Source organism: Monodelphis domestica, chromosome 2, assembly GCF_027887165.1.
Source record: "Monodelphis domestica isolate mMonDom1 chromosome 2, mMonDom1.pri, whole genome shotgun sequence".
Lineage (NCBI taxonomy): Eukaryota > Metazoa > Chordata > Mammalia > Didelphimorphia > Didelphidae > Monodelphis > Monodelphis domestica.
This window is the reverse complement of record NC_077228.1, coordinates 535,965,572-536,031,955: the sequence shown is the minus strand read 5'-3', so window position 1 is coordinate 536,031,955 and position 66,384 is coordinate 535,965,572. Positions and strand designations below refer to the sequence as shown.

The 66,384-nt window shown below is 50.2% G+C and overlaps 4 protein-coding genes across 8 annotated transcripts in view; 3 read left to right on the top strand and 1 right to left on the bottom strand.

Moving 5' to 3' along the window:
- Positions 1–6,864: 6,864 nt before the first annotated feature.
- Positions 6,865–48,445, top strand: MLPH (melanophilin). Of its 2 annotated transcripts, XM_056820081.1 has the most exons (15): positions 6,865–7,412; positions 18,139–18,360; positions 19,203–19,333; positions 21,038–21,126; positions 22,575–22,694; positions 23,941–24,115; positions 24,562–24,728; positions 30,533–30,616; positions 36,328–36,489; positions 37,533–37,673; positions 39,200–39,292; positions 41,493–41,564; positions 44,193–44,250; positions 45,172–45,272; positions 47,351–48,445. In XM_056820081.1, the coding sequence occupies exons 1-15, from the start codon at positions 7,303–7,305 to the stop codon at positions 47,375–47,377; spliced, it is 1,752 nt and encodes a 583-aa protein (XP_056676059.1). In that variant the 5' UTR covers positions 6,865–7,302; the 3' UTR covers positions 47,378–48,445. The 2 variants fall into 2 exon arrangements, with proteins under 2 accessions (XP_056676059.1, XP_056676060.1); XM_056820082.1 differs by lacking the exon at positions 18,139–18,360.
- Positions 30,667–33,864, top strand: LOC100023778 (3-phosphoinositide-dependent protein kinase 1-like). The gene has a single exon (XM_056820083.1). It carries the CDS (start codon positions 31,958–31,960, stop codon positions 33,671–33,673), a length of 1,716 nt encoding a protein of 571 aa, XP_056676061.1. The 5' UTR covers positions 30,667–31,957; the 3' UTR covers positions 33,674–33,864.
- A 7,919-nt stretch (positions 48,446–56,364) lies between the features above and the next one.
- Positions 56,365–58,107, top strand: PRLH (prolactin releasing hormone). The gene is made up of 2 exons (XM_056820080.1): positions 56,365–56,652; positions 57,845–58,107. The coding sequence occupies exons 1-2, from the start codon at positions 56,553–56,555 to the stop codon at positions 58,006–58,008; spliced, it is 264 nt and encodes an 87-aa protein (XP_056676058.1). The 5' UTR covers positions 56,365–56,552; the 3' UTR covers positions 58,009–58,107.
- Positions 58,108–64,814: 6,707 nt separating this feature from the next.
- The window catches only part of RAB17 (RAB17, member RAS oncogene family), a 15,827-nt gene continuing 14,257 nt past the window's right edge, over positions 64,815–66,384 (bottom strand). For all 4 annotated transcript variants that reach the window (XM_056820078.1, XM_056820076.1, XM_056820077.1 and 1 more), the window contains one exon: positions 64,815–66,384. This exon is cut by the window's right edge and continues 599 nt beyond it. The gene's annotated coding sequence lies outside the window, so the exon portion shown is untranslated.

Below are 66,384 nucleotides of genomic sequence, written 5' to 3'. Positions count from 1 at the left end.
CCCCCACCCCCCCAGCCCCTCCTGCTGCTCCTTCTTCTAGGCTGTGCTAGCCCAGCATCGTCGCCCATAGGCGTCTCGTGTGCCCAGCTTTGGGCTTCTCCCAGCTTCTCCCCGCCATGGCTAAATCGGTCTCCTTTTTCTAAACCTCGTCACCTTCCCGCTTAGAATCAATCCCATGCGTTGGTTCCAAGGCAGAAAAGCAGTAAGGGCCGGGCAAAGGGGGGTCAAGTGACTTGCCCAGGGTCACCCGGCTGGGACGGGACTTGGGTAATTTTGCCTTTAAAGGGTGATCCAGGGCATGCCAACACCCCTCACCCAAAGCGGCTTCTGCAGTACTTGGTAGACCCGGAGCTCGGCACGATCGATGTTTGCTGGAAGAAGGGGCCCTCTTTGCCTCAACGTCCAGGACTGCTCTCTGTGGCTTTATTCATGGGAAAGGGGGGGGGGGGTGGAGGGGAAGAACATGGCGGCAAAGCAGTTACTAATAGTGCGCGTGGTCATAACCCCATTTTACAGATGGGGAAAGCGAGGCTCAGGGCAGCTGGTGCTTGGTGCAGGGTCTTGGGGCTGCTCGTCTCCCCAGCCTAGTGGCCTTGTGCCTGGCAGACCCCCCTCAGCCTGATGTCATAATCTATGAACAGGACGACCCTCATGTGGCTAGGACTGGGCTGGGAAGGAAGCAGGCAGGGGTGGACAGAGCCGTTGTTTTATAGACCAGGGAACTGGGGCTCAGAAAACCACAGCAAGCCCTTCTTGATCACCTGCCGTCCTTCCGTCGTGTCTGACTCTTTGGGGGCCTGTTTGGGGTTTTCTTGGCAAAGCCACCAAAAGGGGGTTGCCGTTTCCTTCTGCAGCCCATTTTACAGATGAGAAAACAGAGGCAAACAGTTAAGTGACTTGCCAAAGGTCCTACAGGGGCTGGATCTGGATTTGAACTCAGATCTTTTGGCTCAAGGCTTGGTGCTCTAACCACTGAGCAACCTAGCTGCCTTTCATGGGTGACTGATAAACTATTTCAGGAGTCTTCCTCAAGAAAGAAATGTGTTTCTGCCTATTAAAGTGGAGACCTCACTGCATCTGGAGTCAGAAGGTCTTAGTTCAAATCCCAGTTCTTCCTCTTCTCTAAGACTCAGTTTCCTCCAGTGTAAAATAAGAATTTAGGACTGGGTGATCTCATTGGTTCACAGTTTCCTCATCTATAAAATGGGGAGGAGGAGAGGGTGTGTTGGATGACCAAAGCTTCTCTCCCTAAATCTGTGACCCCAAAAGGCTTCTCCCCTCTTTCCTCTCTCCTCAGTTGTCTTTAATCAAATCCATTCCAGATCAGCGACTTTTTGTAAAGCACTGAGTAGATACACATGAACCAATGAGATCTACCATGGTGCCGTGCTCCTTGGAAATGGACATGGTGGCCAGGCCAGCTCTCCCAGATTCAATTCGGGTACCACCTCCTCGGGGAAGCCCTCCTTGATTCCCACCTTTGCTGAAGTGTCTTAGAATCTTGGATCCGGAGAGGTGTGAAGAGTGAATCAAACTTAACTCTTTGTCTATCAATCAGTGACTTTTCAGTTAAACAATCAAAAACTTAAGTACCCCTACTTAGTACTGAGTACTTGAGTTTTTGATTGAGTAACTTAAATGTGCTGATTGGTAGACAAAGAGAGTTTCATTCACTCTTCACAGATGAAAGATCCCTGTGACACTGTCAGATTGTCCTGGACCTTCTAGTTTACAGAGGAGGAAACTGGGTCCCAGGAATATGTGCCTTGGCCCAACGCCATACAAGTAGGAAATACAGAGTCTGGATTTGAACTCAGAACTGAGATTCTAGAGCTAGAGCTAGGAGGGACCTCAGAGCCCACCCATCTCATTCAACTTCTTCCCCCTACATTTTACAGAAAAGGAAACTGAGGCCCAGCAAAGTGAAGCGATGATTTGCCCTAAGTCACGTTCTCTTCTGGCTCAAATGTTCTTGGAGCACTTTGGGTCCATTCCCTCCATTAAATTGGGCTTGTCAAAATTCTCTAGAAAAACATGAAGAGCAAGAGACTTCTTTCTGCTGGTTGGATTGGGGAAGTCTTCAAAGGGAGAGAAGGGGTCCCCAAAAGTCTTTCTACAGGCAGTGGGGGGAAGATGGGACCCATATATGGATGGTCTTCCTTCAAAGAACGAAGAGATGCTCATTCCTAGAGCCATAGATTTCGAGCTAGTCCCGTCCCCAGTTAATTTAACACTTAGGAAATGGAGACCCGGAGGGCTGAGCTGCCCCAGGTCCCACGGGGAGGGAGTCCAACGCCCACTCTCCAGCTCCAAATCCAGCCCTTTTCCACTGGACCATCCCATCCCCTCTTGTCACTCATACAATTTGTTCTTGAATTCAAGATCTCTGCCCCTTCTCCTCCTCGTCTCACCTCCCGAGTCCCCCCAGTAGGAGAAGAGAGGATTCAGTCAGGGGGCTGGATTTGAACCCTGAATCACCAAGAACTCGCTCCCGGGGTCACCTGGGAAGTCTCTGGGCCTCATTTACACAGCTATAAAACTGGGAGGCTGAATTAAATGACTGACTCCCAGGGCCTTTCCAGGACCAAATCTACCATCCCATGACCCACAAGAGATGCTTTGTCATCTTATTGTGGGGGGAAACCAGAGGGCAGCTTGGGGGCTCCATGGATGGAGAGCCAGGCTGGGAGACGGGAGGTCCTGGTTCCAATCTGGCCACGGACACTTCCTCGCTGGGAGACCCTGGGCAAGTCCCTTCACCCCATCGCCTGGTCCCAACCACCCTTCTGCCTTGGGATTGATTCTAAGATGGGAGGGAAGAGTTCCAGAAAAGTCAGTGAGTCAGTAATTAGCCTTCTTCAGCCCGCAGAGTCTTTGGCCGTGTGTGGTGTCCCCTAAGAGTCCCCATTGCTCAGAGGGCAGGTCAGGAGCACCATGGAGAGAACTCGGGACCCTTAAAGGGGGGGGGGGCAGAGAAGAGGGTGGTCCCAGGTCTAAATGGATGAGCTCTGGCCCTTCGCCATCTTGTTTATCCTCCTCCTGACCATGGATGAGCTTCTGGCACGATGGCGCCCAATGCCGGGGCTGGCTGTGCGATGGGCAGTCTCGGTTCCCTTATCTCTGGCCCGGACTCAGAGACTCTCCTGGGGTTAGAGCCAAAGGCTGCCTGAGCAGGGCGGAGGGGAAGAGGTTCCGGCGAGGGCTTCCCAACAGAGCTTGGCGCCCCCATTTCCGCTGGCCCAGAGCGTACCTCCTCCCGAGGCCGGCAGCCCCGAACTTTGAAGGCAGCCCAGAGAAGTCAAGAGCTACACAACGTGGAATTCTAAGCCAACGTTTTAGCTGAAAGGATTTTTCTTCCCAACCATTCCTTGAACCCGACCCAAAGTCATCAGCGATTTTTATTTTTGAAGGGAGAAAGAAAAGGACCATTTTACGGCACCTCATGAAAGCCAACTGGTCCGGGTTGGCCCCTTGGGGGAAAGGGTCCCGGGCCTCCCTGCTGGGTGGCCTCCCCTCCACCCCCAGCTGTTCTTTAAGCAAACAGAGATGACTGCCAATCACGGAGAGAGAGCTATGGCCCAGGAATGAGGAAGAAAAGATTATTTCACTCAGGAGCCTCATGACCATGAGATCATCTCTAGGCTTTTATTTGTCTTAATCTCCAGAGAGATAGGACAGCCCAGACCAAGATGGACAGAGGGCTGGGCCTGGACTCCATAGAGGGCCCGAGTTCAAGTTCTGCTTCAGAATGGGATGGTCCTTTGCCACGATCTCACATATCCTGCAGCTACAGCAAAATGCTACCTTTGTGCCCCTCTCTGCGCCTCAATTTTCCCATCTGTAAAATGGAAAGAACACACATAGACACCTGCATCCCCACAATGGTGTTACAAGACTCAAATGACAGAATGTATCTAAAGTGCTTTATTTACTTTAAAATGCTATAAAATGTCAACTGTTACTTGGGCGTCTCTTACAATATGGAAGTCTGTTTTGCATGATAATATGCGAAGACACCAGACCAAATGCTTGCTGTCTCCAAGAGGGTGATGGGAGACCACCTGCCTCTCATAGTCTCAGAGGACGGTTGGTGAAAATGGCCGTTACATGGAAATGGGAAAGGCCAACGTTTTTGACTAAATGCACGTACGTCCGACACGATGGTGGGGAAGGGGGGCTACAGAAGTCTGGGGGTCAGGAAGAACTGCAGGAAGAAGCTGAGGCTACAGGGAAGTCAGCAGAGATGGGAGGAAGGAGGATGAAAAGATGAACAAAAAAATGAAAGCCGTGGAATCGGGTGATGGCTTGACATCGCTGAGCCCAGCTCTGCCATAGAGTGCGTAGAAGGGGATCAAGTCTAAGAAGACTGGGAAGGTGGTCAAGGCAGGAAGGGGCTGAAAATGCCGAAGGACTTAAAATCGGACCCTGGCTGTACTAGGGAACCACTGAAGCGGATTGAGCCAGGGAGAGGGCTGACCTGGGCTTGAACAAGATCTCTTTGGCAGGTGGGCAGTGGATAGACTGGAATGGGGAGCAGCTCAAGGCATCGATAGCAACCATGTGGACGAGAGGCCCTGTGGCATAATGTGGCATTTGGGCATCTTGCCCCCTGGTGGAAAACTGTAAGCTCTCTGAGGGCAGGGGCCGAATTCTGAAAATTCTTGATGGTGATGATGATGATGATGATGGTGATGATGATGATGATGATGGTGATGATGGTGATGATGATGGTGGTGGTGATGATGGTGATGATGATGATGATCGTGATGATGATGATGGTGATGATGATGGTGATGATGGTGATGATGATGGTGATGATGGTGATGATGATGATGATGATGATGATGGTGATGATGATGATGGTGATGGTGATGATGGTGATGATGATGGTGGTGGTGATGATGGTGATGATGATGATGATCGTGATGATGATGATGGTGATGGTGATGATGATGATGGTGATGGTGATGATAATTATGGTGATGATGATGATGATGATGGTGATGATGATGATGGTGGTGGTGGTGGTGGTGATGATGATGATGATGATGATGATGATGGTAATCATGATGATGGTGATGATGATGATGGGGATGGGGATGATGATTATGGTGATGATGATGATGGTGATGATGATGATGGTGATTGTGATGATGGTGATGATGGTGATGATGATGATGATGGTGGTGGTGGTGATGATGGTGATGATGATGATGATGATGATGATGATGATGATGATGATGGTGATGGTGGTGGTGGTGATGATGGTGATGATGATGATGATGATGATGATGATGATGATGATGGTGATGGTGAGCGTGATGATGGTGATGATGGTGATGATGATGGCAATGATGATGATGATGATGATGATGATGATGATGATGATGTGGATGACAGCATTTCTCTAGCACTTTAAGACTTGCAAAGCACTTTATAAATATCTCATTTGACTCTCACAACAGCCCTGGGAGCGAGGTATTGTTATGATCACCATTTCTTGCAAGGGTTGAGGTCACATTTGAACCCAGGACCTCTTGTCCCTAGGCCTGGCTCTCAATCCCCTGAGCTACCTCGCTGCCCCCTAAGTAAATACTTAGTGCTTGATTCTTTGGGGGCTCCTAAATAAGTGAGGCGTCGCTGTCATTGACTCTGACCGCCCCACCCTTCAGAGCCACATTTTTTTTCACAGGAGGTTTGGGGTTCGGCCAGTCAAGGGGAGAAGAGCGCCGTCAGCTGATGGTCCGAGCAGAGTCTGGGTTTTTTCTCTCCTCCCCAGTGAGGGCATTGTGTGGCCCTTTGATGTCAATGAATGAGCTCCCTGTGAGCTGGAATAGTTCAGAAGAGAGGAAGTGATGGGGGCAGAGGGGGGGCAGAAGGAACCCCCAGCCCCAGCCGCGGTATTTTGGGAGGGAGAGGGCATGCGGTTCCACTGGAAAACAGCCAGCATTCATCTTGCTGGGGGGGGGGGGCAGCTGGAGAGGCCTTTTTCCATCCGAGAACCCGAGTGAACCCTCCACGAGCAGTTGGCAGCCGCCAGCCTCCCCAGCCCCCTCAGCCCCCTCCTGCCCATGGGTGCTCACAAACCCACGTTGTTTGGGCAGTTGGCAGGAGGTGAGTCTGTGAACTGGGAGCTCCCCCCCCCCCGAGCTTCCAGTGGAAGCCAGCCTCTGGCTCCCTCAAAGAGCAAAGGCAAGGGGCTCGGCGGGTTGGCCCCTAGGAGGGTGGTGGACCGTTTCCAGCTGGCAAGAACAGATTTTGTCCAACTTCCTGGACTAACAAATCTGAGGGCTGGAGGAAAGGGAGAAAGGAGAATGGCCTGCGCTGGGAACCAGTGGTCATGGGTTCAAATCCTCCCTTTGCTCCTTATTCCTTGTGGAACCTTGGGCCAACTTTTATGTTGATCTGTAGGAAATTCTGGTGCTAATTCTAGAAATCACTCTGCATTCTTTTTTCAAAAGCTTTTGTCCATCTTTGCCAGGAGACTTGTCATTAAGAATTGCCGGTTCCCAGCTGTGTGACCCTGGGCAAGTCACTTGACCCCCAATGCCTACCCCTTACCACTCTTCTGTCTTAGAACCAACGCATAGTATTGATTCTAAGGCAGAAGGTGAGGGTTTAAAAATAAAAAATAAAAATAGAATTGCTGGGACTTGCGCAACAATATAAACACGATGACTCATTCTAGACTCACATTTATCCCCATTTTATAGATGAGAAAACTGAGGGAGAAAGAGCTGTTCGACGGCTCTCCGGGGCTCAAAGCCAGCTAGTAAGTGTCTGAGACTGGCTTTGAACTCGGGTTTTCCACTCCATTGCCTGTGATCTCCCCCCCCCCACCCCCTCCAACTACCAGCAGTAGCAAATGCTGATTCTTTTTATCTTGGTCTCCCAAGAGCCTAGCACAGTGCATGCCCCAAAGTAGATGTTGCAGAGGAGGTCACGTTGGCCCAGAACCTGCTTTGATGTTGACCATCTGGCTGGCTGACTTTGGATCATTCCCTTCACCCCTGTGGACTCCTCCTCTGTAAAATGAGGGTGTTGGACTCTGTAGTCTGAGGTCCTCCCCCCTGCATAACACTAATTCTATGGGCAGGGTTCAAATCCTACCATTTTCTACTCAAGTGACCTTGGGCGAGTCCCTTCCATTGCCTGGACCAGATAGTCTTTCTGGGAGATCTAAGAACTGAGAACTGGATTGTGTTGAATCCGAGACTGTTGGCACGGCTGGACTTGGCTCCAGCTTAGCTCATTGCCTTCTCTGTGCCTCGTAGGGGATCATCGTCCTGACCCACAGCAGAAATGGGCAAAAAACTGGACCTTTCCAAGCTGACGGATGAAGAGGCCAAGCACGTGTGGGAGGTGGTTCAACGCGACTTGGATCTTCGAAAGAAAGAGGAAGAACGACTGGAGTAAGAACTCGATTGTTTACTCGGTTTTCTGTTTCCTCCTTAGAATGTAAACTCCCTGAGGACCAGGGCCATTGGGTAGCCTCGGTCCTGGGTGCGTGACGGATGCTTAACAAGCATTTATTAAGACAGCAAAAGGAGCTCAGCTCTGGGGTCCCAGGATGCGGGCTCGAATCCCACTTCTGCTGCCTGCCTGCCTCTGTGGCCTTGGGGAAGTCATTTCCCCCCTGGGGCCTCCCTCGGGCTTCTGGTCTGTAAAATGAGGAGGTTGGACTGGATGGGAGGGGTCAACCCGCAGCTCCCAGACCAGCTGAAAATGTAACTGAGAAATATTTCAGATAAAAGCCCATCAGGCCTAGATAACGTTCCTCTGTGGCTTTCCAAGGCAGTGGGTGGCTCTCCAGGATCCTTACATTCGGGGTGGTGCCCCCCCAGGTCCCTCCAGACTCTAGATGGGGATCCTCTGAAGGCGATTAAAAGAGGTTTCATAAATGCCCAAATGCCAGAAAATCGTCCTGGTCCGGGGAGGTCGGAGGCTCCAGGAGACAGCCACGGGCTCGGGCTGCCATCTGCAAAGGGCGGAGGAGGAATTTGTTCCCAGCAGCCTTAGATGGGCTCTAGGGATGGTGACGGCTAGACACGGCCATGATCTGGGGAAGTCGTGGGCGTCCGTGTCCTTGGTGAAAGCCCTTACGTAGTCACATGATGCACATCTGAGCTGCCTGCTTCCATTGGGCTGGAGCGGGTGCCACCTCCTAGGGCACTTCCAAAGGGCGGCAGCCTCTTCAGGGGGCTCCTGCTTCCCACTCGGGAGCCGGCGGCAGGAGAACACGGAGATCCTATTCGTCCACGGTGGCGGGTTCCCAAAGGTAGACCTTTGGACCCCCTCCATCGCTGGAGAGGAAGAAGAGAAGCTCTCGGGCCAGAGAAGGAGAAGCTCGGAGAGGGAAGAGAGCGGCAGGACCTAGGAGGGGAGGACAGGAGCTGGCCATCAGCACCTTCCCCAGAGGGGGCTCTTTGGCGGAGATGCCAAGGCCAACTGTCCCATTCCGCCATTGCTGCTCTCCCGTTGCCTCTGGAAACCCGACCCTTCCTTCAAGGAAGCCCGGAAGCGCCCCATGACATGCCCAGCCCAGTGGACCAGGAATTCCAATTTCCTCCTTCCGCCAGGGCAGTGCAGAGCAATCCATGGAGTCTTTATTAAGCGCCTGCTGTGTACCCGGTGCTTAAAAAGCCGTCAAAAACAGAAGCAGAGCCGCCCCCGAGAAGCTTCCACGCTATGAGGGGGAACCAGAAACACGTGGCGGTGGCGGCTCGGCACCGTTTGACTCTTGTGCTGAGGGGCACACAGGGACGACCATAATGTCACAGACGACTCGAATGCAGACTGAGGATGCTGAAGGCTCTGCCCCAGCGCCTGGAGAACAAGGCTGGGCATCTTCGCCAGCGTCTCCTCCTTCTATGAGCCAAGATTTCTCCAAAGACACAAACCACCGATGAAGGGGGGAAGAGAGTACAAGAAACTCCCTCGAGGTCAGCATCTTCTCCAAAATGTTTGCCGTTGGGGCAGCTCCATGACACGGTGCAGAGATAGCATGCCATGTCTGGAATCGGGAGGCTCTGGGTTCAAATCTGAACTCACAGACTACCCAGCTATGTTACCCTGACTCCAGTTGCTGAAATCTTACCACTTTTCTGTCTTAGACTTGACACTAAGCCAGAAGGCAAGGGCTAAAAACCAATCATGCCATTGAGGAGCTACTTAGAGCACTGAAAAGAGCAATGACTTGCCCAGAGTCACACAGCCAGTATATGTCAGAGCAGGACTTGAACTCAAGCCTTCCAGGGTCCAAGGCCAGTTCTCTAGGCATTCCTCCACACTGCCTATTAGAACAAAGGTTGTGTGTGTTTTTTTCTGAAAGGGCTGGGATGTCCGAACAAGAGGCAGCCAGAAAAGGCTGAATCCAAAGCTGACCCGACAGGGAAGGCTCCCGTTCCCAAGCCTTTCCCATGATTCCCACGGAAGCAGCTCGAGCACGAGGCTTGTGGTCATGGGGGCTCTGTGACCGGAGCATGAGCGATCAGGAGGTCCAGGCAGAGCTCCCGCTGAGGCTCTCCTGGGTTCTCACCATTCTAGGGGCGAGTCTGCCTTTGGTCTCTCCTCTGAGTTTTCCTGGGGGGCCTCAGTTTCCTCAAACGTACACTGAGGGGGCTGGCGGATTGGCTGCTGACCAGATGAGCCCTGAGCACCCTGACCCTACGAATTAGACTGAATTGAGTGAATCCAATCGGATCAGCCATCTGATCTCTGCCCCTTCCCTCCTGGATTGGACAGAGCACCCTCTTCCATCCAGAACCCTGAGCCCTGGCAGGCCAACTAGACACAGATTATGCAATCACACACCCTGTGACTTACTAGCCATGTGACCCTGGGCAAGTCACTTCACCTCTGATGGAGAGAGATTTCCCTCAACTGCCAAATGGAGATAATTGCCGCCCAGCTACCTCCACCAGTCCCTTGTGGCTCTGGGACCTCTACTGAGTTCTGCTTGTGGAACATTTCCAAGCTTTCCTTTTCCCCAGGGCTCTGAAGGGGAATCAAGGAATTTTGGGGGTGCCAGTCCCTGTGCTTCAGTGGGCCTCAGTTTCCATACCTGAAAAAGGAGAAGGTTGGTCTAGATAACCTCAGAGGTCCCCCAGCAGCTGTACATCGGTGACCCCAGGTAAAGCCATGGAAGTTTGGATCACAGCCTTGAAGAGACCCTTCCCTTTGCTGAGCCTCAGTTTCTTCATCTTTAAATGAAGGTGTGCTCTAGCCACTGTCTACAATCCCTTCCAGCTCTAAGCCTTGTTCCCATCACACCGTTTGTGCCCCTCCATGGGCCTCAGTTTCCCCATACAGCACGAGGGGTTGGACTCGACGACCTCTGAGGCTCCTCCTGGCTTCAGCTCCACCATGGTGTGAACAGAGAATTTGGTGCCTTTTTCACCCGCTCAGAGGGCTGCCCCACCTGGCCACAGGGGTCCTTCCAACAAGCTGGCACCCCTGGGCTTTCACTGAGCCCCGAGGCCCTGCAACTTCCCTCTGGGACCCCCAGAAGGCCCACCTAGGGCACCAGGGACCCCAAAGCTAGAAGAGCTCAGAAAGCAAAGGAAAAGCACCTCCTTCCCCCGGCAGCTGCCCACCCGTGCAGCCAGGCAGGAGGCTGTCCTCCCTGCCTCCCATGGCATGCTGGGAGGCCAGGGAGCCTCGGGGGCTGAGCCTGGGCTCTTCCTGCACAACAGGCTCAGAGAAAGTGCCAACTAGCAGAGCCGGCTGTGAGAGGGGACGAGAGCGGCCAGAAGAGCCCAGATGTAGCTCCGGGTGCTCTGTCAGTCCCTCCTTCTCCTGCTGTGGGCTTAGCCTGGGAAGGACACTGGACAGCAACATAGTGCAGGCTCCTAGACGGGAAGCCCTGGGTTTGAATCCTTACTCTCGTGGACTTTCAATAAGTCATTTCCCCCTCTATGAGCCTCAGTTTCCTTATCTGTAAAATGAGAGAAATGATAGCACCTACCTCCCAGGGCTGTTCTGAAATCAAAGGACATAACAGGAGGGTGGCTGGGTGGCTAAGTGGATAGAGAGCCAGATCTAGAGATGGAAGATCCTGAATATAAATCTGACCTCACATACATTCTGACTGTGTGACCCTGGGCAAGTCACTTGACCCCCATTGCCTAGCTTCTACCATTCATACTACTACACAGTATTGATTCTAAGGCAGAAGATAAGGGTGGGGGCTTTTAAATGCAATAACAAAGCACTTTGAGAGCCAGGATGGACCTTAAAGGTTCATCAAGCCCCTTGTTTGATAAAAGAGGAGACAGAAGGTTCAGGAAAGTTGGAGCCAGGATGGACCTTTGGAGTCACTGAGTCCAACTCCATTTTACAGATGAGGAAACTGAGGCCTAGGGAGGGAAAAGGACTTCCTAGGTCCACAAATTAAGAGCTGGAAGGAGCCTTAGAGTTCAGTGCATCTAAAACCTTCACTTTATAGATAGGTAAACTGAGGCACAAAGAGGCCAGATGACTAGCCCAGGGTCATACAGCAAGGGAGTGGCAGAGGCAGGACTGGAATGCAGACCCTCTGAGTTAGAGCAACCCAGGCTGCAGTGGATTAGGAAGGAGAAGGAGAAGGAGAAGGAGGAGGAGGAGGAGAAGGAGGAGGAGGAGGAGGAGGAGGAGGAGGAGGAGGAGGAGGAGGAGGAGGAGGAGGAGGAGGAGGAGGAGGAGGAGAAGGAGAAGATCAAGATCATTATTCCTGGGCATCTGAGAAATTATTAACCAGACCTGAAGCTCAGAAGGTAAATGACTCGGCTGAGGCCACATTGCACATGCCAGACATCATCCTAATTAACTCTCAGAGACCAGCTGCGTCCTGGGTGAGTCACCCTCTGGATTGGGGGAAAGGGAAGGGTTGGGGCGAAAGTGCCCTCCCAATCAAATCAGAGGTCTTTGAGGTTCCGAAATAATAAGTAGGAGCTATGTCAAGCCAATCTCCAAATCAAATTCTGCCGCTGAAATGTTCTAGCTATGTGACCCTGGGCTAGTCACTGCTCTGAGCCTCAGTTTGCTTATTTGTAAAAGGAACTCAATATTACTTTAAAATTTGCAAAGCACTTTGCGGCAACCATCTCATCTGATTCTCACAACCCTGCAAAGTAGGGGCTGTTATTGTGTCTCTTTCCCAGATGGGGAAACTGAGGTTCAGAGCCTCCATGTAGGTAATGGACCCAGTCCAGTGCTCTCCCCGCCACATCACATTCCCCTTCTCTGAATCTCTAAAACAGAGTAACCAGTCGGTCGATGGAGAGACATTTATTAAGGGCCTGCCGGGTGCCAGGCTCAGAGTTAGGCAGCAGGGGTGCGAATGTTACCCAGGCTTCAGGGGCATCCCTGGGAGCAAAGGGCCAGCAAACCTGGTCTTTGATTCAGTCCTTGGCAACTTTCAATCCGCCATTAAGCCCTGGCCAGGCAACCAAGCCTCTTTGTTGGACAGATCAAATGTTCTTGGCAGTAAGACACTGGGGGTGCTCTCTGAACTGCTGTGGCTGCCATCTTGAAGGCTACAGTAACCCCTGCTAGTGTGGAGACACAAAGAGTTTAACTGTAGAGAGAGAAAAAATGTAATTCCTACCTTCTATCTTAGAATCAATACTGGTTGGTTGGTTCCAAGACAGAAGAGTGGTAAGGGCTAGGCAATGGGGGTCAAGTGACTTGCCCAGGGTCACACAGCTGGGACATGTCTGAGGCCAGATTTGAACCCAGGACCCTCCCATCTCTAGGTCTGGCTCTCTATCCACGAGTCACCCAGATGCCCCAAGAAAACCATCCTCTTAATCCCTGGGTCAGTGTGACCCCGAGTCCCAGGTTTGCCACTGGAGGGACCCAGGATCTAGCTTCAACATGGTCTTGGCCAAAGTGGGACTTGAACTCCCTAAGCCCTGCTTTCCTCTGCAAAATGGAGGCCAATGACGATTCGATAAAGAATTCTTAGGTGGCTACTATTGGCTAGTGAAGGAACTGAGCGAGTGAGGACGGGGCTCCGCGTCATCCTAGACTGGAGCATGTTGGGGGCTTCTCTCTCCTCCCGCCTCTGCCTTTTGGCGTCTACACTAGGTCTCTTGCATCTGGGTGGCGGACTCCTCTGGCAGGCAGAGCTCTCTCAAGGGGCTCCGTGTGATCTGGACCTTGTTCAAGCATTGCCTCTTGGGGGAAGCTTTGCTGGACTAAAGCAAGTCCGTTTTTCTCACTCAAAAGAGAGCGGGCGCCGTGAGATGTTGAATCCTTTCCACCCTTCAGTCAATTGTGCAACAAGATAGACGGGATCTAGTAACAAACACCACTGGCAAAACCCTGAGTGTGCCCTTGTCAGAGGATCCTGGAAGAGACCTCAGAGACCAGCAATTTTCTTCACTTTGCCAAGGAGAGAATTGAGGTCCGGAGCCATGAATTGGGTTACCCAAAGTTGCACAGGGATGACCAAGATTTGAACTCAGGTCCTCCAATTCCAAAGCAAAGTCTCTCCACTGTACCATACTTTGGTTCCATCCCTTCATCTATGTTGTCCTCAATGCAAATGTAAAATATTGTATACAGATGGGAGTTAGTAGTAGTAGTAGTAGTAGTAGTCCCTCGGTAACCGAAAATGACAATTGTCTTTGTGCATTTTTGTGCACAAAGACACTTGTGCATGAAGATTTAAGTGGAAAAGCCGATGCACAGAGACAGTCCCACTCTCTCGGCGTTGTGCCACTGGGTCCAGTGGCACAAAAAGTCATTACACCTGGAGACTCCCTCAGCTGCATTGGATGGCTGTGTTGTCCTTTGTGCTCTAACACGCCCTGAGCACTCCACAGTGCTTTGCTGCGTCGCCCTCTCAGCCGTTGAACCTTCTTGTTGGTTTCTTCCATCTGTTCCGCCGAAGCAGTCTTCACATGCCGGGTGAGCAAAGCCCTGGTTCACAAGGGGTCGACGACCCAATGGCTACCCTCACAAGGTTTAGCCGGCCTGTCGAAGCCGTTGCCCAGGGTGTGGCTGCTGCCGCATGCTAGCAGCTACTAGGAGGCACAAGTGAGAGCTGGGTGTCAGGTGACCGTACCTAAATCCTTGGGGGGTAGAAATTACAAGGGGTCATCTTGTCTCCCAGAGACAGATTTTGACCTCAGGGGCCTTGAACTCCTCTGAGGGAGGCACAGTGCCAGCCACCTCATTGAATCAATCCCTCTTCAGTCTTCTGTCCTCCATTTCTCAAGACATCATCTCATTGGAGTCACCTCCTTTCCAAGGAGACAGTACCTGGCTTACCTCTCCCCATAAGTAACGGAGGAAACAATCCTTCACTCTCTCTCCCCTCTTTCCCTCCTTTCCTTCATCTCCTCCATTACAATCTCCAATTCATGTTCAAAACAATCCATTAACCTTCCCCCCAAGTTCTATCTCTTCTTCCTAACTTCCCTATTTCTTTTATCAGAAGCATAATCCTTCGAGCTCAAGTCATCTTCAATTCACTTTCTTTCACCCCACATATCCAATCTGTTGTCAAACCTAATCAAATTTACCTCTACTATATTTATTTTCCTTTTCCCCTCTCTGCTGATGAAACTGGACAATTGTTTTCCATTTAGAAGATCACTATTCTCAAATCTACCTGAGATTAGTGAGATTTTTCTTTTCTCTCTACTAGTGTCCAGATCCTGGCCTCCCCCCTTCCCTTAATAAAGAGAGATACTCTTTTCACTGACTTAGTTTCAGGTTCTTCTTCTCTAGTGGTTTCTTCAGAAGAAAAAATTGAGAACCATCGTTAGAATTGACTCATCCCTTCTTTATTTCCACTATCCAAAAAGGATTCCAAGGTATCTATTGTGGATAACTAGAAAAGTTGGAGTAACATGAACAAAAACGAGATTTTGGAACAGGGCAGTGCGCTTAAGAGTGTGAAAAGTTTGACTTAAGTAAACACTTACCAGAAGAAAAAAAAAGTGAACTTTGAATATGCTTCCAGTTAAGAAGTGGGAAAAGGAAGAAGAGCCAATGAAGGAAAATGGAAAAGGGTAAAGAATACATCATAAAAATCAAGTGATGAATTGGGTATAGATTAGCATAGCTGGGAAAAACCCTGCAAGCAAGCCATTTGTGAGGTATCAAGTACAACAGAGAGGTCAAGGAAAGGGAAGTGAGCCAGTTTTAGCCAGTAGTCAGGATAGAAGCCTGATTTCAGAGGGTTAAGGAAGGAATTGCTAAAAGGAAATAGAAACTAACAGGAGAATGGTCTGTCTTTGTTTTGAAAGATGAAGAGAAGAAACCGCTAGAGAAGAACCTGAAAATAACTCAGTGAAAAGATGGGAGTTAAACAGGAGGGAAATGGGTAGGACAGCCTTTGGGAAGCTGGCCAGGGGCTTTAATGGCCCTGAAGGACCCCCCATTGCTCATCCTCTGGCAAGGTTGCATGCCCATGGATCCCGGAACGGGCCATCCTCTAATCATGTGTCATCCAAAGGTCAACAGAGAGGAACAGCGTGGGGAGGTGGTAGGTTTGAGATCATATTCAGTGGCCTCAAAGGGACGGGCAGCCCAGTCTCCAGGTGCCATTTGTATCCATTCAATCCTAGAGATCTGCAGACTTCCTCTGGTTCTCACCCGGCCCATTGGGTGGACTCCTGATGAAGGAATCGAGGGAGGACCTGGGCAAGAGCACTCCATATGAGAAGTCCATAATGAGTCACCTCTTGTAATCTTCACTGACTCAGCCCAAACTTACCATTCTGGGCCCCACCAGAGACCAGGACCCTCCCTTCTACTCCACTCCTCATCTTCTCTCTATGTATCTTAAATGGACCTATTCGTGTATATGTCTCTCCCCCATTAGAAAATAAGCTTCCTGGGGGCAGCTGTGTAGCTCAGTGGATTGAGAGCCAGGCCTAGAGATGGGAGGTCCTAGGTTCAAATCTGGTCTCAGACACTTCCTAGCTGTGTGACCCTGGGCAAGTCACTTGACCCTCATTGCCTAGCCTTTACCACTCTTCTGCCTTGGAACCAATACACAGTATTGACTCCAAGGTGGAAGGTAAAGGTTTAAAAAAAAAAGAAAGAAAGAAAAGAAAAGAAAAGAAGCTTCCCAAGGGCAGGAAGTTCAGAGGACATCTGGTCCACTCCCATACCCTGATCCCCTTCCTCATTTTACAGATATTCATCCCTTTATCAAGGTATGTCCTCAAAACAAGTGTAAATTTGGTGGGGTTTAGCCAGGAGAGCACAGATCCATCCTAGTATCTTGAGTGACAGTTGAAATTTCTAGGTGTATTTGGGGCACCCTTTGTCCTGCCCACATCCCTGAGTGTCAGAGGGAGCTCCAAGATAGGGTATGTGGTGTATCATGGAGGAAAGACTGAGGCAGGGCCTGTCTAGAAGAGGCGAAAAGGAAAACACCTTTAGAAAGGGCCCAGCCTACAAGCTAAATATCACCTGCTCACCATCTCCAGCTAGGCAAACAAGAGGCGGGGAGGCTTGGGAGTCACTACAAACAAGCAGAGATTCCTGAGATAACCTCAGACAGAACCTCGGTTAAGGGACAGAAATAGACCATAGCTTGCCCAGGGAGGAGGACCTTGGAGCTGCCCAAAGCTCCAAGCAGGGAGTCAGGCCTGGGGCTGAGCAAACACAATGTGAGTTGAAAGGGGAAGTCAGCTGAGGAGGAGATGACATCTGAGAACAGACAGATCAGCCTCAGAATCTCTAAGGGTCCAGCCAAAGCTAGCCAAGGCACCCCTCCAGGGCCCCAACTCCTTTAACTCTTTTATCACCATCAGCCTGGTGCTGCTGACATCTAGCTTCTAGGAAATCCTTCTTATGGCCTCACAGGATGACTGCTCTCTCTGACTTTATCACCTTGAACCTCCTTTGTTAGTTACTATCCCTGTTCAACAGATGGGGAAACTGAGGCTCAGAGAGATTAAGAGATGATTTGTCTTTGTCTAAGGCAAAACTTGAACTTGAGTCTTCCTGACTCCAAGTCCCCAACGTGAAGCATTAGAAATACAGAAGAGGACATCCAGGGACAGATAAGAGGCTTTAGATGAACCTCTCTAAGCTGTGAAGGACTGGGTGACAGACAGAGGGACAGGTAGATCAGTCCATGATCAAAGCCTTGCACAGGAAGAGAAGAAGCATTTATATAGCACCTACTATAGTCCAGGCACTACAAGATCTGCTTATGAATATGATCTCATTTGATTTTCACAACCCTGCAAGCCATGATTATCCCCATTTTATAGATGAGGAAACTGAGACAGAGGTAAACTGACTTTCCCAGGGTCACAGAGCTAGTAAGTGGCTGAGGCAGGATTTGACTCAGGTTTTCCCCATTCCATATCCAACATGCTATTCATTTTGGCACCAGCTCAGTCGGACTCCCTTGGGCTTAGACTCCACACTGGCACTGCCTTCAATGGAAACACCACCCCATCTCCAAATCTTTATTCTCTGATGAGGTCTCAAAGGAAGACTAAAAGGGAGTTTGAATGCCATTCCATCTCTAGGAGCCTTTGACCCTCCCTGTGGGAAGGATGAACCCATTCTACAGATAAGGAAGACTGAGTGACTTGCTCCTATTGTAGCACTCAGAAAGGAAATGGAAGAGGCCCAAGGCCAGCCAATCCTCATCCTCCTTCCCGTGGTTTTAGCTGACTTCCTTTTCTTGCATTCTTGGAATCCTTCCCCCTTTCCCTCCCCCATTCATCTAAGTGAGAAAGGCCACTTGTAGGAGAAGAAATGATGAGCCCATTCTGTTTGGTTCTTGGGTTGGGCAGTCGCAGTCTTCTTCGCCTCCTCTCCTTCTTGCAGGTCCTCCTTCACTTCCATTCTCAAAGTGTTTGCCAAGCTGGCCTCAGGTTGTAAATCGAGGAGATGGGGCTAGGCAGCCTCCGAGGTCCCTTCTGCCTACCTTACTCCATCTAGGCAAGGCGCCTCAGACTGCTAATGAATAATGGTCATGAGCCCAGTCAGCCCATCTCCAGCTGGGCCTCCTGAAGCCTCTCTGGAGCCAGGAAATCCCCTCTGAATCCTCCAAGAGAGCTTTGCAGACTGATGAGGACAGAGTTAGGCTGGGAGCCTGCATCTCCTCCTGACCAGAACAGGCTGGGCCTCAGTTTCCTCACATGCTACTCTTTCCTCTTCTGCTGCTTGCCTAAGGGAACTCAAGGGCAAGATCCAGAAAGAGAGCACTAAGAGAGAGCTGCTTTCGGACCAGGCTCGCCTGAACGAGACCCACTGCAGGCACTGCCTCCAGCCCTACCGCTTCTTGGTGAACAGCAGGCGACCCTGTGTGGACTGTCATCTGTTCACCTGTAAAAACTGCAGCAGCTACAACCGCCAGGAGCAAGGATGGGTCTGTGACTCATGCAGGCTGGCCAGGTGAGGGCCCTGTGGGGCGGCCAAGTCTCAACACCTGGACAAGCAGCTTCAGCTGTCAGGAAGTGTCTCAGGAAAGAACCAGTTAGATTAGGAGTTATGTGCCCTGAGTTTGAATCCAGCCTCAGACACTTCCTAGCTAGGTGACCCTGGGCGAGTCACTTCACCCTGTTTGCCTCAGTTTCCTCATCTGTCAAATGAGCCAGAAAAGGAAAGAGCCAACCTTCCAGGTATCTCTGCCAAGAAAACCTCAGATGGGGTCAGGAAGAGTCAGACACTGAAAGGACTGAACAAGGAAGCAGCAGAGATCTGGTTTGAGCTGTGCCTCTAGAACTTAAGCCGAGTGCCTTTGGGCGAGTCACTTCCCTTTTGAGCCTCATCTTCTTCATCTGTAAAATGGGAATCATAGCACAGCCTACAAAGCTTTCAGGTTGGGAGCCCGAAGCTAGCTCAGAGATCATCAAAGAGGAAACTGAGGCTTAATTACTCTCTGAGTTCCCCCAGGGGTAGGATTTGGCGCCCTGCCCCGAGCTCTGGCCACTGCACCATGCTCCCTCTCCAAGGGACTTGCTCAGGCTCTACCTGATTCCCAGAGCCCTGAAGCTGGGAGGGGCGGGCTTGCTGTCCTCCCCCTGAGCCCTTCCGGGCGGCTCACGGCCTTTGCCCTGGCCCGGCCCCTTCCGGTCCATCCAGATAGGCCAATAGCCAGGCCTGAGTCACCAAGGGGCGCTATCTGCACCTGCGGAGGGCCGCCAAGGGCCGGGACACCCGTGAGCTCTGCAGCATCCGGGTTCGGGGAGGGGGCGGGGGGGGACCTTGGCTGACTGTCTCTGCTCCTCGGACAGGCTACTGAAGACGGGCTCCCTGGAGTGGTACTACGAGCACGTGAGAGCCAGGTTCAAGCGCTTCGGCAGCGACAAGGTGATGCGCTCCCTGCACGGCAGGCTGCCAGGAAGTGGCGGCTCCCCGGAGCCAGGTGAGGGCGGGGCGGGGGCGGGGCATGAGGGGCGGGGGGGGCGGGGCTCTGCCCTACACTGGCTGAGCGGGGGGAAGAGGGAGGGGAGAGACAAAGACTGCCAAGCGCTTTTTCTATTTCACCCTCACCTCCGGCCTAGAATCAATGCTGGGTGGGGGATCGAAGGCAGAAGAGCGGGAAGGGAAGGCAAAGGGGGGATGAGTGACTTGTCCAGGGTCACCCAGCTGGGAAGCGTCAGAGGGCAGATCTGAACCCAGGACCTCCCGGCTCTGTGCCTGGTTCTCCCTCCACTGAGCCACCCGGCTGCCCGCAGTCTCTCTTTATTCTCACGTCAGCCCAGGGGCCCATTTACAGAGGAGAAAACGAATAAAGCGAAGTGACTTAGCCAGGGTCAGTTTCCTTATCTGTAAAAGGGGGGGACGGTCCCTTCGCCGGCCGCAGCGATGATCTCGGGCGCAGAGCCCCGCCCCGGCTTCTGACCGTCCCTGCTGGGAGTGCGGCAGCGCGAGGATAGTTTTTCCCAGAAGATGGCAGCATTGCGCCGCGGAAGCCTCCCGCCATCTCCACCAAGACTTAGAGCAGGACCCCAGAGGCTTCCAAGGTGGAAGAGCGGTCAGGGCTAGGCAAATGGGGTCAAGTGACTGGCCCAAGGTCACCCAGCGAGGACGTGCCGAGGGTCAAATTGGAACCCAGGACCTCCCGGCTCTAAGCCTGCTGTTCTAGACACGGAGCCACAGAGCCACCTCGCTGCCCCACCACCACCACCCCATTTCACAGAGAAAGAAGCTGAGGCCCAGGAAGGCTTAGAAAACTACACAGGGTCATTCTGCTTGTAAAAATGAGGCAGGATTTGAATCCAGGTCGGCCTGGTCCTGCTTTCAGCACTCTGTCCAGACCACCAGGAGCTTCTCTTGGGGAAGGAAAAGCCTGATAGCATCTTATAGTAGCACTTAATGCTAAATAAGGGGCAGCGAGGTGGCTCCATGGGTAGAGCTAATAGATTTCTTTCTTGAACACCTGCCTGCTCCGGGTGAGCCACTTTCTAGTCCTTGCCCAGCTCTGGCCTCAGTTTCTTCCCCTGGGAGAGGAATGGGATGACCAGATGGAGGTTATCCCTACACTTACCCCCAGCCCTGCAGAGGCAGCAGAGGGACCTGGAGTGGCAGCCCAGGGCTGGAGAAGCCAAGAGAGCTGCCTAAGCCAGGGGTGGTCACAAGAGAAGACAGGAGACCCACAGGATGCCAGCACCCAGGGGGAAAGCCCCAACTTCCCCACCCTAGTTACGGTTCTAATGGAGGTGGTAGGGTCTGCGCAAAGGAGAAGGAAGAGGAGATTAAAATAGATTATCTATCTGGAAGAGACAGAGAGACAGAGGGAGAGACAGGGACTGAGAGAGGGGGAGAGAGAGAGAAAGAGGGAGAGGGAGGGAGGAGACTCCGAAGTTTTACCCCAGGGATTCTTTGTGACCCCCAATATTTCAGGGGGAGCTTTCCTCGTTCACCCTGGGACACACACCTGCACCTTCCACAGACAGGGATGGATGGTGGGCTATAGTCCTGGTCTCGAGTCCAGAAGGCTGCCTTGGGAGCACCGTAGCAGTGTGACCCTGGACAAGTCATTTCACTCCTCTTGCCTTACTTTCCTCATCTGCCAAGGGAAGGGGTTTCTGGGTCGCTGAGCCCACCCGTCTCCCATCCATCCCAGGTGGGGCGCAGCTCTATCCGGTCGGGGGCGCTGGGGAGAGCGAGCAGATAGCCGAAGAGGATGCCGCGGGGGCTCCCCATCTCAGCAGAGTAAGTGTCCGCAGCTGGCCCCACAGATCTGCTCCGGCCCTCCCACTCCCGAGCTCCCTCCGCCGGGCCAGTCCCCAGCGGGCTCCCCCAATTCTGAATCGTCGACCCGGAGAGCTCGGGGAGGCCGGGGGGAGGGGCCGCACACGCGCCCCAGCCCGGGGAGCCTCGGCAGAGCCCAGACTGGGAGCCGGGCTTCCTCTGGCCCAGCTCCTCGCGCTGCAGCGAAGGAAACTGAGGCCAGACACTGGCCAGGGCTCCTCCGCCACCGGACAGAGCTCCCGCCCCGGCCGGCCCTAGGGGGCTCCTCTGGCAGGCCCCGTCCCCAGGGATGCCGCGACGGCAAGACAAGACCCGGCTGCTGGGGAGGCATCAGATCCCAGGAAGTCTCGGGGGGCGGAGCCAGCGGGGAAGGGAGGAGGGGCCGACTGCGACCTGTCTGAGGGTGAGAATGCGATCTGCTCTGTCTGTCTGTCTGTCTGTCTGTCTGTCTGTCTGTCTCTCTCTCTCTCTCTCTCTCTCTCTCTCTCTCGCGCGCGCGCGCGCGCGCGCGCGCTCTCGGTCTCTGTGTGTGTGTCTCTGTGTCTCTCTGTCTGTCTCCCTCCCTCCCTCTCTCTGTCTATCTCCCTCCCTCTCTGTCTCTGTGTCTCTCTGGTCTGTCTGTCTCTCTGTCTCTCCCTCTCTGTGTATGCATATATGTTACATACATACACACGTAATAGCACACATGAACAGAGCTGGCCGCCGACACCGACTCACACTGACAGCCGCCCCCGCCGTGTGTTGCGTTCTGCCTGTCCCAGCCTGTGCGGGTCTGCACACGCTGCTTTGCTCCACTGAGAGGGGAGAGTCCTGGAACCCAAAAGGCCTCGAGGGAGCCGCCACAGCTCACCCCCCCATGCGGGGCCGCTGTGCCCCCCCCATCTGCCCTCCCTTCCCTTTCGGCCTCTGCTCTGAGGGCAGGAGGGGTAAGGGGAGAGTTCCAGGTTCAGATCCCACCTCAGACACGTACTGCTCTGTGAGCCTGCCTCTGGCGGTCTCAGTTCCTCACCTGTAAAATGGGCAGAGGGAGAGTCTACAGTGATTGTGGGCACCAGATGAGCCAATATACTAGGCAGCGCCCTGGCTAGAGCTCTGGCCTTGGAGTCAGGACCCTCTGAATTCAAATCCAGCTTCAGACATTTAGTCACTGGGTGACCCTGGGTAAGACCCTTCACCTCTGCTTTGCCTCAGTTTCCTTAGCTGTAAAATGGGCATAATCCTGCCCTCTGCCTTGAGAGGACCCTGTGAGGGCACCATTGCAAAGGGCTTCGTGAGCCTGGAAGGGCGCCTCCGCCTGAGCTCCAAGAACGCCCCCGTCCACCGTGCTCAGGAAGCTCGCCTGGCCCGATGGGGAGGGTCAGGGGGAGGGTTAACCTTGGCCCTTCCTCTCACTTGCTTCCTCTGCTAAGGAGAAGCGGCTGCTGGCGGTTCATCCCTTCGACTTTGACGCGGACTCGGACTCCTGGGCCCAGCCTGGCCCTCCGCCTCTGCCGCCTCCTCCAGCGCGGAGCACCCCGGCCGGCGCTCAGGTACCCGCCAGACCTCCCGGCCCAGCAGCCCCTCTAGAGGGCCCCCTCCCCCGCCCCCCATCCAGCTGGGCAGCCGTGATGGGCGGGGCAGGCTTCCTCAGACCCCGCCCCCTGGCCCCACCCACCCCCTATTCCTGAGTGCCAGGTGTGGCCGGAGCACCCTCCTGCACAATAGAACATCCCCAAAGGCAGGGAACTGCTCTGCCCATATCTGTGGAACCCGGACTGGGGGGGGGGGGGGGGGGGCGGAGGCCACACCCACATGTAAACAAAGGGACAAAGTAAGGTCTAGAGAAGGCACAAGCACTAAAGCAGGTTCAGGATTTGAACCCAGACCCTGAGTCCCCAAGATCTGACTTCTTGTCCCTACACAACACTGTCTCTCCGGTCAAAGGGTGATTCATTGTCTGAAGGGTCAAGGCCGGCTCTGCTCCAACCCTCTTTGGCGCTGGGTCTTCACCCCTTGGGCCAGACCCTCCCCCGTCCCTTGGCAGTGGGCCTTCCTGCCCGGGTGCATCGGGCTTCAGAGCACAGATAAGAGGCGCCGCCAGGAATCTGGTGAATTAATTTCCCAAAAAGTCCCTCGAAAGCACCTTTCGATTCTTGGCTGGGTGACCCTGGGCAAGTCACTGACCCAGCAGCCCAGCCCTTCCCGGGCTTCTGCCAGGCAGCCCGCCCTTAGTTCCATTCTGTGCCCCAAGGGAAGGGCTGGTTTGTTCAAGGAACTCCAAGTCCTAAGGCTAAGCCGGGTCCTGTGGTGCCGGGAAGGGGCTGTGGCTGAAATCCTGACTCGGTCACTTACTGCTGTGTGGCTTGGGACGGTCACCCGGCCTCCCAGGGCCTCCGTCGGTCACTCGGGGCCTCCCTGGGCCTCCGTCGGTCACCCGGCCTCCCCGGGCCTCCATCGGTCACTCGGGGCCTCCCTGGGCCTCCGTCGGTCACTCAGGGCCTCCCTGGGCCTCTGTCGGTCACTCGGGCCTCCCTGGGCCTCCGTCGGTCACCCGGCCTCCCCGGGCCTCCGTCGGTCACTCGGGGCCTCCCTGGGCCTCCGTCGGTCACTCGGGGGCCTCCCGGGGCCTCCGTCTCCTCCTTTTCTCCTGCCATGCCCCTTTCGGTCAAAGCACGAAGGCTGGACAGACACTCCCGGCCTCGCTCTGCTCTAGCCCTTCCCCGGCTAGTGACTTAAATGAGGGGGGCGGCTGGGGGGGCCCGGCTCAGCCCCCCACTTACCAGGCCTTGTGTTCAGGCCCTCTCAGAGGCTCCGAGTGCCTGTGTGGAGGACGCCGCCTTCCCAAAGGACGCCTCCGTCGCCCAGGCTCGCCTCGCCGCCGAGTCCCAGGACTTTCCGGAAGAGCCGGGCCCAAGCCTTGCCGAGGCCTCTCTGCCCCCGGACGCCGGCCTGGAAGGAGACTCCCGCCCGGGTGAGCTTCGGCCTCCGCTCTTCGGGGGCCCCTGGGCAGGGGGGGGGGGTCGGCGAGCAGCCCCGGCCCCGCCCTGGTCTCCAGGCACGAGGCACGGCTTGGCCCCCTCCCGGCCCGGCGCCCTGAGCTCTGCGGTCCCATAGACTGGCCGGAGGCCGGGCAGAGCAGCGGGCGGCCCCCCTCCTCCTGGGGTTCTGGTTCCGTCGTTTCCTCGGCTGGGCTGGGACGCTGGATGCCTGCGAGGGAGGTTGGGGCAGGAAGGATGCCGGGCTAGCAGGGAGGGCCGGTCCGGGCAAGGCCACGCCAGCCTGGGCGCGCCTGGACGAGGCTCTTGGCCTCTCTGGGCCTGTTTCCTCTCCTGTAAGGGGGGGGGCTGCCCCGGCTGGCCTCCAAGAGCCCCCCCAGCTCTGGCCTTCTCCGAGGTAACTGGCGCTCCTCCCTCACAGACGGGGGCGCCCTGGGGGGTGACGGGCCCCATCTCCATCCCCCCTACTTCGCTGATGTGGACAGCTCAGAGGAGGACGCGGAGAAGGCTGGCGAGGCGGCGGTCCGTCTGTCCAAACCGAGAAGCCGGACGTCCTCCCAGGAAAGCGCGGCCCCCCCTGAAAACCAGGTAAGGCCCAGATGGCCCGGACCTCCCCGTCCTCTCCCCCCACCCCCCAGGCAGCCACAGAGCCTGAGCCGAAGCCCCCTCGTAGACCCAGGACAGGAGTCCCTTCGGCCTGCTGCCCAGCCCTGAGCGCTCCCCTGCCTTGGGACAGACGCACAGGATTGGCTCTGAGACGTCTGGCGACAGCTTTAAAAATAGAGTCGACTCTGCCCCCCTCGCTTTATGGAGGGGGGGACGGAGGTCCTCAGAAACTCGCCCAAGACCCCGGAGCTCCTGAGGGTTGGAAGTCAAGATTCGAACCCCAGACTCCTGCCTTGGAGATGCTCTTGTGCACTAGAAAGAAGGCTAGACTTGGAGCCAGAAGTTCTGGGTTCAGATCTCCACTTGTTAGCTTTGAGATCTGGGTCGCTCACTTCCTCTCTGGGGGCTCTCCCCCCCAATGGTAAACAGATGAGGTGTGAGGTCGCTGCCGCTCTAGACGATGCTCTCCTTCTCCTCTAGGAAATAAAGAGCCCACCTAAATGGCCTCTAAGGACCCCTATAAGAGGCAGTGACCCAGGGTAGAGAGCGCCCAAGGCAAGTCACTTAGCCTCTGCCCCCCTCGGCTTCTTCATCTGTAAAATGGGGATCATGCCTGCCCCGAGTGCTTAGCAGCCAGCTCTGTTCTATGTAAATGCTAGTTCTTATTCTTATTCTAGCTCTAAATCGGTGGTCCTCCCAGCCTACCGCCTCCTCCTCCTCCTCCGGAGGCCAAAGGGGTTGGCTTAGATGACTTCCCAGGAGCCTTCCAGCTCAGTCTAAGGATTCTCCCCTTTGAAGTCATCCATCTCTAACCAGCACGGTGGAGAAGAAAGATGCTCTCCCCAGGCCCAGGGATTGTGAGGGGACTCCAGGAAGCGCTAGGTCTGGGGCCCTTCCCCAGAGACAGAATCTTTGTCCCCACAACTTCATGGAAGGGAAACTGAGGCAGAAAGCATCCCCACAACAACCCCAGCCCATTCACCCACAACTAAGAGCTCCAGAGGAGGCAGGAGTGGGCCATCAGAGGTCTAGAAAGAGCTCCAAGATGCTACCAACTGCCTCTGTGATGACTCAATGGTGAGTTGGCCACTAAGTGGCCACTCTGTGACTCCCCCCAGCCAAGGGGGGAGGTCTGGGCCAAGGCTTGCTCCTAGGGGAAAGGCTTCAAATGAATTTAAAGGCTCAGCAGCCGCAGGGTTTGGCTGAATCGATAAAACTATTGTGTCTGGAACATGGCTGGGTTTTGTCCCAGACTAACCTTTTCAAAGGGCTGAGAAAGTAACTATTTCAAAGTCAGGAGGCCGTGGGGCCCCGTTGCAAAATGCCCTGCTTTTAGAGTCCGAGGACTCGAGTTCAATTCCCATGTCTGCCCCCTGTCATCTGTGCCACCTTGAATAAGTCCCTTTATTTGTCTGGGTCTCTTTTTCCTCATCTATAAAATGAGGAGGTTGGATTTGCTCTCTAAGAATCCTTCTGGTCCCTGATCTAGAATTCTCAGATCTACAAGTTGGGTTTGGGTTTTCTTAACCCTTACCTTTGTTAAAATTTAATTGTGGTTGGACTCTGAATATTTATATAGGTGGTTGCCAGGGATTTAATTTCTAAATCCCAAAATGAATTACTAAAACAAATGGAATTTATGGTAGTTTATTTACAATAGAGGGAAGATATTAAGGAAGAGAGAAAAGGGAAGAGAGAGAGAGAGAGAGAGAGAGAGAGAGAGAGAGAGAGAGAGAGAGAGAGAGAGAGAGAGAGAGAGAGAGAGAGAGAGAGAGAGAGAAAGAGAGAAAGAGAGAGCGAGCTCTGGCTTCTTCTGATACCAGTTAGAATTTCTGAGTCTCAAGACAATGGGCCTTTCCTGGAGGCTTCACACCTCCAGAAAGGTGGGGTCACTAATGCAGCTTTTCACTCACCAATGGTGACCAGTGACCATCTAAAAGGAAAAGCAGTCTGAGGTCTCCTGCATGAGTTCCTCCAGGGGTCCAGTTCCTCCAGTCCAACTCCAAGTCAGAGAACTCTTTGATCTCCTTGAATTGAATATCCCTCTTCTTCTGGCCTCTGATCCTCTTTTTTTTTTTTAAACCCTTACCTTCCATCTTGGAGTCAATACTGTGTATTGGCTCCAAGGCAGAAGAGTGGTAAGGGCTAGGCAATGGGGGTCAAGTGACTTGCCCAGGGTCACACAGCTGGGAAGTGTCTGAGACCAGATTTGAACCTAGGACCTCCCGTCTCTAGGGCTAGCTCTCAATCCACTGAGCTACCCAGCTGCCCCCCCCCCTTTTTTTTTTAAACCCATACCTTCCATCTTGGAATCAATACTTGCCCAGGGTCACACAGCTGGGAAGTGTGATCATCTTTTTAAAGATCCTTTTCTCTTGTGTCACCTCCCCTAAATCAATCACAGCAGGCGGTTTTTCTCCAGGACTGCCCATTCTTTAGTTCTCACCTTCTTTGGTTAGATTATATCTTTTTGGGTTACTTAACACCTTTTTTGATTAGTTCACCTTTTGTAGTTACTTAACACCTTTTTGTAGTTAAAATGGGTAGATGTACTTAAAATACTGAGTTATCACCTTTGGGGGATTAAAATCTAAAAATAGATTGTGGATTACAATTCAATCTTCCCAATAAAGAAAGAGCTAAGTACCTTCATTGTTACAATCAGGAGGTTACAATTTAATCATCACAATAAAGGAAGAGCTAAGTATCTTCATTGTTACAATAAGGAGAGAGCCAAATCCAGTCTTCACACCTTTCAGCTTAGAATATTGACTGGAAGGCAGAAGAGTGGTGGAGGCTGGGCAATGGGGGTCAAGTTACTTGCCCAGGGTCACCCAGCTAGGAAGTATCTGAGGCCAGATTTGAACTCAAGACCTCCCATCTCTTACCTCTTGACTCCAAGAATAACATCTGAAAAATGTAGCTTTTTATGAATTTATGCATCAGCTCACTGAGGCCAGAAATCTGGTCTTATAGACCTTCATTTCCCCTACAGTGTCTGGAATAGCAGGAAAAAGGGTTCAGTGTGCTGCGTTCTTCTGTCCATTCTAAAATGACTAAATCAGCCAAAAGAACAGCACTTTCACAGACACACATTTCAGTTGTGTCCAACTCTTTGTGACCCCATTTGGGGTTTTCTTGGAAGAGGGCTTGGCTACTTCCTTCTCCAGCTCATTTAACAGACGAGGAAACTGAGGCCAGTAGGGCAAAGTAACCTGCCCAGAGTCCCAAGGCTAGTAAGTGTCTGAGGCTGGATTTGAACTCAGGAACATGATTGGTTCTTCCAGACCCCAGGACTATTGCTCTGGGCACTATGGTGCCACAGGCTGCCCCAGACAAATGAGATGTTCTAGTTGAGCTCTTGGAGGAGGGGAAACATTCTCACCATGTTTTTCACAGCCCTGATTCAAGCTGAACCATTCTGTGCCTTTCTCAAAGACTAGGAAGAATGGCCCAATGGCCAACACTCCAGTTAGAGGCCTCATGAGCAGCGCCATACCAAGGCCGGGGTCAATGGGCCTTTGGAGTGTGGCCGTTGGTGGTCACTTAGAAATGGCCTCATTAGCACTGTGTTAACAGGAATCACTGGTTAGTAGACAAGGAAGAGCCTCCCACTCAGCTCAGTGGCATCATTTCCCTAGTATGAATTAGAAAGTTGAACTGAAGCCACATTTAGGGCCTCGTGACCACCAAAATCTTGTTCGGTTTTGGTGCAGCCACGAGACGTGGGTGGGCCATTTCTGGGCCCAGTGGGGATGACCTCCCAAGAGACGGCACAGTCTTTGACCACAAAGAGTCACCTCTGGGCCCCGATGCTGGGTCAGAGGGAACAGAACCCAGCACCCCTGCCCTGCAAGAAACAAGCATGTCCTTCTCCCCTTTGTGGCCCCAAAGTCGAGGAATGGCATCCGAGGCTTGACCAAGTTCCTAGCAGAACTCAAAGAGTTTGAGCCAGGTCATCCTTCAGGCATGTTCCAGCATTTACCCAGGAGTTCTCTAGGTATTTCTGGGCTCCCAGCATCACTCTGGAGTGGTCACCATCTAGTCCAGTCCCTTCAGAGGAGGAAACTGAGGCTCCCAGAGGATCATAGAGCTGGAGAGCACCCCAGAGAACGGCTGAGGTGAGCCCCTTGTTTTACACACAAGGAAACTGGCTGCAAGGGATCATCCACATAGGGAAGAGGTTGACGAGCCAAAGACTTGGCTAAGGTCACACCTCAGTAAGTGACCAAGACAGAATCTGAAGGCAGGTCCTCAACAAGTATTAATAGGAAAAATAGCAATGGTGACTGACATTTCTATAATGCCTACTGTGTGATGGGCATTGTGCTGAGCACTTTACTATACCATTTTGTCTTATCCTCACCACCCTGGGACATTGGTGCTATTGCCACCCCCCTTTTACAGTGGAGGAAACTGAGACAAATAAGTTAAGTGACTTGCCCAAAGTCACACAGCTAGCATCTGAGGCTGGATTTGAACTCAAGTCTTTCTGACCCCAGTCCCAGTATGTTCTAACTGTCCTGGCACTACTTTGTCTCAGGGATTTCGATCGAGTTGGGGGCTTGAACAGCATCTGGAATCCGTGCTCTGGGGGGGGCGGGGGGGGTAGCTGCCCAGTGAATACTCTGCTTTAAGAGGTCACAGTGGTCTGAGAGAGTCCAGTGGAGAATTATTTCCAATCCAATCATGCTGATCTGAGCGTCTAAAGGAAATGACTCATGAAAACAGTTTTTAGCACCTAAAAAGACCTGAAGATGCCAGATGGATGGATCATTTGATTCATCTGGGAAGAGGGGGGGGGGAGACACCCCCACCCAAGCCTGGAGTGCCTTGAGGGCCACAGACCAAAGCTGTGGCCGCCTCCCTTTCCTTTCTTCAGATAAACCAAAGGAGGAGCAGAAAGGATGATGACAAGAGAATCCACCGGGGACTGGGGAGAGACATGGAAACGAATTGATTTTTCTCAGGCTTAGCCCCAGAGGATGATGGGTTTGGGGCACTGAGAGCAGGGAGCTAAGAGGAAGCACAATAGCCCCTTCCACAGATACACCCCCCCTCCCCCCTGGGTGCGGCACATCCAATGGCCACTTCACCTCCATCAGTGTCTGTAATTAATCAGACCTTCCTGAGTGGATCAATAGCAGGCTTCTTATTTGGATGGACGTGTTGGGTAAACACGCCTCCCCCCAGAGGGAGGCACAGATCTCCGATATCCGCTCCCTGGGGTTTAGAGAGAGAGAATTCATGGAATCGGGTCTTAGTTTGTTCGTTTTGCCGCCTCACCCAGCTTTCTGCCATGAGCTCTCAAGCTGGGGGGAGGCGGGTGAGAGAGCAGGGAGCGAATGAGACAGAGGCTGGTCCTGGAGTCAGGAAGCCCTTACCAGACTCTTCTTATCAGCTTCATGATTGACCCTAAGCAAATGGCGACAGCTTTCGATGATTCACTTTTCTCTTTGGTCTAATGAGGGACGGGGATGCAATGCCCTCTGGGCTCAAGCTCTGGGGTTCTGGGACCTCTCTGGGCCTCAGTTTCCAAATTTGTAAAATGGGGGGGCAGTCCTTTCCAGCTCCAAATCTGATCCAATGATTGTGGTAAGGGGGCTTCCAGGTGGGCGGAGGGCTGCTGCGGTGGCTGTGGTTTCTCACATTCGGTGGTCCCTCATCAAGGCCTCCCTTGAACAGGCTTGGTGCCTCTGTGGTGGTGGGTGCCACTGTCCACTGCACGCGTCTACGGCAGTGGCAGAAGGGGGCTTCTCTTTCCTCTGTCCTTTCTTCTGCCGCAGATCTTTGAAATGAATCAACGCATGCTGGCCATTGAATGCCTGCTGGCTCGGCTAGAGGAGAGGATCGTGGTGCCCCGGGAGGAGGTAATGCTGCCCAGCCCTGGGAAGCCCCTGCTCCCCCCTGGCCTGCCTTAGCAAACAGTGAGCCGTAATGGACTGGCGGGCCCCTGAGGGGACCTTCCTTGTTGAATAGGAGTTAGGAGTCTGTGTTTGACCACCAATCTCAAATCCCCACAATAATCGGGGGAAGGAGGTCCTCTCCTGGCCCCATTTTCAGGGATTCCAACAAGTTCCAGAGCTTGTCGGTGTTGGAGGCAGGATTTGAACTTGAGTCTTCCTGAGTCGAGGTTCCCCTCTATATCCACTGAGCCACCTGGTTGAATAAATTCAACATTGGTGTCTATGATGGGTGAGAAGAGAGGCAGCATGGAGAACCAGATTGGAGGCAGGAAGTTCAGGTCCTCCCTCTGGCACAAACTGACTGGGTGGCCTTGGACAAGTCACCTGATGTGGCAATGAACCACAACTCTATCTGAGATCCCAAGAACAAGCAGAGGGGAAAGCTGGCTCTCTCCCTCTCATGTTCTCTATCTCCCTATCTCTGTCTCTGTCTCTGTCTCGGTGTGTCTCCATCCGTCTATGCCTCTCGGCTGTCTCCCCCCAACCCACGCCCTTACTGGGCCCCAATGCCACAGGAAGGTTCTCTGTCTCCCTTCTGGGTTGGCATGTGCGTGGCTGCCCAGATGGAACCGGAGGCAGGCTAGAGCCGGTTCTCCCTGAGTCCTACAGAAAACCAGAGGCTCGGGCTGGGCCGGGAACCACCTCCTACCGGCAGCCGGATCAGGGAGGGAATGAGCGGGGAGGGCAGTCGGAAAGTCGGAGGGTCGGAAGGACTTGCAAAGCTGAGGAAAGGAGCTGCTGGACTGATCTGGGAGGTGATGGCCGTCCTTTGGTCGGGCCGACTTTGTTGTTCACCCTCTCCAGCCCCGATGACTCTTTGGGATCTCCTTTGGAGCGTTCGCCATTTCCCTCTCTAGCTTATTTGACAGATGAGGAAACTGAAGTAATCAAGGTGAAATGACTGGGCTAGGGTCACACAGCTAGTAAGTCATTAGAGATGTGAACTCAGGTCTTCCAGACTGGTGGGGGGGAGGGGGCAGGCGCGCCCTCCGGCTCTCTAGCCATTTGCGTTTGGGGCACGGCTTGGAATGAGGGTCTTTGCCAGAGCTGCCTTTTAGGCAGAGTGTGGCCTGGTGGTCCGACTCTGGAGTCCAATGCCCTCAGCCCCAGAGGAGCTGCCTCAGTTAGGCTGGCGAAGCTAACTAGGTCAGCTGGATCTACTCCCCTCCAGGGGCTCCAGTCGGATCTGGGGTGGGGCGGGGAGAGGGGAAGGGGCGGGGAAAGGGCGGGTCCAGGCTGAGATATATGCAGCTCTGCAGCCAGTCCAGACTCACTTGGAGTTTCTCCAGCCTGAAGATCGCCAACGCCAAGCTGGCGCTGCTGCTGCAAGAGTGGCGCCAGTGGCTGCGAAGGATTATGGCCAGCCACTGGGGTCTGCCTGGCGCTGGGGCTATGCTCGAAGCGAGCGCTTCCCCGTGCGCCTCTTCTGAGCCATCGAAGCAGCCCGACTCCCGCACGATGCCTGCCGGGACTGGCACAAACCCCATCGGGGCCAAGCCAGGCTCCCCTCGGCAAGCCCAGCAGCCTTCGCAGCTCTGGGAGATGAGGCCCGAAGACTTCGCCCTCGGCAGAATCCTGGGCACAGGCTCGTTTGCCACTGTGGTCTTGGCGCGGGAGCTGGCGACATCCCGGGACTACGCGCTGAAGATCCTGGAGAAAAGGCACGTGATCAAAGAGAAGGTGGTCCGATATGTGGCCAGCGAGCGGGAAGCTCTGGCGCGCCTGGATCACCCGTTCTTCGTCAAGCTTTACTTCACGTTTCAGGACCAGGAGAAGCTCTATTTCGGCCTGAGCTACGCCCGAAATGGAGACCTCCTGAGATTCCTGGAGAAAGTGGGGCCCCTGGCCGAGCCCCTTGTCTGCTTTTACTCTGCCGAGCTCGTCTGCGCTCTCGAGTACTTGCACGGGCTAGACATTATCCACCGAGACCTGAAGCCGGAGAACATCCTCTTAACCGACGACATGCACCTCCAGATCACAGACTTCGGCTCGGCCAAAATCCTGGCCCAGGCTGGCGGCGGCGGAGGCGGCAAACCAGCCAGGATGAACTCCTTCGTGGGCACCGCAGAGTACGTCTCTCCGGAGCTGCTCCTAGACAAGGGCACCTGTAAGAGCTCGGACCTTTGGGCTCTGGGCTGCATAATATACTACCTCGTCGCCCAGGAGCCGCCGTTCCAGGCTCAATCCGAGTATTTCATATTCCAGAAAATCATGAGGCTGAACTACGCCTTTCCCAAAGAGTTCTTCCCAAAGGCGAGAGACCTAGTGGAGAAGCTCCTCGTTTTAGATTCCGCCCATCGCCTCGGTTGTGAAGACATGGGCGGCTACAGGGCCTTGAAGGCCCACCCCTTCTTTGAAACAGTCACCTGGGACGATTTGCATCTTCAGACACCTCCGCTGGCTCGGGCCCTCCTGGAGGATAAAAACTACTTTGGAGAGGTTGGCACCCGGCAGAGCCGTAGTCTGCCTTTATCGTGGGCTGCTGTAGAGCCCGCCTTCCCCCAGCCATCCAACAATGTGGAGAGGTACATTCACTGCCTAGACGCGAATTCCCTGGAGCTGGACCTCAACTTCTCCGGAAAGGAGCGCAGACTCTTGCTGGAGAAGCAGGCCTGGGGAAATCCGTGGCATCGGTTTGTAGGCAATCGCTTAATTCTAAAAATGGGCCGAGTAGATCTGCGCAAGGGCTTGTTTGCCAGTGCCCACAGTTGCCAGTTGCTTCTCACAGAAGGACCCTGCCTGTATTTGGTGGATCCCGTCAACAAATTCCTAAATGAAGAAATCTTCTGGTCCCCACAACTGCCACTGGAAGTGAAAAGCGTTAAGACCTTTTTTGTTCACACGCCTGACAGAATCTACCACCTGATGGACCCAAGTGGGAATGCTCCAAGGTGGTGCCAAAAGATCCGGGCAGCAGGGCACATGCAGGAACTGGCCAGCTTAGAACAGGCTCCTGTCTGAGTCCTTCCTGCGTGATAAGAGGAGGTGAGTCTTCCAGCGGTTCTCCATCCCCGGCATGCCTCAGTCTCAGTGACCTCTGAAGCTGGGGGGAGGGAAGGGTTCTTTAATGCCTCTTCCAGAGCTCCATTTGTATTTCCTTGTATTCCCCCCTTTTCGGAAATGTGTCAGAAATAAAGTGCTTTTGCCTTTGACAATGCCTCTTGTTCTTTGGGCGTCTGAAGTGCTCCCGCTGCGTTCCCTCCCCCATCCTTCCCCATAAGATCTCTGGAAGGAGTTTATGCAGTAATAATGGCAGCTGGAACTCCTGAAGGTTTGTAGGGGTTTTCCAGTAGGTGGAAGCCAGCGAAAGCCCAGCCCCTGGGACAAAAGCTATAGAGCCCACTAAGGACCTACCCAGCCAGGCTTTCCAGGAAGCCTCTAGATGCAAAATCAGCCTAGGGAGAGACAAAGCATTTCCTGCCCTCAGGAAGCAGAACCTGCCTTCAGGTTGTAAATTGGTTCCAAGGCAGAAGAGCAGGGAGGGCTAGGCACTGGGGGGTAAGTGACTTGTCCAGGGTCACACATCTGAGGTCACATTTGAACTCAGGTCCTCCTGACTCCTAGGTCTATCCATTGAGGCACCTCTCGATGATCCCCATTTATACTTTTTTTCTTTAATCCTTTTAGAGGTTCCATCTTGAATTCAATACTGTGCATTGGTTCCAAGGTAGAAGAGCAGGAAGGGCTAGGCAATGGGGGGGTAAGTGACTTGTCCAAGGTCACCCAGCTGGGAAGGGTCTGAGGCCACATTTGAAGCCAGGTCCTCCTCCCCTGTCTAGGCCTGACTCTATCCACTGAGCCATCTGGCTGCCCCCAAACCAGTAAATATTTAAAGTGAATTGAAAGCACATTATCTAGAGGAGGGATCACAGACTAAGTCACTAATACCTTTTCCTTTGTAACCTCCATCCTTGGAAGCTGAGGAGCTTGAAGGGATCCTGGGAGGAGAGAAGAGCAGACATGGGGAATATGGGGGGGAGGGGCAGTGAAGCCAGAGGGACAGCCTCCCTCCCTCCTACCTGGCTCCTTCAGAGCCTCCCTCTTTCCTCAATCACACCAGCCCCCCCCCCAAATGTTCCTCCTTGGCTGTTGCCCCCCCCTTGGGGACTCTCCTGCCCCAGTCCGGGCACTTGGGCTCTTGGGTCTTCCTTGAGATCGTTGGCCACGGGGCCAGCAATAGTGTGGTGGGCCTGGGGCCAAGAAGGAATGGGGGGGTCAGAACACAAAGTGGGGGTTCATTTGGGCTTTCTACACTTATTCTCCTACAAAAAGAACACCATGGAAAGAGGCTTTGGGTGCGAAGCCAGATGGAATCCCGCCAGCTCGGGCAGGGGGAGGGGAGGGAGGGAGACCACGAGGATCTTAGCCCTTCTGAAAATGGATGTGGAAAGGTGTTATGATGTGTAATTGGGAAAATCAAGTAACTTTATTATAACAGAAATGAGGATAGGATTCAGGAGCCAGGCCTAGAGCCGGAGGTCCTGGGTTCAAATCTGCCCTCAGACCCTTCCAAGCTGAGTGACCCTGGGCAGGTGACTTGACCCCTATTGTCTAGTCCTTACAATACAGCATAAAAGGATTTTCTTATCCCCTTTGTCTATTTTGAGTTAATCATTCAAGAACTAAAAGAAGCCCTCCTTGGGAAGTCACGTGTGAACTCCAAACAGACAAAGGGAATAAGAAAATCCTTTTAACCATGTGGATTGAAGAGGGAAGTTGAGGCTTTTCCATGAAGAGGCTTCCATAGACCCTCCATCTTAGAATCCATACTGGGTATTGGCTCCAAGGCAGAAGAGCAAAAAGGGCTGGGCCATGGGGGTCAAGTGACTTGCCCAGGGTCACACAGTCAGGAAGGGTCTGAGGCCAGATTGGAACCCAGGACCTCTCGGCTCTAGGCCTGGCTCTCCATTCACAGGACCACCCAGCTGCTCCTCTTCCATAGACTGTCAAAGGGGCTGGATTCCATGACCCCAAACCAGGCAAGATCCCTGCTCAATAAAGTGCTGGGCCTGAAAGCAGGAAGACCTACGTGTGAACACAGCCTTAGATAGGGATTCAAGTCCCTTAAACTGTCTGCCTCAGTTTCCTCCTCCGTCAAATGTACTGAATAGCACCTCGACCCCCCAGGGCGGTTGTGAGGAAGAATGAGATCACAGGAACTACCAGACAATCCCTGGGTGCTAAGTGGGCAGGGAGGGGCCTGAAGAAGCTTCCACGGGTCAGTGATCTACTCTGGGCTGCCTCCCTTCCCTTCGGGGAGAAATGCGCCAAGCAAAGAGCCTGCCTGAGTGCCAGGACTGTGCTAGTGGCCGGGGAGCCCCCCAGGGGACCAGGAAGAAGGGATCCAGCTTGCTCCTGTGGCTTCACGGAGGGACTGTGCTCCTGGGCCATTCAGGACCTGCACCCACACAGTGACACTCGCAGGCCCTTCAGAAAGAGTTGGGGGGCAGCCGGGCGGCTCAGCGCACGTCCACACTCCACTGTAGAAACCTTCCACATGGGGGAGGAGGTTTCACTCCCCTTGGACAGCTCCATCAATGAGCTGCCTCACACTCCCCTGGGTCGGGATTTGAACTCGGGGCAGGGAATCACTCGACTGCCTTTGCTTGTTTCAGTCCTTCCGGCCGGGGCCCCGCACAGATGCTGACGTCGAAGAGGAGGCCCTCAAGAGGAAGCTTGGAGAGCTGACCGGCACGGTCAGTGACCAGGGAGCATCTTCAGAGGACGACGAGGAGGGCCGGAGGGGGCTGAGCCCGGCACCGAGCAGGACCCAGCAGGTTGGTATTCAGGCCCTCCTGCCTGACCCGGGAAGGTATGTCGGGAGAGGAGCCTGGTACGACGGTCCAGAGATTACCGACTCCTCCTCCCTCGATGGCCCCTGAGCATCCCGGAGGGACCAGGGCTGGTGAGGGGATCAGGTGGCTCCTGGGAACCAAGTCTTTGGGCTGGGAGGCGTCTGGCCCCCCCTTTTGGGTAAGAACCCCTCTACCACATCCTGACAGATGGTCGGGCCCCCGAACACCTACAGTGATGGGGAGATCACTCCCCAGGAGGATTCCCTACCTGGAACCTTGATCGAGTGCTTAGCTCTTTGTGGCGTGTCCTTCTATCCAGTTAAAATCTCCCTCCATACCTGGCCCCTCGTGGTGCTGGGCCTGAACTTGGGGGCCTCCCAGGACCCCTCCATTCTAGGGACTCTGGGCTCCTGCCACAGCGTGGATGCTTCAATGCCGGGACGATCTCCTCCCGCCAGGCAACGGCAGCCCCCTGTGCCTTCGTGGATGGAGCTTTGTCCGTGACCTGGTGGCCAGGCCTCTGGGCCTCCCCCACTGAGGGTGGCGGGTCCTCTGAGAGCTGACGGATGCTCGGACCCTCGTCAGATGCAAAGCTGTTGGCCTCCACATCCCCATTACTCAGGAGCTTCCAGCACGATGCGCTGGGCAGCACCTTCATAGGCTGACCAACACCACATGGACAGGGTTTCACCAGCAGAACGAACTCACTCTGCTCATGCCTTTGGGTAGCCTCGTCTCCGAGGGAGCTCCCCGGGACTCTGGAGAGACGGGACTGGAACTCGGGTCTCACTGGCCTCATTAATACTGGCATTATTCACAACGCTCCACTGCCTCTCTCCACAGTTTCCTCCAGAGGCAAGGATTGACACATGGCCAATTTGTAGCTGAAAGGGCCCTACGGCTGCCTAGTCCAGCCCCCTCATTTTATAACTGGGTAAACTGAGGTTTATACTGTAGATGGAAAGCAATGCATCTGATCCCAATCGGAATCCTGTACTTGGTGACTCATGTCCTATTTGCTCTAGGCTAGCCAGACATCTGCAGAGGACAACAGGCCTCTTGGCCCTGAGGAACGAGCCACACACAGAACCCCTGATTCAGCCCTCTCAGACCTGGAGGACAGAGTAGCCTTGACAGCCACTGAGGTCCAACATGCAAGGAGGGAGGTAATTGTCCAAGGATTGGGAGCCATTTATTAGACCCCTTCTGTGAGCCAAGCACTGAGCTAAGTTCTGGAGAGTCAAAACAAGGCGAAAAAATGACATCACTAGTGTGACAATTACAGATGTGTGTGTGTACATGTGTGGTGTATATGTGTATATGTCACAGATTTGTGGAAAGGTAGATGCTAGATAGGTGGATAAATAGATGAGAGAGAAGAGAGGTAGGCTGGCACATAGAGGATGGATGGGTGGATGGATGGATGGATGGATGGATGGATGGATGGATGGATGGATGGATGGATGGATAGACAGGTGAATGGACAGATGGATGGATAGATGGATGGATGGATGATGGATGGATGGATAGATAGAGAAAGAGGGATGGATGGATGGATGGTTGGATGGATGGATGGATAGACAAGTGAATGGACAGATGAATAGATGGATGGATGGTTGGATGGATGGATGGATGGATAGACAAGTGAATGGACAGATGAATAGATGGATGGATGGATGATGGATGGATGGATAGATAGACAGAGAAAAAGGGATGGATGGATGGATTGATGGATGGATGGATGGTTGGATGGATGGATGGATAGACAAGTGAATGGACAGATGAATAGATGGATGGATGGTTGGATGGATGGATGGATAGACAAGTGAATGGACAGATGAATAGATGGATGGATGGATGATGGATGGATGGATAGATAGACAGAGAAAGAGGGATGGATGGATGGATGGATGGATGGATGGATGGATGGATGGATGGATGGTTGGATGGATGGATGGATAGACAAGTGAATGGACAGATGAATAGATGGATGGATGGATGATGGATGGATAGATAGATAGAGAAAGAGGGATGGATGGATGGATGGTTGGATGGATGGATGGATAGATAGATAGATAGATAGATAGATAGATAGATGGATGGATGGATAGATAGATGGATAGACAAGTGAATGGACAGATGAATGGATGGATAGATAGATAGATAGATAGATAGATAGATAGATAGATAGATAGATAGATGGATAGAGAGAGACAGACAGAGACAGAGACAGAGAGATGGATAGATAGAGAGAGGGGGGTGGATAGAGAGAGAGATGGATGGATGGACAGATAGATAAATAGATAGATATATACATAGATAGAGAGAGAGAAAGAAAGACAGACAGATAGATATACAGGTAGATAGATAGTTGGATGGATGGATGGATGGATGGATGGATGGATGGATGGATGGATGGATAATTAGATGGATGGATACAGAGATGATGGATACATAAATAAACAGCTTGGACTTGTTGAAGCTTTCACTTCAAGTTATCAATTCATTTAAATACATGACTCTAAAAATGGGTCCCTGGGCTTCACCAGACTGCCAAGAGTCCAGAACACAAACAGCAGCTCGAAGCCCTCTGGTTAGAGCATGATGCTGAGGGGACCATTCTCCAGTGTCATTTACCTAACAAGATCGGCAAAGGTTCTTGTATGTATTTAACATGTGGGTGTTCTCATAGGTGTCAGATATAGAATCTCGAATTGCAGCCCTCAGTGCTGCTGGGCTCCCTGTCAAGACCTGGGAAAAGCCAAAGAAGAAGTCAAACCTTCAGGTGGGTGAAAGGCTCAGTGGGGAGGAAGAAGGGGGAAGTGAGAAAAGAGAATCACTGCCCACAGCATGCCACATGCCAGCGGCAGCATCTAGCTGTGAACCAAACAGGGATGGCGATGGAGACTGCTCTGTTGAACATATGCTGCCAACATCTGTTAGAGTTTTTTCTTTTCTTATTTCCCTTCATCCTGGAGACACCCCATGAGATCTCTTGCCTCTTTGCCACTGCAAAAAAAAAAATGGAACCAAAAATATTATTGTACACACTGGACTTTTTCTCTTTCTTTGATCTCTTGTGGGTATAGACCTAACAGTGGTAGAGCTGGGTCAGAGGGCATGCAGCATTGTTTAGTGCCCTCTGCAATAATTCCAAGTTGTTTTCCAGAATGGCTGGACCAATTCGCAGCTTCACTAAAAGTACATCATCCGTGTGCCCGGTTTCCCACAGCCCCTCCAACATTTGTTGTCTTTACCAATCTGTTAGGGGTGAGATGGAACCTCAGAGTGTTTTAATTTGCTTTTCTCTAATTAGTAGTGAATTGGAACATTTTTTCTCTGGCTATAGATAGCCTTGGTTTGGCTATCTATAGCCAGTGTATAGGTATGGAAATGGAGCTCCCAGTGGAGTGTATAGGTATGGAAATGGAGCTCCCAGTGTATAGCTATGGAAATGGAGCTTCCATTTCCATACCTATACACTGTTTATGAACTGGGGAATGGCTCTTGTTTTTAAAATTTGAATGAGTTCTATACCTTAGAATTGAGACCTTTTCCAGAGAAATTTGCTGCAAATATTTTCCCAATTTAGTTTCCCTTTTAATGTTAGCTGTATTATCATTGTTTGTGCAAAATCTTTTTAATTTAGGTCATCAGAATTATCTGTTATGTTCTAGGATCCTCCCTAAGCCTTGTGAAAGCATGAATTTTTTGACAATCCATAGAACCAACAGATAATTTTTTCAAGGTTGACTGCTGACTTGAGTTTTCATTTAGGAATTACATAGCTGAATTCCTTGGCGACCTTAAATTAATATATATCAGTCTTTTAAAAGTGATTTCCTTGTCACAAAGAAGAGAAAATAGATCTTGTTAATTCTTTAAAACTTTAAGAGAGGAAAACAAAAATATCAGCATTAGGAATAAAGAATCAGAAGTCTAGACTCAGAATGGATCTCAAAGATCATCTAGTCCAACCCCCTCCTTGATATTTAAGGAAACTGAGGCTGAGGACTCAAATTCAGTGACTTGCCCCAAATCACACAGGTAACAAATATGAGAACCATAGATGTGGATCTGGGAGGGACCTGAGAAGTCATTCAACCCCTGATCTTGCAAATAAGGAAACTGAGACTCAGGGAAGTTCATTGATTTGCCACCATCACTTAGGAAGCATCAGAGATAGAACTTGGACCCAGATCCCCTGATTCCAAATCCAGGGGTCACTGACCTGCCTCAATGGATGATAGTTTCCATCCTAAGGAGTCCTTGGGCTATCCCACAGGCCTTGATCCTCCAAAATGGCCAAATTCTGCTATCAAACCATTGTTTGGTCATTTCTCAGTTGTGTCCAACTCTTTGTGACCCCATTTGGGGTTTTCTTGGCAGAGATACTAGAGTGGTTTGCCATTTCCTTCTCCAGCTCATTTGACAGATGAGGAAACTGAGGAAAACGGGGTAAAATGACTTGTCCAGGGTCACAGTGCTAATAATGTCTGAGATCAGATTTGAACTCAGAAAGATGAGCCTTCTCCACTCCGGGCATGGCACTCTGTGCACTATGGTGCCACCTGGCTGCCCTAACACTGCTTAATGTATTTTTTTAGATGGGATGCCCCAATGTTGTGTAAGTGGAAGATAGCACTGAATGTGCAGTCAGGAAGTTTAAATCCCAACTGGACAAGCCCAGGGGTGGCCCTCCTCTCCTATATGCCTCAGTTTCTATAGCTACAAAATGAGGTAGGTGAACTAGGCAGCCTCTTGGGTCCCTCCCAGCTCTAGATCCAGGATGCCATGAGCTCTCCAAGCCTCAGTTTCCTTACATGAAAATAAGGGCTTGGTCCAAATGGCATTTGAGGTCCCTCCTAGCTCCAGCCGAAGGACCTAGATTCATGAGCATCATGAGAAGAGTCCCTTCCCCCTAGCTAGCCAGCGTGGACAACCTGAGGAAGTCCCAAGATAACATCTCCTTTCTTCACCCTCAGATTCTTCCCCTTCAGCCTACTATGGAGTCCAGCCTGGAGGAGGAAGACCCAGAACTCTCCGGGGCCAGCCAAGTGAGTAACCCCCATCTCAAAGGGAAGCCCAAACAAGAGGGGAGGAAAGACCAGATGTGGAGGAATAGAACTGGCTGGTCCTCTAGAGGATGAGATCTCTTGAGCTCTGCTCTCTGTGCGGTCCTCGCTCCAAGAGCTCCTTCTCCCTGGCCCAAGCCGGTGAGCCCCCCATAGCAAAGGAGTCAAAAGAAAGAGGAAAAGCTGTTGGGCAGCACCAATGGGATCTGACCCAGGACACGGTCGGGGTTCTACGCCTCTGCCAAAAGTGGGGAGAAAGCGCCATGTTTGTAAATTCTTTCTCTTGGGGTCTTCAGGGGTCCCCTAAAATGAGAACTCTTCACTTAGTGCTCTCATTTTACAGATGAGGAAACTGAGACCCAGAGGTTCACATACATATGGATATAGATGATTGAGAGAAATCTTAAGACATTGCCCAGTTAGAACTGTCCATTGTCTAGCAGAACTGGATCATATTTATAAAATAGAACAGCATGTTAAATAAAGAGAAAGAAACCTCTTATTTTCAATAGTCTTATGACTTCTTTGATCAAAAGACCCTAACTTGAATGCCACTGTTACATTTGTATTATCTTCTTAGGAAGGAAGGAAGGAAGGAAGGAAGGAAGGAAGGAAGGAAGGAAGGAAGGAAGGGAGGGAGGGAGGGAGGGAGGGAGGGAGGAAGGAAGGAAGGGAGGAAGGAAGGGAGGGAGGAAGGAAGGGAGGAAAGAAGGAAGGAAGGAAGGAAGGAAGGAAGGAAGGAAGGAAGGAAGGAAGGAAGGGAGGAAGGGAGGGAGAAAGGAAGGAAGGGAGGAAGGAAGGAAGGAAGGAAGGAAGGAAGGAAGGAAGGGAGGGAGGGAGGGAGGGAGGGAGGGAGAAAGGAAGGAAGGAAGGAAGGGAGGAAGGAAGGAAGGAAGGAAGGAAGGAAGGAAGGAAGGAAGGAAGGAAGGAAGGAAGGAAGGAAGGAAGGAAGGAAGGAAGGAAGGAAGGAAGGAAGGAAGGAAGGAAGGAAGGAAGGAAGGAAGGAAGGAAGGAAGGGAGGGAGGGAGGGAGGGAGGGAGAAAGGAAGGAAGGAAGGAAGGAAGGGAGGAAGGGAGGGAGAAAGGAAGGAAGGAAGGAAGGAAGGAAGGAAGGAAGGAAGGAAGGAAGGAAGGAAGGAAGGAAGGAAGGAAGGAAGGAAGGAAGGAAGGAAGGAAGGAAGGAAGGAAGGAAGGAAGGAAGGAAGGAAGGGAGGGAGGGAGGGAGGGAGGGAGGGAGGGAGGGAGGGAGAAAGGAAGGAAGGAAGGAAGGAAGGGAGGAAGGGAGGGAGAAAGGAAGGAAGGAAGGAAGGAAGGAAGGGAGGAAGGGAGGGAGGAAGGAAGGGAGGAAGGAAGGGAGGAAGGGAGGGAGGGAGGGAGGAATTAGTTCATGAGAGCCCTCCTCCATGCAGCCACACTTAACAATTGCTTTTATTGCCTGCCTAACGCTGCCCCTTGCTGCTTGAAGCCTCCCTAGTCTGGCATTAGATGAATGGTGTAAGCTGACTGAAGAGCAAGGAGGCATGACCCCGAAGCACCCCTGGGTCCACCCAAGTGGTGCCTTGAAGCTGAGACTCACAGGAGAAAAGCCTGGCTCCTGACAGTGTTGGGTGCTTCGTCCTCAGCTAAGGCAGGGGATGGGGAGAAGGCTGGCCAGTACCCAGCACAGCAGCTGATGTTCTCTTCTATCCCTTCCTTCACTTTCTTTTGTCTCCAATTGTGCTGCCCCCCCCCATACCCCCCCCTGGACCCGCCGGGCTCCCAGATGAGCCCGGATAAGCTGAGGAAGTCAGCTGCCAAGTGACATTTCAATATTACTTCGGCTGCTTCTTATCTCTTATCTTCTTCAGAAAATCCTGTAATTTCAGATTAGCCCCCAGTCCACTAAGTAGCCTCCACGCCCTGTGGTCCTGTGATTACATTTAACAAGCAGGTAAATGGGTTTTCAAACTAAGATCTTAGCTAGCATCTTGGCTCGCCACCATAGATAATAGATTTAGAGCTAGCGTGGGCCTTAGAAGTCTTCTTAGCCCAACTGGCTCATGAGAAAACCAAGGCATTAAAAGTTGAAGAGAGAGCTATCTAGGTGGCTTGGTGGATTAGAACCAAGCCCCAAGATGGAAGGTCCTGGATTCAAATGTGACCTCAGACACTTCCTAGCTGTGTGACCCTGGACAAGTCACTTTACCCCCATTGCTTAGATTTACTGATCTTCTACCTTGAATCCAATGCACAGTAGTGATTCTACACTAGAAGGAAAGGGTTTAAAATCAAAGATGAAAAGACTTGCCCATGTGGATAACCTCGGAGTCAACCTCCCCAGGCCTTACTTTCCTCATCCGTAGAATCCAGAGATGAATTAGCGGCCCTCTGTGGTCCAGTGAGTCCGAGAACAAACCAAGCAGCGTCTTTCTGACTCCCAGGATCCTGGGCTTGGAGCCAGAAGCAGAGGCACGCTGGTGGCCACTCCCTCCAGTTCCCAGGAGCCTCTCAGCTTCTCAGTTGTCAGGGGAGCCCTTCGGAGGGTGCTTAAAGGGGGAGCTCCCCTCCTTTCCTCAGCCCAGAAAGGTGGCTTCCAGGCCCAAGATTCCATGAAGCCTTCTTTTTCTTGCAGGTAACGTCTGGGCCGCTTGTCCAGAAGAGAATATTCAATAATTCCCTTAAACTTCAAGGTAAGAAGCATCCAATCTGCCCTCTGGGTAGCCAGGAAGGGGCAGGAACAATGTTTAGGGAACTGAAAAGAAGAAACACTGTGGGGACTTAGGTGGGCTCAGGGAACAGCCACAGCTTCCACCACATGTTTGCTGGCCTCATTGATGGTCCCTGAACTGGACCATGAATTTCCCACCTCCACGCCTTTGCACAGTTGGTCCCCTGTGTCAGGATTATGTTTCCTCCTCATCTCCAGCTCTATAAATCTTTCACTTCCGTCAACATTGAATTCAGGAGCCTCCAAGAAGGCGGCTTTCACGGTTCCCCAAGCTCTTGGTGTCTTTTCCTTAAATTCTCTTTTATTTATTGAGCTCTGCCTCCAGGAGAATATTAGCTTCTTAAGGGTAGAGGTGGCTTTCCCCAGCCTAGGCAAACAGTAGGAATTTAATAAATGTTTTTTGAATGGATGGATGGATGGATGGATGTTGAAAGAGACCACCGATCTCTGATCCAGAATAAAGAAGGTACAAGCTGAGGGTCCCTCTGTATACTCTTTAAAAAGCAAAAACTTTCCTTCTGCCTTAGAATCAATACTAGGTATTTGTTCCAAGGCATAAGAGTGGTTAGGACTAGGTGATAGGGGTTAAGGGACTCAACTAGGGTCACCCAGCTGGCAAATGTCTGAGGCCAAATTTGAACCCAGGACCTCCTGCCTCTGGGTCTAGTGCTCTAACCACTGAACCACCCAGCTGCTCCCTCATAGACTCTTGTAAGAGCTCTGATTAGTCTTTCTAACACAGTCTGAGCCACTGTCCAAAGTGCTGGGGGGGAGAAGGGGGAGGTTGCACTGACCAAAGTATTGAGGGAGACTGTTCTGGAGGCCAACATGGAAGCTGCTGTTGTGTTTGACCTTTCAAACATGCCTTTTGTTTCCCATGAAGACAGAGCTGACGGGCCTTTCAGCCGAAAATCGGACTACCGAGGCTCCTTGACCCAAAGGAATCCCAACGGGAAAAACAGGAGGCTGGAGCACGTCTTTGCCGTAAGACCTTCTCCCCCATCTCATTTCAGCCTTCAGCCCAGAGACTCGATTGATTACAGCTCCAGCCCGGAGGATGGGCCAGCTTAGCCCAGCCAGGGGGAAGAAGGGCAAATGGAGCCTCCAACTCGCTATCAGCCCAAGAGCACCTATTAGGCGCTGAGTGCTTGGGGAGACCAAGAAAAGAAAGAGGCAATACCTGAGAGAGAGGCAGAGACAGAGAGAGGGAGAGGGAGAGAGACAGAGGGAGAAACAGAAGGAGAGAGGGAGAGAGAGATAGAGAGAGAGACAGAGGCAGGAGAGTGGGAGAGATAGAGTGACAGAGAGAGACAAAGAGAGACAGAGAGGGAGAGGGAGAGAGATGGAGAGACAGAAGGAGAGAGGGAGAGAGAGAGAGAGGCAGAAGGAGAAAGGGAGAGATAAAGAGTGACAGAGAGAGACAGAGATGGAGAGACAGAGGGAGAGATAGAAGGAGAGAAGGAGAGAGAGAGGGAGAGATAGAAGGAGAGAAGGAGAGAGAGAGGGAGAGAGAGACAGAGGCAGAGAGAGAGGGAGAGAGAGACAGAGGCAGAGAGAGAGGGAGAGAGATAGAGAGAGACAGAGAGACAGAAAGAGAGAGAGACAGAGAGATGGAGAGAGACAGAGGGAGAGACAAAGAGTGACAGAGAGAGAGACAGAGGCAGAGAGAGGAAGAGGGAGAGAGACGGAGAGAGAGATAGAGAGAGAGAGGCAGAAGGAGAGAGATAGAGAATGACAGAGAGAGACAGAGAGAGAGACAAAGAGAGGGAGAGGGAGAGATAGAAGGAGAGAGGGAGAGAGATGGAGAGAGACAGAGGCAGAGAGAGGCAGAAGGAGAGAGGGAGAGATAAAGAGTGACAGACAGAGACAGAGACAAAGAGAGACAGAGAGACACACAAAGAGAGAGACAGAGATGGAGAGACAGAGGGAGAGATAGAAGGAGAGAGGGAGAGAGACAGAGAGACAGAAAGAGAGAGAGAGAGATGGAGAGAGACAGAGGGAGAGAGATGGAGAGAGAGACAGAGGCAGAGACAGAGGCAGAAGGAGAGAGGGAGAGAGAAAGAGAGAGAGGAAAAGAGAGAGAGGGAGAGAGAGAGGCAGAGAGAGAGAGGGGGAGACAGAAGGAGAGAGGGAGAGAGACAGAGAGACAGAAAGAGAGAGAGAGATGGAGAGAGACAGAAAGAGAGAGAAAGAGATGGAGAGAGACAGAGGGAGAGAGATGGAGAGAGAGACAGAGGCAGAGAGAGAGGCAGAAGGAGAGGAGAAAGAAAGAGAGAGAGAGGGAGAGAGGCAAAGAGTGACAGAGAGACAGACAGAGACAGATAGAGAAAGAGGGAGAGACAAAGAGAAAAAGAGTGACAGATAGAGACAGAGAGAGACAGAGGGAGGGAGAGAGGGGGGAGAGAGAGACAGAGAATGACAGAGAAAGAGAGAGAGATGGAACATCACATGGGAACAAGAGCAAGTGGCCCAGTGAGGTTCTATTTAGTCTTTCAGGGGACGGGGAACCAGTGGAGTTTCTTGAGTGGGAGATGACTTGGTCATATCAGCACTTTGGGAGAATCTCTTGGTGATTGGACGAAAGATGAATTAGAGGCATGACTGAATGTGGGGAGATCAGCAATAATGAGTCTGATTCCACTGGGAGTCACTAACATCTGTGGAGTAATTTCAAGTCCACAGAGTGCCTTTCCCTCTTTGGGGGCCTCTGCGATGATCTTAGTGTCTTCATTAGAAGACCATCGCAATAGGCTAAGAGAGTTGATGAGGGCCTGGATTCGGGTGGTAGCTGTGGAGAGTGGAGAGAAGGGGACAGGAGAGTTCTTGAGATTAAAAAGACAAGATATGGCTGTAATGGGAGTTCAGAGAGAGAATAGCATTATCATTAAGGCTAGAAGAAGCATCATTAACCAAATCTGCACATGGGGCTACTAGTCACTGAGGAGTTAATTGGCCAATAGTTTGGCTAATGTGTGAGAGTAACAAGGAAGGGCCCCCAATCTCAGAATTTTGTTTTAGTGGTTTTTAACACTGATTTGCTTTTCTTTCATGCTGCTCCCCAGAAACCTGTGATGACCCATCACCCTTAAAGACGACCTTCACCATAAAAGTCACATCCAGATGGCTTAGGCTCCCTCCACTGTCATTACAATTGGCTTCTCCCTTCTCAGTTCCTCTCTGGAGCAAAGAGAGAACGTTGCTCATGTGGGATGCCAACTTCAAGATGACAACGGTTGTCAGCTTTTCCTCCAAGTCTCGGCAGAGTGAACTCAATAGTAGAACTACAAGGCCCTTCACTTCCCAGACCACCCATTGCTTACTTGCTGTCTGATAATATGTTTCTTTCCAGCTGGATGTCTCTGAATTTATATTCTGCAGGCTCATAGAGGTATAGCTAGAAGGGACCGTAGAGAGCATCTGCTCACGTGAACATGCACAAGAGGTCACTGGAAATCAGTACACAGAGAGAGACAGAGAGACAGAGACAAAGATAGAGACAAAGAAGGAGAGGGAGAGGGAGAGACATAGATTCACTTTGATTTGATGATAATTTTATTGGCATAGATGCTACTACTACTACTAATACTAATAATAATAATAATATTGCTAATGCTAATAATAATAGTTCTCATTTATGCAGCACTTTTTAAGGCCTGAAAAGCACTTTACAGACATCATCTCATTTGACCCTCACAATAAGCCCATGGGGCAGGGACTGCTATTATTCCTATTTTACTGATAAGGAAACTAAGACCCAGAAAGGTGAGTGACTTGCCCAGAGTCACATGCCTCTTACAAGGCAGAATTTGACCCCATTTCCTCCTGGATTCCAGGCTAGCACCCTGTCTGTGCTGATTATAACACCTCCTTGCTTTTGCTCCCCAACCCAAGCCCCATTTTTGTCTTTCCTCCATGAAGCTAGTGAGAATGTCCCCTTTGGTTATTTAAACGCCTCCGGGGTACCAGTGTCACCCTTGGTTATCTCTCCATTGGTTATGCTAGAAGAGTAGCCAACCTCTCAATCTTCGACTTTATGGTACTTCTAACTCAACTTTACACATACAGATCTTTTTGGCAATGTATTACAAGCTCCTTGTACCTACCCTGAATCTTTCCTTTGCCCTTCGGGTTACTTAATAACATAATAAGAACTGCTACCAGCTGTGATGAAGGGTGTTTTCTTTTGGGCCCCTTGAAAAACTCACTTGCCAGTGGTCTCTCAAACATGGACTCTCTCACTTCCTCGATGCTATCTCATATTTATTGGCTCCCTGAGGGCAGGCACTGCCTCACCTTTGGACCTCTATCCCCCACCCTTAGACAGTGCCTGACACTTAGGAAGAGCCAAAAGTGACCTTAGAAACAATTTAATCAAACTCTCCCATTTTATAAAGAAGGAAACTGAGGCTCTGGGCAGACAGGACCCCAATTCTTATCCTAGCAGAAAAGTAAAATAAAGGGAAGGCATCATCTTGGATACTGAGCTGCCCTCTGTAGCTTTGACCCACAAAGTCCTCCTATGCTCCTCCTACCTGAGCTTCCCCTGGGAGCCTCAGAGAAGATAGGTCAGATTCTAAATCCTCAAGAGGGAATTGTTTCAACTAATAGTCTGGTAACTGGGTGTTAATAAGTACTAAAGGAATCTTGCCCCCTCCCACCCCACATAAGATGTCTGTCCATTATTGTGAAAGGAAATTCTTTGTTCTCTTTGAGTTTACACTTGTGAAAGGGGAGCCTTTATTCCCTTTGCCTAGTTGGAGTTAACACTTTGGTTAACACTAACTTTGAATCAACAGAAGCTTGAACCAGGTGGAGGAGCTCTCAAACCACTTAGTGAATTCACACCCTACCTAGTGCTAGGTGAGAAGCCAGCAAGATACTTGGAAAGCTCCACCCTTTTTTCTAACTCAAACAGCCAGAAACTTGTGTTAAGAGTTCACACCCTCAGAAACTGTGAACCCTTTTGATGAGTATTCACCCCTCCAGAAGGTGTAAACTAGTTCCCACAAACACTGCCCCCTGGGCAGTGCTAGACAATTTGGAAGCTATGATTGGCCTCTGTGAAGAGGGGAGGAGACAAGAAGCCACTATAAAAGGCCCTGAATTTCTGAGGCTAGGGAGAGTAGACTCCAAGAAGAGAATCACTCCAAGTAGGAGGTTGACTTCGGGAGTCATCTTCAGCTCAAGTCATTGTCTTGACTTGTTTCCTTAAGGGGAACTTAGATGAGTGGATAGCTGGTTTTCCTTTCCTGTCTTCTGGAGATAGTTTAATTCCAGTTGAAGATCAACAAATCCTGGCTGAACCAAGCACTGGAACAATATTTAGTTAGAGAAGCTAATGTTTTCTCCACCCTTTTGTATTCCTCTGCTTTCACTCTTTCCACCTCTTTTGTAAATAAAAGAGTTATAATTTTCATATATTTAGCCAAACCATTCACTTTACCAATTATATTATTTACTTAGATACAAATGGAGGACCCTAGATCAAGAGCTGGAAGGGACTTCAGAGAATAGCTAGTCTAACCCTCTCATTTTATAACAACTGAGGCCCAGAAAGGCAAAGTGATTTGTCCACAAATGGCAGAAGAGGGATTCGAACCCCTGTCCTGTTGACTCTCATTGCAGCTCTTTTCCCCTCACCCCCCTGACTCTGCACTCACTGCTGCCACTATCCTGGAGAAAAAGAGATCCCAAGGTTGAAGGAATCTTAGCAGTCACTTCAACCCTTCATTTTTCAGAGAAGGAAACAGGCCTAGAGAGGGAAAATACTTTGGCCAAGGTCACCAAAAATAGTAAGAAATAAAGACAGGATTAGAACCCAGATCCTTGACTTAGACTTCAATGTTGAGAATCTCATCTGGAAATTCTAATCACTTCTTAATGGGGCTCTTGACTGCCATTTTCCCCTTTCCGGTTTTTATTGTCCAAACTTGTAACTTCATCAGTATAGGGAACATTAGCATGGGAAATCCTACTAATTCCAGATAGCAACTCATTGGCAATTTGTTGTTTCCTGAGGTGCTGAAAGGTTTATCCACTTAACCAGGATCACAAAGCCAGTATATGTCCAACGATGGGACTTGAATTGAGGTCCTCCTGAATGGGAGGGTGACTTCCCTATGCTGTGCTGGCCACATACCCCTTTCCATCCCAATAGAGCCTCTGAAGCATCTATCTCAAGAAGATTAAGGTGCCCTGGTATCATTCTCCTCCTCCAAAAGTTTCAGTGGTTTTCCATTGCCTCCAGGATAAAATGCAGCCCCTACCCCCTCTTATTTGGCATTCAATGCTCTTCCCAACCTGATACCAGCCTCCCTTTCCAGACTTCTTTCATGTTACACTCTCCCAAAATATCTCTCCTTTTACTGTTCCTTCTACATGGCAAACCATCTCTAGCTCTTTGCCCTTGCACTGGCTCACCCCTTTTCCTGAAATGCATATCCTGCTCACATCTCCCTCTCTGAATAATAGCTTGCATTCATTTTAAGATTTCTAAAACACTTTACATATGTTATCTCATTTGATTCTCACAACAACCCTATGAGGTAGGTGCTCTTCTCCCTATTTTAAAGATGCTAAAACTGAAGCTAAAGGAGGTTATATACAGCTAGGAAAAGTCTAGGGCAGGATTTGAACACATAGTATGCTGAGAAAATCCCCTCTGAGTTACTTCTGCATATTTCCCCACTATTACTGATGGGACACAAAGAGAAATAAATAGTCTAGTATTCAATATCCTCCACAGTCTGCCACCACCCTAGTTTTTCAGTCCTGTTCTTTTCCCCTTCTTGCCCCCTCTGCTCCAGACAAATGAAACTATTTTCTATCCTCAAAACATTCCTAATATAGTCCCACCTCTACACTTTTATTCATGCAAATTCCTATGCTGGGAACACCCTATTCCATCTTTTTCTTCTGGTGAATTCCCATTCATCCTTTAAATTTCATCTCAAGTTTGAGCCCAGATCTTCTAACTCCAAATCTGTAGTTCTTTCTCCCATACAATACTAGCTCTTGGAGACCACAAAGCATTTTTCTTAACATTTTCTTTGTAATCCCTGACTGGTTTTGGTCCCTGCCAGCTACTGTCATGGAAGAACTCCTTAAGCAAGAAAGAACTGTCTGAGTGTGCGCATAACAGACCTCTAGTGGCTACTTAGATAAGGTAACTCAGGACTTTTAGGGTCTGGGAATTATGCCCATGGGGAGAATCACCCAAATCTCTTTGCTTTTTCAGCCCAAAGTTAGGTAGAAATGTCAGACAGAAATGTCTTTTAAGGTCTTCCATCTTAGAGGATTCAGTGAGCTCAGCCCTGCAATGCCATCCACTATATCCCTGAATGAGAATCATTATCTTAGCCAGAGACTTCAAAGGGTACCAAGAGTTTTTCATGTCCTATATTTGACATAGAAAACTTCCCAAAATTCAATGATTTATTTCTAAGGATCATTGAATTCCAAATAAGAGCTGTAAGGGACCTTAAAATTAACAGAATGGAGTTCCCTCATTTCTATGTAAATTTCATATTTTCTACATAAATTTACATGTAAATTAGTTCCCTCATTTACATTTTGTGTGACTTTCCCAAAGGGGCACAATTTGACTATGCAAGTAATAGAGCTGGGATTTGAGCCCAGGTCCTCTGATGCTGAATCCAGAAAAGGTACCTTGCTAGTAGCCAAAAATATAAAACAAGGGAAATAAATGAGTTAACTAACAAACACTTTCTTAAAGCACAATGGACTGGAAAGTCATGGGTTTGGGGTCAGGAAGTCCTGGATTCAAATCCCAGCTCTAACTGTAATTGCATAACCATGGGCAATTCATTTCACTGAAAAAATAGGGATAATAAAAGTTATAATCAGAACTGTCTTTGTTCCAGAGTGCTCTGGGGAAGAAAAGGCTAGTAAGTCATGAAGGGGACACTTTCTCCACAGAGGGATGTTGGGAGGGTTAGCCACCATCCTCCTTTCTCCATTCCCTGCACCTCACCTTATGACATTAGTAGGTGACAAGTTGTCACTGCCAAAGTTCTGTCCTAATCCTTCTCACCAAATTCCCTTAGGGACAAGAGTTAGACCATCCCCTCTTCTGAAACCTTGTAGGGACCCCATTTGTCCCCAACTCAACTATTTTTGCCACCTGGTGGAAAAAAGGGCCATAGACTTAGGACCAGAAGGGGCCTTAGATGCTCTGTTAGAGATGATGCTGAAGGGGGCACCTGACTGGCCCAAAGTCTCACTATGAGCCAGATACTGAGCTGGGGGCTGTGGATACGGATGTGAAAGTAAGCTGGAGCTTGCCCTCAAGGAGCTTACATTCTGCTGGGAGATCCATGTTCAGAAGTGCACGATGTCTCCTACGATCTTCCTCAGTGTCTCTATTCATGTTTGTGTTGGTTTGCTGGTAAAGTTCAAAGGAAAAAAGAAAGAATATTTTTAAGTAAACACAGTATATGTAGGTAGTAGACCCAGGTCCCCTGATTGCCGACTTTGTCCCTTCCTAAGGACTTACCAACTGTCTTTAGCAAGACATTCTAGAATTTCTTTTGGCAGGCTTTCAAGTCAAGGTCACTGGGCAATAATTTGAAGAATGCACCTTCTTGCCCTTTTGAAAAATCAAGGCATCGGCCCTTTTCTAGTCCAGCCTCAGCTCTCCCATTCTCTGCCGTTATTGTTCCAAGGAATCCTAAATTCAGCCCCTTGATCACATCCATGAATTCTAATAGAACCCTGAGCTCTTTCTGGGCTTGAGGGCATGAATGCACAGAAGGCAGGGGTCCCTTGCCCTCTCCTTTGCCTTAGGTTTCAATTTGGGGTCTCCCTTCCCTTTTCTACCAGTCTCCCAAACTCAAATAGGAGGTGAATGGTTCTTTCTTCTCTCCTCCATCCATCATGGTCACCCCTACGCAATGGTCATTTACCTTCTTGGAGTTTTCCCTTGTCTCTCCATAGCCAATAAAAGTCAAATGTTGAAATCCCTCGCAATCCACGAGTTTGCTCCAAGCTCTAGCATTCCTAACCAGCTCGCAGTACTGCTTCATTCCTTTGCCAGCCTTTGCTTTGGCCCCTTGACCATGGGGCCTTTGGAGAATGGCCGATGGGTTCTCTATCAGGCCGCGTTGCTGTCCAAATTTATCCTCCTTTTCTTCTTCTTGGGAACCATTTGTGTTTGTGTCCTCCCAAATCTAGTCTTGAGCCCCCTCCATCTCTGTTGAGCCAACTTGAAGAATCAAGAAAGGCCTAAAGGATGGCCCAAGGGCCGTGAGGTCCCAGCCACCATTTTAGAAATCTCCTCTTCCAACATTGAGGCTCATCGATCGATCGTGAACTCTAAGACTGAGTGGTCATTTCCTCCCAAAGTTCCCATCCTGGCTGTTCTCAGCAGCCACTTCTTCCTCCTTTAATCGAATCCAGTCTAGAATGGCACTTTCCCCTTCCTTCCTTCCTTCCTTCGTCTCTTGAAGACCAAAATATCAAAGAAGATGGCCAGAGATATCGATTTCCCTTTGAACTCTGAAGATAATGGATCTTGGAGGAGGCTGCTGCTCAAGTGAGAAAGCTTCATTTCCTGGGGGCAGAAGGGAAGTTAACCTGCTTAAAGGCTGTTAAGTCTCGGTGGAAATTTGGGGGGATCAAATTATATCCCTGATGACTCAAAAGCCCCAAGTCCCTCCTTTTTTAGTGCCTGCTCCCCTAATGAGATTAGGGAGGGGGAGAGATGGGAGTTGGTTGGAGAGAAGCCGGTGACCTAATCAGCAAAGGAGAATAAAAGAGGAGGGGCCCCAGGCACACCAGCTCGGCTTGGACCAGGACCCAGCAGGACCACCTGCCCCAGGAGCTAAGCTCCTGCCTCTCCTGAGAGACCCAGTAAGTATCTTCCATCCAGCATCAGTGAGATCTGAGTGGGGTCAGGGAAATGGGCGCCTACCGCCCTCCCCCAAGCTAGCTCCTCCAGGGTCTCCCTCTGGGGCTTCAGTGGGTGCTGCTAGCTAGCTAGGAGAGTGGGGAGGAGGAAGGCAGAGAGAACATGGGAGGATTGCTCTGCTCTGCTCTGCTCTGCTTTGCACGCTGCCACAGTTTCTCCACAAAGTCTACACCAAGGTCTGTTGTTATGTCTGTGGTCACTGTGCAGGACACACTTACCAACGGGTCTGTCTCCAAGGAGAAGGCCTTAAGATAGACCTTCTGATTCCATCAACTTTGGCCATATTGGGATTAATGCTGATGGCAATAATAGTAGCAAGCATTTCCCATGGTGCTTTAAGATTTACAAAGGACCTTCCATAGAGCATCTCATCTAATGCTTCCAACAGCTCTGGAAAGTGGATGCTATCATTATCCCCATTTTACAGATGAGAAAATTGAGTCTGTTGGCGATAGAATGACACCTGAGCTAATATGTGTCTGAGTGAGGATTTGAACTCAAGTCTTCTTGCTTTCTTACCTCTTGGCCCCTAAAAATCTAATGCTATTCATTTTGCTACCTGCAGAGATCAGAGAAGTCCCTGGCAGACTGAAAATCAGTAGAGTTGGAGATAGCTAGATTGCTCAGTGGATTGAAAGTCAGTCAGACCAGAGGTCCTGGGTTCAAATCTGGATTCAGACCCTTCCTAGCTGGATGACCCTGGGCTAGTCACTTAACCCCCATTGCCTAGCCTTTACTACTCTTCTACCATGGAATATAATATTGGTTCTCTGATCGAAGGTAAGGTTGTTCTTTTTAAACCTCCTGTCTTAGAATCAATACTATGTATTGGTTCTAAGGCAAAAGAGGGCTAGGCAATGGAGGTTAAGTGACTTGCCCAGGGTCACACAGCTAGGAAGTATCTAAGGCCAGATTTGAACCCATCTCTGGGTCTGACTTTCAATCCATTGAGCCACGCCCCCTGAAGGTAAGGGTCTTAAAAAGAAAAGAAAAAGAGACCAATAGAGTGCAAGTGATGGGGTGGTCAGCAGTGGATTGTGGGTAATAGGGGTCTTTTTAAGTTTTTATAACTTGCATATTTCAAAAGCTTTTAAAACTAAATGATAAATTTCTCCTGCTGTGTTTATACTAAATATCATTGTTTTCAGTCTCTGCTTTGAGCCTCTTAACTGCCTTTAGTTAAATGATGCAGTGAAAAAAACAGTCCCTGGGCTTTGAGAAATCCCAGCTACTTCGCAACTAAATTATCCCACCCTCTTCTCTGAGATTCAGCAAACACATCCAAGGCAGCAAATGTTTGAGTGCTTATACGGGCCAGGCATTGCAGGGCAGAGGGATCCGGATCTGGCTCTCAGAAGAGGACATTAACATTCACCCATTTTACAGAGGAGGAAACTGAGGTTCAGAGACTTGGCCACCCAGCTGATACTAGAGAAGAGGTTCAGCCCCAGGCTTAAGGACCTGTAGCAGTTCCACTCAGCCTCACTGGTTCTCTATTAAGGATCTCTCAGGGTATCGATTTTTTCCCCCTTAACCCTTCCTTACCTTCTGTCTTGGAAGTGATACTAAGCATTACTTCCAAGACAGAAGAGTGGTAAGAGTTAGGCAACTGAGGCTGTGTGACCCTGGGCAAGTCACTCATTCCCCAATGCCTAGCCCTTACCACTCTTCTGCCTTAGAAGCAATATAAAGTACTGATTCTAGGACAGAAGGTAAGAGTTTAAGAGAGAGACACAGAGACAGAGAGACAGAGATTAGAGACAGAGAGAGACAGAGACAGAGAGAAAGAGGAGAGATGGAGAGAGGAGAGACACAGAGAGAGGAGAGACAGAGAGAGACAGAGAAAGAGAGACAGAGATTAGAGACAGAGAGAGACAGAGACAGAGAGAAAGAGGAGAGATGGAGAGAGGAGAGACACAGAGAGAGGAGAGACAGAGAGAGACAGAGAAAGAGAGACAGAGATTAGAGACAGAGAGAGACAGAGACAGAGAGAAAGAGGAGAGATGGAGAGAGGAGAGACACAGAGAGAGGAGAGACAGAGAGAAAGAGGAGAGACGGAGAGAGGAGAGAGACAGAGAGAGGAGAGACAGAGACAGAACAGAGAGACAGAGAAAGAGAGAGGAGAGAAAGAAGAGAGAGAGGAGAGACAGACAGGGAGAGAGAAGAGAGAAAGAAAGCCCAAGACAGGGAAGAGACCCTGAGCTGAGACAGAGACAGAGAAGTAGAAAGAGAAGCCAAACTACTCTTAAGATCCCTCTCTCGGGTCTTCTGCCTTCTCTGGCCACAGGTGAGGTGGACAATCTCCCAGAATTCAGCCCGAGCTGCCCTTTGGAAGAATGAAGCTTCGCACCATGGGCTTGGTGTACCTGCTGCTGACCTGCCTGGCCCTGCCCAAAGCTGAGTGCCGGCTCCCTGACCGCTCCATGGAGATCAGGAGTGAGTTCCCATCTGCTAGGCAATGGCCCAATGGTGGAGGCGGCTGCTCTTCCCTCCCTGCCTTTTCCTCTGGGCCCCGTCCCCAAACGCCGAGCTCCCTCCAGCTTTCAGGCTCTGTCCTCGGGGCCCCAAGTCACTGATGCTCCAATGGCGGGCGGGTGCCCTGAATCCCTCCACCCCGCCATGCTGATTTCTCGCCGTGCTCCTAGAAAGCTTGGGTCCACTTGGCAGAATGAGGCCGAAAGAGAAGCTGCGTCTGGGATGTTGATGTCTCCTTCCGGGGGCCCACCTCAAACATCGGCTCACGTTGAGTCTTTGGTGCTCCATCACCAGATCCCTGTTTGGCACCCAAGCGCAGCCTCGGGGTCTCCCCGGTTGGCCAAAGAATAGCGGCCGCTGGACTGGCCTTCAAGGCAGAACACTTGGCTTCTGAGGTGGCCACCCGGCCCCTGTGGGCCTCTGTAGGGTCTTCCCGAGTCCCAGCAGCTCCGACGGCCACTGGGCAGTGCTGCTGACCAGACTCTGTGTCTGCAGCCAGGCTGGGCTCACGCCAGCCAGATCTCATGCGCGCAGGGTCAGTTCCGAGTCACTGGGAGGCCCCCCAAGAGTGCTGGGGGTGGGGGGGCACCCAAAAACCTGCAGCGATTTTTCAGTCTTTATTCCTAGACTTTGCTCCAAAATGCCCTCCTTGTAGCCCACACCTTGGCGCTGGGCATGCCAGGAGTCAGTGGGTCAGTCAGCCTTGGCCAGGTGCCTCCCGTGTGCCAGGCAATGAGTGCCCTTAGCCCTGGGGATACCAAGAAAGGCCGAAGCGTCCCTGCCCTCGAGGAGCTTCCATGCTACTGGAGGACACCCTCTTGTGTACATACAAGATGTGGGGTCATGGGGTTACCACAGGAAGGGACCCCACAAGCTGGAGAATACAGTCCCCTCATTGGCCACATGAGGCGCCTGAACCCCAGAGAGAGGGATGGGCCTGTGCTCAGGGAACCTGAACTCTTAATTGTGTGACGTTGAGCAAGTTCCTTCACCTCCCTGGGCCTCAGTTTCCTCATCTGTAAAATGGGGGGGAGGCTGCCCGTTTGGCCCCAGGACTCCTGAGGGACTCCGTCCCCACTCCAGCAGCAGAGCAGGTCCAGGAGGCCGTGGGAGCCCTGCTGTCTCTCTCACACTCCTGCCTCTTCCCTTCTAGATCCTGACATCAACCCTTCCTGGTACACGGGCCGAGGGATCCGACCGGTGGGCCGCTTTGGCCGAAGGAGGGAGGCCCTGGAGGGCTCCCCGAAGGCAGCCTCTGGCCGGGGCCCAGCGTGCTTCCCTGCCCAGGAGAGTCACAAGTTGGCCCGAGAGGCCTGACATGTTTCAGGCCAGAAGCCGCCCCGGCACCTCCTCAGCCCTCCCCCTCCTCAGCCCGGCTCATCTTCTCTCTGCAAATAAAAGTATTTGATCTCACTTCAGTCCGCGTCTGTGCTGGGAGCTGGGAGGCACCAGAAGGGTGTCTGCTAGCCTGAGTTCGAATTCTAGCTCCATACTTCCTAACTGTGGGACCACTAAATGATGACACTTCTCCCAGCCTCAGTCTTCCCATCTGTAGGGCAGGAGAATCACCCCAATGGCCATCACGCATAGGGTTTTCTCAGTGAGAGGAGGGACAGTTTCCTTCTTTGTACCTGTATCCCTGGGACCTGGCATAGTAGGTGGCTAATTAAGCCCAGTGATGGATGACTGATGGATCGATGGAGTATGTAATAGAGCTTTATTACCTCATTAGGAAGCCTTGGGTTCAAATCTGCCTCTGGCATACACATGACGACATTCCCCTGGACACGTCATTTCCCTTCCCGCTAGCCCAGGTAACCCTCTCAGCTGACAAGTTGCAGGTGTTCAGTTTCCATCAATGAAGGGCATTTCCACACCAGAAGTTCCCCCTAGCCTAGGGTGTCTGACGGACCAAACAACAACCATCTCCCAACCAAGTGGGCCAGGCTAAGCCCCGGCAGAGTCAGGGGTGCAGTGTCTCAGGGTGCTCAAAGGGGCCCCAGAACCCCCCCACACCTCCATCCTACGCCCTGCCCGAGATGCCAAAGCTCTAACTGGCAGAGAAGAGGCGGGTGCCTCCTTCTTGGCCTTCTTGACTCACCTGCCTGCTCTGAAGCTTTCTCCAGAGTCTCTCTGGGCAGCCTGTGGATGGAGGCCAAAGGAGAGGAGGAGGAGGAGGAGGAGAAGGGAGGAGGGAGAAAGAGGAGAAAGAGGAGGAGGAAGAGGGGGAAGAGGAAGAGGAGGGGGAAGAGGAAGAGGAGCAGGAGGAAGAGGTGGAGGAGGAGGAGGAAGATGTGGAGCAAGAGGTCCAAGGCAAGGCTGTGAGATGCTCCACCTTTTGAAGAATCACCCCATCGCTGGTTCTTGTTTTCCCCTCCTCGACATTCCCAAGGACTCCCTCCTCTTCTCCCAGAAAGCCATCCCTTCCTTCCCTTCAAAAACCACCTCACTGATTATGACTAAAAGAAATGGGAAAAGAAACAAATGGGGGTAATTTATATGTCACAAAGAAGCTCATGGCGGGAGGGGGAAGAACATCGATACACTGGAAGGATAAAGAGGTTGGAGATAGGAAATACTCAACTCTTATGTGCTAAGAGAATAGATTTGTGCCCTATAGGGGAGTAGGAGGGTAAAAAATGGACTGGTGGGGAGGGAAGCAGTACAAGGGAGGGAGAAGGTGGGGGGCGGATTTTAAAAAGACTACAGGGGAAAAGAAGGGAGGGAATAAGAAGGGAGGGGGTAGAAAGGGAAGTAAAATAATGAGGGGGACTGACTATAAACAAACACTGGTGTAGAAGGGAATAGTGAAAGAAGGAAAGGCAGGACCAGGACTAGAAATCAAAATGCTGAGAAATACACAGCTAGTAATCATAACTCTGAATGTGAATGGAATGAACTCACCCATAAAATGCAAGCAAATAGCAGAGTGGATTAGAATCCAAAACCATACCATATGCTGTCTGCAAGAAATACACATGAGGAGGGTAGATATGCGTAGGGTGAAAGCAAGAGGATGGAGCCAAATCTATTGGGCATCAAATGATAAAAAGAAGGCAGGAGTAGCAATCATGATATCAGACAAAGCCAAAGTAAAAATAAATCTAGTTAAAAGAGATAGGGAAGGTAATTACATCCTGATAAAAGGCAGTATAGACAACGAGGAAATATCTGTACTCAATATGTATGCACCAAATGGCATAGCATCCAAATTTTTAAAGGAGAAACTAGAGGAGCTCAAGGATGAAATAGATAGAAAAACTATACTAGTGGGATATCTGAACCTTCCTCTATCTGAACTAGATAATCAAATCAAAAAATAAATAAGAAAGAGGTGAGAGAAGCAAATGAAATCTTAGAAAAATTAGAGTTAGTAGGCATATGGAGAAAAATAAATAGGGACAAAAAGGAATACACTTTCTTTTCAGCAGCACATGGTACATTTACAAAAATTGACCATGTATTAGGGCACAAAATCATTGCAAACAAGTGCAAAAGGGCAAAAATAATAAATGCAACCTTCTCAGACCACAATGCAAAAAAATAATAATTAGTAAAGGTACATGGAGAGATAAATCAAAAATTAATTGGAAATTAAATGATATGATTCTCCAAAACCAGCTAGTTAAAGAACAAATCGTAGAAACAATTAATAACTTCATTGAAGAAAATGACAATGGTGAGACATCCTTTTAAAACCTATGGGATGCAGCCAAAGCAGTACCCAGGGGAAAATTTATATCCTTGAGTTCATATATAAACAAATTAAGAAGGGCAGAGGTCAATGATTTGGGCATGCAAATTAAAAAACTAGAAAGTGAACAAATTAAAAATCCTCAGATGAAGCCTAAATTAGAAATCCTAAAAATCAAAGGAGAAATTAATAAAATTGAAAGTCAAAGAACTATTGATTTAATAAATAAGACTAGAAGCTGGTACTTTGAAAAAACAAATAAAATCGACAAAGTACTAGTCAGTCTAATAAAAAAAGGAAAGAAAAAAACCAAATTGACAGTATCCAAGATGAAAAGGGAGACCTCACCTCTAATGAAGAGGAAATCAAGGCAATCATTAAAAACTACTATGCCCAATTATATGGCAAAAAATATGGCAATCTAAGTGATATGGATGAATACTTACAAAAATACAAATTGCCTAGACTAAAACAGAGGAAGAAATAAATTACCTAAACAACCCCATATCAGAAAAAGAAATTGAACAAGCCATCAAAGAACTCCCTAAGAAAAAATCCCCAGGTCCAGATGGATTCACAAATGAATTCTATCAAACATTCAAAGAACAACTAACCCCAATACTATACAAACTATTTGACAAAATAAGCCAAGAAGGGGCTCTACAAAATTCTTTTTACGACACAAACATGGTACTGATCCCAAAGCCAAGCAGGTTAAAAACAGAGAAAGAAAACTATAGGCCAATCTCCCTAATGAATATAGATGCAAAAATCTTAAATAGAATACTAGCAAAAAGACTCCAGCAAGTCATCACAAGGGTTATCCACTAAGATCAGGTAGGTTTCATACCAGGAATGCAAGGATGGTTCAATATGAGGAAAAACATCCACATAATTGACCATATAAACAAGCAAACTGACAAAAATCACATGATTATCTCAATAGATGCAGAAAAAGCCTTTGACAAAATACAACACCCATTCCTATTGAAAACACTAGAAAGTATAGGAATAGAAGGGCCCTTCCTAAAAACAATAAACAGTATATACCTAAAACCATCAGCAAACATCATCTGCAATGGGGAAAAACTCGAAGCCTTCCCAATAAGATCGGGAGTCAAACAAGGATGCCCATTATCACCTTTATTATTTAATATTGTACTAGAAACATTAGCAGTAGCAATTAGAGAAGAAAAATAAATTGAAGGTATTAAAATTGGCAGTGAGGAAACCAAGCTGTCACTCTTTGCAGATGATATGATGATTTACTTAAAGAATCCCAGGGAATCAACCAAAAAGCTAATCGAAATAATCAATAACTTTAGCAAAGTTGCAGGATACAAAATAAACCCACATAAGTCATCAGCATTTCTATATATCTCCAGCCCAGTTCAGCAGCAAGAATTAGAAAGAGAAATTCCATTTAAAGTCACCCGAGACAATATAAAATACTTAGGAATCTATCTGCCGAGACAAACACAGGAACTATATGAACACAACTACAAAACACTCTCCACACAATTAAAACTAGACCTAAATAACTGGAAAAACATTGATTGCTCATGGGTGGGATGAGCTAACATAATAAAAATGACCATCCTATCCAAACTTATCTATCTATTTAGTGCCATACCCATTGAACTACCAAAAAACTATTTTACTGAATTAGAGAAAACCATAACAAAATTCATTTGGAAGAATAAAGGATCAAGGATATCCAGGGAAATAATGAAAAAAAATTCAAAGGAAGGTGGCCTTGCAGTCCCAGATCTCAAACTATATTATAAAGTAGTGGTCATCAAAACAATTTGGTATTGGCTAAGAGACAGAAAGGAGGATCAGTGGAATAGACTCGGGGTAAATGACCTCAGCAAGACAGTCTATGACAAACCCAAAGACCCCAGCTTTGGGGACAAAAATTCACTATTTAATAAAAAACTGCTGGGAAAATTGGAAGACAGTGTGGGAGAGATTAGGTTTGGATCAACACCTCACACCCTACACCAAGATAAACTCAGAATGGGTGAATGACTTGAATATAAAGAAGGAAACTATAAGTAAATTAGGTGAACACAGAATAGTATACATGTCAGACCTTTGGGAAGGGAAAGATTTTAAAACCAAGCAAGAATTAGAAAGAGTTACAAAATGCAAAATAAATAATCTGGATTACATCAAATTAAAAAGGTTTTGTACAAACAAAACCAATATAACTAAAATTAGAAGGGAAGCAACAAATTGGGAAACAATGTTCATAACAAAAACCTCTGACAAAAGTCTAATTACTCAAATTTATAAAAAGCTAAACCAGTTGTACAAAAAATCAAAACATTCTCCAATTGATAAATGGGCAAGGGACATGAATAGGCAATTTTCAGTTAAAGAAATCAAAACTATTAATAAGCACATGAAAAAGTGCTCTACATCTCTTATAATCAGAGAGATGCAAATCAAAAACAACTCTGAGGTATCACCTCACACCTAGCAGATGGGCTAACATGATAGCAAAGGAAAGTAATGAATGCTGGAGGGGATGTGGCAAAGTAGGGACATTAATGCATTGCTGGTGGAGTTGTGAATTGATCCAACCATTCTGGAGGGCAATTTGGAACTATGTCCAAAGGGCAGTAAAAATCTGTCTGCCCTTTGATCCGGCCAAAGCATTGCTGAGTTTGTACCCCAAAGAGATAATAAGGAAAAAGACCTGTAGAAGAATATTCATAGCTGTCCTCTTTGTGGTGGCAAAAAATCGGAAAATGAGGGGATGCCCTTCAATTGGGGAATGGCTGAACACATTGTGGTATATGTTGGTGATGGAATACTGTTGTGCTAAAAGGAATAATGAACTGGAGGGATTCCATGTGAACTGGTACGACCTCCAGGAAGTGATGCAGAGTGAAAGGAGCAGAACCAGGAGAACATTTTACACAGAGACTGATACACTGTGGCACAATCGAACTTAATGGGCTTCTCCATTAGTGTCAACGCAATGCCCCTGAACAATCTGCAGCGATCTATGAGAAAAAAAAAAACTATCCACAAGCAGAGGACAAACTGAGGGAGTAAAAACACCGAGGAAAGGCAATAGCTTGACTACAGAGGTTGAGGGGACATGATCAAGGAGAGATGCTAAATGAGCACCCTAATGCAAATACCAACAAGGAAATGGGTTTAGAGGAAGGACACATGTGATACCCAGAGGAATTGCCCGTAGGCTAGGGAAGGGGGGGGCAGGGGAATGATGTTTCCAATGAATAATGGAAAATGACCAAATAAAATAATGTTTTAACAACTAAAAAACAAACAAACAAACACCTCACTGCCTGTCTGAGACTCAATACCAAGGACTGGCTCCAAGGCAGAAGAGTGGTAAGGGTGAGGCAATGGGGGTTAAGGGACTTGCCCAGGGTCACATGGTAAGTGTCTGAGGCCAGATTTGAACCTGGATCTCCTGACTCCAAGCCTGGCACTATCTACTGCACTACCTAGCTGCCCCAAACCATACCATCAATGAAGAATTAAAAGGGGGAGGGAGGTATGATATTCAGCAAAACTAACCACCATATCAAAAACTTGCAGCATCGTAAATAGTGCCCCACACCCATATCCCCCCACCTCTGCAAAGGAGCAAAAGAAGTCCATTCTGCTATCTCTTCCTTGGGGTCAAGCTTGGAGATGCTCTCCTTTAGGAGGGAAGCTGGGTTTCTGTAGGAGTGGTCAAGGGAAGGGGGAGCCATCTAGGCACCCCAAGAACTGAGCTCATTGTCTTGGCTCTAATGGCCAAGGGTCAATGACTAAAGAAGCAAGATGGCGTCTTCCTTTGGGATCTCATTGTAGGTCTCTCCCAGTGTGTAAAGTCCTTCCACGAATACAGTGACTGATCTAGAGTCAATAGTCTTTGAGAAATACCTAGAGACCTAGGGGGGTGGATTTTCTGAGGTTCACACAGCCAGCAGGTGTGAAGAGGTAGTTTTCGCACCCCAAAGCTGGCCACACTACCTCCTGTTGGTAGCACTACTCTTTGTCTTCTTGGTGGCAACAGGACCAAGACCAGGTGGGTGGTTGTTAAATATTCTCTGAATCACAAGGTTGAAGGAGCTGTCAGTGGCCATCCTGGACAGGAATCCCCTCTGCAGCTCTGCTGACAAGAGGTCATCCAGCCTCCGTTTGGACCCCTCCAGCCACGGGGAGCTCACTCCTTATTGGAGCAGCTCTAGGAAAGATTTCATTACCTTGAGCTTAAATCTGTCTCTCTGGTCCTTCCCTCCATGGTCCATTCCTCCTCCCACAGAGCTCCCCAGAGAGTACTTAGTGGGTTAGGGTAGCGAGGACTAGGCCTAAAGCCACCATCGAGGGGCAGGAAAGTGTCTAAACATCTGAGCCCTCCAACCACTTGCCTTGGCTATCAAATACTTCTCAGTATCAGAAATAAGTTGTTTCAGGCATTTATTTATCAGAGATGTGATCTAGGAGGTTTGTAAGTCAGAGGGATCTGGGTTCAAATCCTCACTTTGCCTCCACTTACTAACCATGTGACCTTGGACAAGATGCTTCATCCCTTTGGTTCAGTTTCTTCATCTGTAAAATGGGTGGGTTATACTAGAGATCCCTGTCAGCTATTATAACAATAGTAATGGCAGAATAATAATAACTCACATTTATTTGTCACTTAAAACTTTCCAAGGCACTTTATGTGTTATTGTCAATCCCCTGATAGAATGGAAGCTCCTTGAGGACAGGGTCTATTTTTTTCCTCTGCATCCCCAGCACCCAGGGCAGTGCCTTGCACACAGTCAGTACTTAATAAATGCTTATGGTCTGATGAAATTACTTCCTCATTTAAATCTCTCAACAATCCTGTGAGCCAGGTGCTATTAGCATTCCCATTTTATAGATGAGGAAACCAAGGCTTAGGAAGGCTTGTTGGATTGGTCCAGTCACAGAATTAGTAAGTGTCTAAAGAAGGATTCAAACCCAAGTCTTCCCTATTCTGAGTCCAGGATTCCATCCACTGAACAACACTGTCTTTTAAGCTACAGCACTATAAAATAATGGACAGGTGGCACAATCGATAGGGTCTGGAGTAAGGAAAACTCATTGTCCTGAGTTCGTAGCTAGCCTTAGACACTTACTAGTTGTGTGACCCTGGGCCAGTCACTTAACCCTATTGGCTTCAGTTTCCTCATCTGTAAAAGGAACTGGAAAAGGAAATGGCAAACTACTCCAGTATCTCTGCCAAGAAAATTCCAAAAGAGGGAGATAGAGCCAGCTTCTAAATTGAAATGACTAGTGTCTACCCTACTGTTATTAATAATATCCTCTTCCTTTCCCACTGGAAATCTTGCTCATGCCCAGCGGGCTGCCCACCCCCACCCCCCCACTTCTCAGCTTCCTTTTACTTTTGTCATCATTAGAGTGGAAGCTCCTTGAGAGGAGGGCCAGTCTTCCTTTTTACTTCTATTTGCCTTTCTGGGGGCTCATAGTATGTACTTAAATGTCTGTCGAGTGACTGATTAACCAGCTAAACATATTTCTTATTCTTTCTGGATTTTCAGAGTACTTTACTCCCATCAGCCCCAGGAGGGAGAGAGTGGGTGACACTGGTGTCATTAGAGCTGAAAGGGCACATAGAGACCATTTAGCTAACCCCCTCATTTTACAGATTGGGGAACTGAGGCCCAGGGAGGTTAACAATGACTTGACACCATTAGCAAGTATGAGACTCCCATGTGATGATGCACAGGGGTTACAATTTACTGATAAGGTGATGGGTTCAAAATACTGAAAGTGATTTGAGAAGTGCCTTCCCAAGAATCTGGGAGCAAGCACATTGATGAAGACATGAATTTAGACCCCTTTAACAGTTTCCCCCATTCTCACTCCTGCCCTTCCCATTTTAGCTCCTTCTGGCTACCTGCAGATGGTGTGCCCAGCTGGTGCCAGTCACTGAGGGGAGGTCCCTAATGCAGTCAGGAAGCAGCTGGGCAGTGCAGTGGTTA

Coding starts and splice junctions, on each gene's coding strand:
- MLPH (XM_056820081.1), top strand. CDS start 7,303: ATGGGCAAAAAACTGGACCTTTCCAAGCTGACGGATGAAGAGGCCAAG. Junction 7,413..18,138: donor AAAGAGGAAGAACGACTGGA/GTAAGAACTCGA, acceptor TGCTTGCCTAAG/GGAACTCAAGGGCAAGATCC. Junction 21,127..22,574: donor GGGCTCCCCATCTCAGCAGA/GTAAGTGTCCGC, acceptor TCCTCTGCTAAG/GAGAAGCGGCTGCTGGCGGT.
- LOC100023778 (XM_056820083.1), top strand. CDS start 31,958: ATGCAGCTCTGCAGCCAGTCCAGACTCACTTGGAGTTTCTCCAGCCTG.
- PRLH (XM_056820080.1), top strand. CDS start 56,553: ATGAAGCTTCGCACCATGGGCTTGGTGTACCTGCTGCTGACCTGCCTG. Junction 56,653..57,844: donor CCGCTCCATGGAGATCAGGA/GTGAGTTCCCAT, acceptor CTTCCCTTCTAG/ATCCTGACATCAACCCTTCC.